The sequence below is a fragment of the Trifolium pratense genome, linkage group LG6, assembly GCF_020283565.1.
Source record: "Trifolium pratense cultivar HEN17-A07 linkage group LG6, ARS_RC_1.1, whole genome shotgun sequence".
In the NCBI taxonomy this organism is placed as follows: domain Eukaryota; kingdom Viridiplantae; phylum Streptophyta; class Magnoliopsida; order Fabales; family Fabaceae; genus Trifolium; species Trifolium pratense.
The window spans coordinates 30,679,144-30,751,232 of NC_060064.1; the positions used below are offsets into that span (position 1 = coordinate 30,679,144).

Consider the following 72,089-nt stretch of genomic DNA (forward strand, 5'->3'; position numbering starts at 1 on the left):
ATATATTTTTAGATAATTAATTTAATTCTTGGTTGTGCTTTTAATTTATCTTTAACATATAAAATTACTAATAAAACATACATTGAAACTATATTTTTAATTTCTATATATTTAAAAGCTAATATGACATCGATTGTACTTTCAAAAAATAAAATAAGTGATGTTCTTGACTGGGCCTAAGGCTCAATCATTAAGGAAGTCCACCTCTTGAAGATGCGACTCTAGTGATCAACGCGCAATTTGCCTAGCGTACGTAATCGTAACGCACGACATCGGAATGATGAACTTTTATTGTTGATCATGACTTCTCAGCCGTTTTTCGATAACTATTGATGGTATTAAACATGCTCATCAACTGTCTTAGTCCAACATCAAAGGCTATGTATACTCCTCTCAAGGAGAGGAGTCAACTACATTTTGTCTCCTCTTAAAACATTTGTTTTATACTCTTGCGGACTTTAACGTCGAAGCACATTTAAATACAAAACCCCCGATTCACTAAAGCGGAAAAGGTCATGTCTGATCCGGTTATAATCAATTGGTTTGTCTAATTTTCACTCTAGACTTTTTATTTTTATATTTAAAGTCAACTTGTCCGGGTTAAACCGTCCCCATATAATATGTGGTTGACCCACGATTAACGTAGACCATAACCAATAATTCTACTTTAATATTACTATCTAGTATCTATCAATATCAACATATATAATATATACACATATGACATCATGAGGATATTTCAATATTGCCATCAATATAGTCATCAATATATATAATCCTTATGAGAGTTCCATATAGTCATCAATATGTATAATCCTTGTGAGAGTCCCGTAACTTAGTTTAGTTGATAGAGACATTACATTTTATATATAAGGGTTGTAGTTCGAATTCCGGACACCCTAGCACTTAAAAGCTAGAATTCTTAGCTATTAGATTATCTGGAGAAAAAAAACATGCGAGTAAAAATTGCTCGGTAATAATATTACATATAATATGTTGTACCAAAATATAATATTGCAAATAATATGCAACACACCCACTTATTTAGATGAAATTTTAACCACTAAATAAGTTGACCAAAAATATACCTTCATAATCTATTATATATAAGAATCACCATAATTAATCAACAACAGTACACAACCGAATTCAATTTCAAACTTAGTCTAAAATTAAGAGAAGATATGGGATCAGAAACCTCACAAAAGCTTCCAGTTATTGACTTCACTAACATAAACTTGGCCAATAGGGAATTAGTGAAGTCTCAAATCTATGATGCACTAGTAGAATATGGTTGTTTTGAAGCAACTTTTGATAAAATTCCCTTAGATCTTCGCAGAGCAATATTTGGTTCATTAGAAGAGCTCTTTGATATTCCTCTAGAGAAAAAACAAGTTAATGTGTGTAAGATGAAACACCAAGATTATGTTGGGCAATCTCCTTATGTACCACTTTTTGAAAGCTTGAGCATTGACTATCCAAATGACTTTGAGAGAGTAAATACTATAACCAACATCCGTTGTCCTCAAGGAAACCTTAATTTTAGGTAAGTATACAAATTATAATTTCATATAATTCTCAATAGGCTTTGTCTGTCCTTGTATATATAGCTCACTTGGCAGGAACATTGCATGTAATATATAGTGGTTGTAGTTTGAATCCCGGTACTCCCATTTATTCACATTAAACTATGAAATTTTAGACTTTATATGCTTTCGGTCTTTATATATTTTTTTCTACATATTTCACTTTTTACTTTTAATTGAGTCTTGATTTTTTGTCTTTTCTTTCGGTAGTCTAGTGGTTAGATTAACACACTATAAGTGTGGAGAAATAGAGAATTTGGGATTTAAACATCAGTCCTTCTAATAATATTTCTAGTAGCTATCAACTGAGCTAACTTAAAGGAACAATTTAGTCGTCGCAATAAGATTTGTTCATATTAAAATGGTTCTTGTAAGATTCATTTTAGTCCTTATGTAGCATATAATTATAGCTAGAGAGCTACCTCTAGGACAATTTGTTCGGAAAATTCGAATTAGATTCTTAGAATGAACAATTTTTGCAAAATTTTACTTATCTTGCGATCGAACTTTGAAGATCATATTCATGACCCCTTTCCCTGAATATCGAAGAATTAACACCAAAAATCAAATATTTTACATCATATAAATATCAATTCTTATATGAACAAATTTTGTTATTTTGTTTTATTTTTGCAGCAAAACTATACATTCTTTCACTGAGAATGTAACAGAGTTGGATGAGATGATAAGGAAGATGATTTTAGAGAGTTTGGGGGTTGAAAAGTACATGGAGGAGCACATGAACTCAACTGATTACCTTCTCCGTGTTATGAAATACAAAGGCCCACAAACCAGTGACCCAAAAATAGGCCTCTTGACACATACAGATCAGAGTATTTTCACCATATTGTACCAAAATGAAGTGGGGGGTTTAGAGGTGTTGACAAAAGATGAGAAATGGATAAGCTACAACCCTTCTCCAAACAGTTTTGTAGTTATGAGTGGTGATTCTCTTCATGTAAGTTCCTTTCTCGCCATTCATTGTTAAAAATTAGGCCAAATACATTTAGAGATTTTAAGTTTTGTATTTGTAACGGATACACAGTCTTTTAAGTCATTCAACGTTTACACCCTTATTCTTTTCCGTTTAACTATGTTACAAACGTGAATTTTAAAGGATCCCTAGATACATTTGGCCTTAAAAATATTACCAAACTTAAATGCAGCTGATGCAGCCTCAAATATTGTAGCATTGTTGTTGTGAAAACCTTGATGTCGGTAGCCCAAATTGTGGTCACATCACAATCATTTAACCTTTTGTTAAATTGTTGTCGGATCATATTTAAATTGTGTTGATATTGATGAGGTTAATACGGCGCTTACGATATGTTTATCAATGTAATGCACAAAGTGTATATTGAAAAAAATTGTGAATTTTGCAGGCATGGTCAAATGGGAGGCTGCATTCGCCACTTCACTGAGTGATGATGAGTGGGAATGAGACAAGATATTGCGTAGCATTGTTCACCATCCCAAAAGATGGATGCATTATAAAAGCTCCAGAGGAGCTGGTGGACAAGGAACACCCTTTACTCTATAAGCCTTTTGATTTTGCAGAGCTCCTCAACTATCGTTACTCTGAAAAAGGTCTTAGGGATAAAAACGTTCTACGCGCTTACTGTGGTGTTTGAGCTTATTACTTGTATCATTGTTGATGGTCACGTTGTTTTTATTCAACCCTAAATGAGTAGACATCAACAGTTTACCTTGAAGGGTATGTTATGTGTTTGGAGTCGGTCATTGGCTTTGTACCATGACTTTGTGGTGTGTTCAATGTTTATTTCCTCGATAGTTTGCCTTGGAGAAATAAAACTACTTTGTGTGTGATGGACGTTTGACAAGTGTACTAAAATCGTCAAGTAATAATAGTGATAAAAAATATTGTCTCCACAAGAATTGTTCTTATTTCAACGAAATAATAATTTAACTTAGCATGATTTAAAAGCATGCAAAGTGGGGCTTTTGGTTTGGTTGTTTGAACAAAAGTTTATAATATATCTACAAGCAATTGGAAATTGTTCGAATCCTCTTTCTCCCTATTTGGCAATTAAAGTTTTGACTATAACAACTGAACTCCTATATTCACGACAATTTAGCAAATTATACACAAGTACAATTTTTTAGCTCATGGTCCATCCATTTTATCAAATATAATACTCTAATCTCTTAGAGGTATGCTAATATTATCAAAAGCTTACTCATGGTTCATCTATGAGGGATTTTAGTATTCTTAAGAAGTTCAGAGTCGCAATTCATCCTCCTAAGGCCTCTTTCTTAGTAGAAATTATATGACAACCCCCATCAATTAATTGGCTAAAGTGCAATACAAATGGTGCTTCAAACAATGTCTTATCAGCTTGTGGTGGAGTTTTTAGGAATCACTATGCAGAGTTTGTAGTTTGTTTTGCTGAAAATGTTGGTCATAATTCTTCTCTAATAGCTGAACTGTCAGGAGATATGAGAGCTATTGAAATAGCTGCTCATCACAATTGGTCTAACTTGTGGATTGATGCAAATTCTACTCTTGTAGTAATGGCCTTCAAATCTTCTACAATCATTCCTTGGACTCTAAGAAACTGCCAAAGGATGCCGAAGGATGATTACAAGTATGAACTTCATAGTGACGCACATGTTTAGAGAAGGTAGTGATAGTGCATATATCCTAGCAAATATGTACTGTGTGAGAGAGATGATGATGGGTGGCAATGAGACAAGATATTCCTTAGGGTTGTTCGCGGTCCCGAAAGGTTGATGCAATTTTAAAGCTCCAAATGAGCTGGTGGGCGACGAACACCCTTTGCTCTTTAAGTCTTTTGATTTTGTTGACTACCGTTGCTCTGAAAAAGGTCGTATGGATAAATTTTCTCTATACACTGTGGTGTTTGAGCTTATTACTTGTATCATAGTTGATGGTGTACCGTAATTTTTCTGTTTTTATTCAACCCTAAACAGTATACCTTGGACTGGATGCTATATGTTTGCAGTCATTGGCTTTGTACCATGACTTTGTGGTGTGTTCAATTAATATTTCCTAGGCAGTTTGCCTTGGAGAAATAAACTGTTTTTGTGTGTTACATTTTTTACATTGGCTTTCTCTACTTAATTTACAAGGCCACTACTTCAATTTTAACTTTTTAAATTGGCAAAAAGTAATTTTAAAAATATTGTTAATGTGTTATAGTTATAGATTTAGAGAAAGTGAGACTTTTAAAATGAATATTGAACATATATACAAAAAGTAACCACTGATCTATCCTTTCCTTTATCTCTCCTCTAGCATACTACCCAAATTTCTCACCACTAGACCTCCCAAACCTAATGTCCCCTGTAGTTCTCAAGTTTTGCCTATACATAAAAATGTACAAAATATACCAGTTGTTTGATTTATAGTTACCAAAAACACTTTTGATCTATGATGTCCTTAATCAGTTCCTAACACTGTTAGTATTAGACTATACCAATCTAATACACTTTTTTAACCTGTACTTTTATAGGTCTTGTCTTAGACAAAATTCTACAAACTTCTCCACAATAAAAAAAAAAAACACCCTTCCTGACCTATCTAATATTTCATCCTATCATATTCATTGGTGCAACCACTCGTCCATAGTCTCTATATCTACAAGATTACTTTCTTAATGGTTTTTACATAAAAAAACCAAAACATAAAAGGTTGAAAAAATAGAATACACACTATCGGTGTAAACTAGTTTTTACACACAACCGGTGATAATTAAGTATTTGACAGTCGTTTTAAAAAAAAAAGGTTTAAAAATGAATCTGTGGCATGATGAATTGCCACCGGATGTGTTTTACACCGACAGTGCACCTTCATTAAATTCTAATAGTTTTCCAAATCATATATTCGATGGACCAAGTCCAAAACCCCGAAACCAATTGGTCATCAATTAGCACAATCTCAAATTAATATAATCAACACACCTTGAAGAAGATTTAGTAACTAAAAACTAAAACTGAAATATCTCAACAAATTGTCATGTATTATATAAATAAATAAAAAATGGTCCAAACTAACTTAACCCTGGTCTGTACACAACTGTCCACCAGGCACCTGTAGGGGAAAATGCAAATCTTTTAAAGATATGCAAGCTAGCCAGTAGCACTGATGAAAAATTACATCAGTAACAGATTCAGCCGCAAGTGAAGACATGCCTACAACACTATAAAACAACATATCTAAAATGCCCCAAGGCAAAAATCTACTAAGTTTTACAGTCATGAAAAGATAAAAATAACCCTATTCGGTAAAACCATTATCCTCAAAGGTAACACAGAATTAAGTTATTTTAACTTCAGAAAATTGACACCCCTCGTCAACTACAGGTATAAAACATTTACTATGTGCACATCTGATTATATGGTGAGAATCAGATTCCAATAGCAATGTTATAAGTAGAGGCACAAAGGTTGTTGTTCTAAGTTATCTTTCCTTACCTCAAAGAGATGCTCTAGGACTGCGAATTGGGAATCTTACTGGCGAGAGATGGGGACCACAGGCACTGAGGACTGGTTATAGTAATTTCCATCAGAACCCTGAAAACCCTGATAAGCATTCATAGGTGGTGTAAAAGGAGAAGCATTGTTCATGGCAACCCCAACTGCAGGATAGGTTGCCATTGATGGCTGTTGTTGCATCACACCATAGTTGTATGCCATATTGTTAACCGATCCAACAGTCGGCATATACTGCGGCACCGGGTATTGTTGAGGTGCTGGTGGCAGTGGGGGTAATGGGGGTGGTGATGATGAGGGTGGAGGTGGTGGCTGATCATTTGGAGTATACTGCTCGTTGGATGTAGATGCATTGTGTTGGGTAGTTTCAGAAAGTGAATAGGGAGGAAGAGGTTGTTGAGGATTCTGAGATGGCACGTAAGATGACTGACCATTTTCAAGCTTAGTTCTCTTTTCAGAGTGATATTCAGCAGAAGACTCTGTCATCGGATTGCCTATGACACCTTCTGATGCTGCGAAAGAGGATAGCACACAAGACAGCATCTGGATGGATGATGTGGATGCAGTAAGCTTTGCTGCCACTGCGGCGGCTGCAGACTTGCGCGGATCTTCTTCGCCATGTCCAGAATTTTGATAATACAGCCCTTGTTGTGCATACATTAACGGGGTTGATTGCTCCCCACCAGAGATAAAATTTGCAGGTATCATGGAGGTTTGAATTTCCTTTGAGCTCTGTTCAACTAATGACTGAATATTGTTGCAAGTATTGTTCGCATGTTCCCACTGAACACGAGCAGCCTGAAATATTTAAAACACAAGTAGTCAAGTACTCAAATATATGAAAGATGCTCGTGCTGCATTAGAACAATGTACTTACCTAATACACAAAATATTTCAGAAATTATAAATGACCAATATAACATTAAGATGTTTATCATATTAGAAAAGAAAAAAAAAAAGTTAGGATTGCTTTTAAGGCATGAAGAAAATGAATATGATAGAATGGAAAAGCAGAAAGCAGTTCCAGATGCTCCTCAATGTCAACTTGAAGAGCAAACTTTTCCGAAATTAAACCAATGCATCTCTAAACAACACAACTATTTCTGCTCTCATCTACTTTTTTCCCTCAATTTTCTGTTATCACGTAGAGATTTGAAATAACTACAAGAGTTTCCATCCCTAACACCTAAAGGCTTCAATGCATGCATAATACACCAAAAGACTAGTGTTGGTTATAAATGCATTACAATCATGTTCTACTACCTTATTGATTTTAAATGTTTTACAATCAAGTTCTACTGCCTTATTAAGGCCACCACATTAATTTGTTTCATACTGACGAAGTTCTAAATTATCCATCTGGTGGTTAGGAGCCAGTTTCCAATAGATTAATTAAAAAAGAAGAGTAAATATTAATTCTAAGGTACCCTATACACAAGAGGAATTTTTTTTAAAGTTCTTTTATGATGCACTCTATCTACTTTGTGAGAAAAGAAGTACAAATGTTTTTAGTGCTAGTCTATTTATAAAAATATACAGAATGAGAACAGCTATAACAAATAAACGAATTAGTGTAGGTTCCATACCTGAATCTGGCTACGGACTTGATCCAGCTTGAATTCCTGTGAACAAAAACATGTTAGAATAACATGCTGTTTTAGGTAGTTCAGCAGTTCAGTAAATTTAGAGTGTCTAAAATGAACCTGATCCTGAAGTGCCTCTCTCAGGTGAGACACAAGGCCAGCTCTTGATGATTCTATTGCTGTTAACTGCTCAATGCAGTCCTTTAGTATGGCATTATGCCCCTGGAGCTCATTCACTACTGCAGATCCATGGAGGTTCCCTACAAATAGATGATTGAGTCACATTAACAGGAACTGAATATAATAATGTTATTTACTTGACAACGTAAGCACGTAGAACAAGAGATGAATTGTTGATTTAAAAGAAGATTAAAATCAGACATTAACTTGAGCTAATGCTGTCAATCACTAAATTAAAATGATTTACTGGTTATCTTCTGCTAAATTAAATTAAAATTAGACTCCTATTAGGATACTATATGGGTAAGAAATATCTTATAAGACTGCAATTTAATAGTTATCTTCTGCTGTGTTTCGCCCACCCTCTCTCCAAAAGTCCACTGACTGCTATATATTTCAGCACAGGGCTTTCATTATGCTCTCCATAACAAATCCAATAATTCAAAAAATATTTTGACCCTTCTCACTGTACTATTTTACAAAAAGAATATTTTCCTCACTGCTTATCCATTTCCTGAAAAATTAAGAGAGCGTGTGGTAGTGCTGATTTAGGAACCAGGGAGAGATTATACAGTATGAGTCATCTCATGACAGAATGACAGCTACATAGACAAGTTTAAAAAATTATTCATGTGCGAAAGTTATTTTATTTACTATGCATGTTGCGTCTGACATGAATCGACTATTTCAGTCAACACCAATTAACCTTTTGGCATTCGGGTAGAACAAATACAGTAGTAAAAGAAAGCAAACAATGAAACAAAATGGGCAATGAGCTATGCTAGCTCAATGCAGAGCACTCGTGGATGAATCATAATTACTGCAATTAGGGAAACAATTACCATACTTAAATTTAACATACCTGAATTACTATCATTATCTGCTTTCTCAAGAGAGCTAATGGCATTCCTGCATTTGCTTAATACAGCATCTTCATCTGTCTGTCCTCCATAAATATGATGATAGCCAGAAACTATCTTATCCAATGCATTCCCAGCAGATGGCCTCTGCAAAAGGTTAAGTAAGTATAAGAGATACAATCACAGTATGCAGAGCATATATATGGATACAAATAAATACATACAGAAACATTACCAGTTTCACATTCATAGGTTTCACATTTGTAGGTTTCACATTCATAGGTTTCACATCACGGTTATTGTTTTCCGCATGCCTCCCAACAATTTCTTCCTTGAGGATTTGACCACGAGAACCAAAAACTTTTCTTTCTTCCCATATACCAACCTGCATAAAGAAAAGAGATGATACGTTCAATGAAATTTCATTGATGCCAATATTTACTATTTCACATGATTTATTTTACTACAAACATTTTGTCAGAGCCCAGAGTGTTTCTCTAGGTGATGTGGGACTAAACATCACACTACAGGTAAAAATGAGGTTGCAGGTTCAAAACCTAGTGTACAACCTATAAGTCCCTTTGTGGTTTGAAGCAAGCACCAAAGGTTTGGTATAGTTGAATAGAATCTAACTAGGTCCAAGTTGGATTCAAGAAAAGTTAAATAAAATCTAACTCTGTCCACCTTTTGTGCCTTCAAAATCAGAAAACAGCCGACATTTTGACCAAGAGCTTAGCAAGAACAAGTTTTGAGTATTTGATTAACAAGTTGGGCATGACTGATATCTATCTATGCACCAACTTGAGGGGGGATGTTGAAATATTTAATCATTACTAGACTAGATACTATTTGATTTTATATTTATTGTGTTTTATTTTAATTCCTTAAATCACATTCTTTATAAACTTTTTTTTGACCTTAATCTAGTCAGTTTTGGACTTTAATTTTTCCAATACACCTTGTCAAACCTAACACTATTAGACTTGGAGTGTGCAAAATATGGTGAGTGTTGGATGGATCTAGGATAAGCTCTAATACCATCTTAGGGATCAAGAAATCTATGATTGATAAGATCGTGAAGCTATAGAGAGAATAAATGTACAACTGTTGTAATAGAAATAAATTGGTTGGTGACAATCTATAACATAACACATACTTATAGTAAGCTGAGCAGTTTAATTACAGCCCACCTAACACAGTTAGTTAGTTAGTTATTAGGTAATAACAGAATGCTTAACTACGGTTAATCTATAACAAAAAATATAGGATGTCAATTAATTAACAGACATTGCATTCCACGGTAGAGTCAACATACACAAAGTTGTTAATCATATTTTGTAGATTGGAAGGTCTAAAAGAAACTAGTAGAGCTTTAATTAATATATGGGGGAAGAAAAAAAAAGCAGACAAGATTAAGTCAAAAAACATGCATCATTCACAAATTAAGAAACATGAATAATCGAATTACCAGTCGCATCGCTTGATTCCTTGCATAGTCGTCTCCATTTTGAATGACATCTCGAAGAGCATCTGGAAGAACCTTCCAAAATTCACCTACAAATTCAGAACCCTTTCGCCTGCTGTTTTGTAAAATATCATTTGCAAGAAACAGAAATGGCAATTTCTTCTCACGAGGAGAGCAATGGAACTGTTTTGCCCATGTTTCCACAACTAGTTTGGCTTTGTTCATATGAAATATGCACCAATGTGACAAAGCTTGACCAAATTAAGGAAAATATCCAAGAAACAGAAAATATTTATAAGCAATAAATATGGAGAATGAGATAGAGAGAGAGAGAGAGAGAGAGAGAGAGAGTGAGAGAGAGAGAGAGCTAAGCACATATGCCGATTAATATGATACAAGATTAGTGTTAACCCTCATTTGGTAAAGAAGGAAATAACAGTTATATTGCATTGTTCACTAGCAAATGTGTAGAACTTCATAACCAGTTCTGCAGTTGAGAAGAGGGGTATTCATTGTTGCAATAAACCAAGGGGAGAGGCGAGTGTTTAGCAAACTAGGTGAAGGAAGATTAAACCCCTGACAACATTACAAAGCTAATGCTCTAACTTAAAAATAATGTAATACAAAATCATGGATGATATTAAACAGTAAAACCATGGATGAACAAACTAATAAATAGTAAACAGATAAAAAAAAAAAAAACAGCTACTTGAACAATGCAGTATTGAATACAAACAAGGAAAATATACATTATAGCCCACAAAACGATCTACAAGGATACTCTCTATGCTTGTCTGCGAGCTATTCAGCTTGGCTAATTTTTCCACTAAAATCTGTGGATTGAATGTGCTACCCATCCTTCCAGTTAAAGTTGGCACAGCTAATCAACTAGAGTTCCAACTTTAATCAAAACCTTTTAAAAAGAAAACAAGGGAAACACAAACATTAGAACGGAATGAAGCAAAGCATCGTGAACAAACCAAATAAAAATAGATGAAAGATAAGATATATTTTGATTGATACACAAGGATACACATAGCTGTTACACAAAAAAAATGTAGGTTGCGGAACCCTTCGATAGAAGATTTCCTGCTAATCATTGTTTTGAAATGTACTCACCGCTCCCTAAAGAAGTATGTCAATAAGACAAATTTGACCAACTAGGAAATTATTTATAATTATTAATGTACATAAAAGAGAAAATAATTTATTTGTGGCCCTACAGTTCACAGCTAAATGCACTACATAATCAAGAATACAAACAAGTATCAAACAATCGCACGCACAATTGACATGGGTTTGGGCAAACCAAACAATGAATATAAGGGTTTACAACAGAAGTCCTTTTGCACTAGGTGGGTTAGATTCATGGATCAAACAAAATCATAATCTCCTCTCATTAATAATGTTTAAAAACAAACCATTTAAGTATAAATCCTTCTTTTTCCCTGTAGTTTTTTAAAATTTCTCTCTACCTCTAACTATAGGACTGTCATCCATATACGGCTTCTACAAGTTTTCTTCAGACATGCTTGAAACAATGAACTGATAAATTAATGCTTTAAATGATGGATAGACATAAACACAGTTAGGGCATCAACAAGATACAAATCAGTATTACAAATCTAAAAATGGATTGAATTGAAGAAGATTTTTGGTTTGCAATAAACAACAAAAGCACAAGAGAAGAAAAAGATGGCTAACAGATATTCTTACTATGAAATATAAAAGAAAAGTAAGACTAGGCAATCAAAGCTATGAGAATAAGCAAACAATCCTTAAAAAGATTGAGAAATTCAATATCTAATTAATTCACAGATTTTAGTTTCAATCATAAATTTGCAATGTGAAATGAAACTTCTGTGCATAAATGAAATGTTTATTTATGCCCTAATCCAATAAAAGACGATTTTTCCATTTATATGCAATCGGATACCTGAAAAAGTACAAAGAGAAATGCACGCAGAGGACAGGTGACCAAAACACATGTATGAATATGTGACAAACAAGCACAAGCTTTCTAATATTAATGACATCAAACCACTAACATGAATGAATATGTGATAGACATGCACACGTATGGCAATAGTTATGAGTTATGACATCAAACAGCAAGCATAATTTAGCACGTGACAGACACACTTGCTTGACAATACTAATGACATCAAACAACAAGCCACGACCAAAACACAAAAAGCAGAAATACAGATGTAAACCATATAAGCAAAAGAAGCACAAGTAAATGCCGCCAGTTCTCAGATGCATCAGATAAACAGCTTCAGAAGAAAACAAAATCCTTCACATTAGCACATAATGTTTCAATTTAGCTTCTAAAAATTCACATCATGATGACAATTATGCAATATGATTATCTCTGGTGAAAAAGATTATAGACCATGAATTCACATTTACAAGGTTCATAATCAAACCACAAACATAAGTAATTAAACCACCAACAATTATGCAGTATAATTATCTCTGGTGAAAAAAACTAATGACATCAAACCACTAACATGAATGAATATGTCACAGACATGTACACGTATGGCAATACTTATGAATTATGACATCAAACAACAAGCATGGATACATATGTGACAGAGACACACTCACTTGCCAATATTAATGACATCAAACCAAAACACGTAAAAGTGAAACATGGATGTAAAACATATAAGTAAACAAAACACAGGTAAATGCCACCAGTTCTCAAATGCATCAGATCAACCATCTACAGATGAAAACCAAATACTCCACATCATGATAACAATTATACAATATAATCATCTCAGACGAAAAAAATTATAGACCACCAACTCACATTGAAAGGCATCAAATACAAAGATCATAATCAATCATGAAAAAACAATACTGATACCATCATGAATGTCACACACTCATACAGACACACATACAGATAGCATAAAGTACAAGATTCATGGTCAATAATGAGATAGACTCTGCCATAAATTCAGCAGAACTGTATCATAATTCTCCAACCAAATCACTGAGAAAACCCTAAAGCCTAAAAACAGCCACCTCTCAATAAACTTCATAAAAATCAAATTTTTCCATATGTAAATCAAATCTTCCAGTTTATCTAAGTAAATTTCTCGATAAACTTCATAAAATTCACATCAAAATTACAATTATCACATATAATTATCTCAGTCACAAAAAAAAATTACATTAATCAGTCAAAAAAAATTCTCACAATAAATTTCTTGATAAACTTCATAAACTCAAAAATTCACAATCAATCACTAAAACACCAAAAGAGATTTAACATGAATATTTATTAGGGATTAATTGGATAAATTGCATTAATTCAACTTAACTGTCTCAAAATTCATCATCCAGACAGTCTCATTATCCTTTAACTCATCAACAAATAAACAAATTGAACAAACAAATAAATAATAAACAACAATCTCATTCAGTTCATTCAACAATTAATTAAACAAAAACAAAAAATTAAACTAAAATAAAATTCATATTAAAGTAACCAAAAAACCTCAGACTTCAGAGCTAAGTAAAACAAAAACTATGAAAAAATTAAAAACGAATAATCATAATCATAATCATAATGAATAATTGAAGAAAAACCAAGAATTGAAGAAGTATATATACCTACGTAAATAAAAGTGGAGCAATGAAGAATGTTGATGAAGAAAAGCAAGGAACGAAAACAATGGCGAATCGTTGTGAATTTTGGGTTTAGAGAAGAACTGAGAAGAAGAAGAAGAAGAAGCAGTTGAGTTGAGTTTTGTTGGGTTTTAGTTTCAGCTTTTGCGTTTGCGTTTGAGAATGGCTTTTATATTCAATGAAGACAACAACAACAACAACAATAAAACACAATTAAATTGAAACTGTTTTCCGATTTTCCGTATTCCGAAATTACCCTTGTACGGTTTGTGAGAAGTGAGTATTAGTTTTTGCTAACGACGTCGTTTAATGAAAGGGTTTTAGGGTAATTTTTGTTTGATGTTATGTCAGCATTGTTCTTTGCTAAGCCTTTCACTTCTTGAACTTTTTTTTTTCTCCAGATTCTTGAGTGTTTTTTTTTATTTATTGTTTGTTTGACAAAGGACAAAAGTTTCTTTGAATTCTTTGACTTTTACTTTTTTTGTATAGAAGACTATGAATTAAATTAGACAAATATTTATTTTTCTTTTGCTAAAAAGAAATTAACAAAAATAATAGTCATAATTTATTTTTGTCAAGTAGTGGCTAACTCTTGCATATTATTACACCTCTGTCCTTAATTATAAGATCATGTTTGACCACTGCACGTACGCTAATGCACAACTTTGATCACTAATATCTTTAATTGTCTATTAGTAAAAATTATAAAAAATTAACATTTTCAAAATACTCATCAAAACAAATTGAACAAGATATTATTTGCTAATATTTACCTTTATATATTATTAAAACAATACAGTCAAAACAAGGTAAATTAATAGTATATTTTTTTCAAACAGGGTCTTATAATTAAGGACAGAGGTAGTATAATATTTCTACCAATTGAATTGTACTCGTTTTAATCCCCGCAATTGCAATTGAGAGAGGACTAGAACCACTTGATGTTAGAACTGATCCCCGAATAAGATTAGGAGATACAGTGGGCTGTATACTTGTGGTGAAAACCCAAAAAATAAAAATAAAAATTGGAGGGGGTATTTTTTAGATTCGTTGAAATATTAATGTAACTAGTGACTACATACATTTTTTTCTAAGTTCATTGAATCATTAAAGTATCTGGTAATTTTTTCTTAAAGTATAATTAGAATATAAATAAAGAATTTATTATATTTCATTTTATGATAATGTAAATAAAGAATTTAATTAATACCTACATTTTTTTTAGTTACATAATTAAATACTTATTCTAATTATACTCCCTCCGTCCCAAAATATAAGCATAAACTAGTCAGCAAAAATTGATGTATTTGGTGTAAAATTTAGTCCAGATACATTAACTTTTGTTGACTCACTTTTGGTTATATTTCGGGACTGAGACTTTAGTATAAGAATTAAATTAATAACTATTATATTTGGTGTAGTAATTTTTATTCTAATTATTCTTTAAGAAAAAGTTACTAAATACTTTAATGTTTCAATGAACTTAGAAAAAAAAATGTATGTAGTCAATATATTGACTAGTTACATTAATATTTTAACGAATCTAAAAAATACCCCCTCCAATTTTTATTTTATTTTTTGGGTTTTCACCACCAGTATTCAGCCCACTGTATCTCCTAATCTTATTCGGGGATCAGTTCTAACATCAGGTGGTTCTAGTCATCTCTCAATTGCAATTGCGGGGGATTGAAACGAGTACAATTCAGTTGATAGAAATATTATACTACCTCTGTTCCTAATTATAAGACCCTGTTTGACAAAAATATACTATTAATTTATCTTGTTTTGACCATATATTTTTTTATAAAAATTATAATATAATAACAAATTTTACTAACTATTTTTTTTTATTAAAAAATATTTTTATTAAGTACACTTATTTTATCGATTAACATTTTTATTACTAACGATAAATATATTGTGATAAAAAACTAACCTCCGATAGTATTATGTGCACTGAAAAAATCCCTAAAAAATAACAATAGAAACAACAAACACTAAGAAAGAGAACCAAAAATTAACTGCAATAAATAATACATGTCAAATATACGTTTCCTAGGATATTTTCCTAGGTAAACAACCTAGAGAAACGTGTTTCTGCCACAAACAGAAAAAATCTGGTTTGAGGCTGACATTGAGATGGTTAGCGACGAAAATTTCGTAGAAAATACCAAAAATTCTTGTAGTGTAATGACTGAAGTCCTTCTAAAATTAGTGGACAAAGGTCACATATTTTGGCTTGCGGTGGTTTGGTGCATTTGGTTGGAGCGAATTGCATCGCCTCGATGCAATTGTATTGTTTGATTTCGTCGTCTCAAAACATACTTTTTTTTTACACACTAGAACATAATAAACAAAACTAATATCGTAAGAGAGAAAAAAAGTTACATTGCATTGATGAAAAGGAGTAAAAATTACACAAGCTTAAATGCAAAAAAAAAAAAAAAAAAAAAACCATGATTCAAAGTTTAAATATCCTGTTTACAAACAAAAGAAATACTTGCTCAAAATAACAGTGAGAAATTTTCATGAGACCAATTTCTTCTAACAGTAACAGAACCATAAAGCTTCATCTCCACATGCACATGTACATACATGTGTACACATTCATATTGCATGGTCATTCTTCCCCTGTTTTTTCTTTTTCTTTTGTTTCACTGTAAAATATATATATAAAAAAAACAAACAAAAAACTGTGATTATATGATATGTACTAATGTATGGATCATATACAACCATATTGGTGAGAAGTGAAACTTTTGAAGGAACTAAAAGTTATGTTTTCCTTTTCTTTTGTTTTCCTTTTCATGAGGTTGTTTTCCTTCAAATAACTCATCAATATAAGTCTCTATATCCTCAGGTTGATACTTTATATATTTCTCTGTCTGTCTTCCAGCATCTAAATTCTGTGAAAACCTCCCAACAAATGCCCTATACGCCGGAATCACCACGGCCGATATGGAAACCCGAAGCTCTGATTGAAGTTGTTCATCCTTCACAACCCATGAGCTTTGTGTCTTATGAATGTCATCAAACATTGAATTGAAGCTTTTGAACCTCTCTTTCAGTACTGGTTTTTGCACCTTTCCATTTACACTCAACCCTTCATGACTCAGACATGTTAGAACTCTATTCCATGTTTCTCTTTGGTAGGTTTTGTGGTAGTTTCTTAATTCAGAAGATTTCTTTCTACACCATGTTGCACCCAACAATTCGCTCATTTCATTTGACGCTTTAATTTTTTGTAAAATGTATCTACCATTGTTCATCATGAAGAAGTTGCTTAATGCCACGTCTTTGTACAATTTTGCTTTCCCATCTAGGCTCGTTTCGAGTAATTCCATGATTCTTATTACTTGTGCCGCAAATGGTGACAACGCTTCATTGGGATCATGATCAGATCTACTAGTTGAATCTGCGCGTTCGATCTTTGAATTGTCCTTGAAAACTTGATCAAGTGTTTCTGTGTAATCACCAGCTATGTTGAGGTAGTTCATTATGTAGCGTGTGAGAGGATGAACCGCGCCACCAGGGACCGGATTCTTTGCAGGTTCTGATTTGATTTGATTTTCCAAGTCACAAAAGATAGAGATAACTGACTCGCCAAGGCGTGTCTTGGCGACGTTTATCTCTGTCTTTAACTCTTCGGAGGACTCTTCTGGAAAGAGTCCATCCAACTTTGGTATAACATCTCTAAGAGTTTCGTACATGTCAAGCAATTTGAAAAGCTTCTCTCCAGCGCGCTTTGTCATGGCAGCACCTTCTGCGAAGTTGAGAAGAGGAATCACAACTCCGCAGGAGATGCTGTTAAACAAGCCCTCCGCAACAGACGGATGACTTGAAAACACCGCCTTGGCTAATTTCTTTTCCCCGGGAAAATACACCCCGGCGCACTGACGAAACGTGTTTGTCCACGCCGGAATCATGTCTCTTGCTAGAATCTCCCATTGAACCTTCTGAACCATATCATCAATGCTGACTCTTTCCAACCCTAGCTGTCGTTGAATCTCCTCGAAAGCCGTCCTTCGCGCCATAATGTACACCTGACAAATCTCCGATTCATATCCGCCGTTCAACATCGTGCCAGCAATCTTACTCATACAAGCAATCACCTCGTCCGTATAACCCGGAAAATTCGGATCGGATTCTTCCTGTTGAATCTGATCTTTAGATTCCCCTTCCTTCTGTGCAGCAGGTTTCAAATTGGTTGGAATTCTAGAATCTTCTATCAACAACCGAAAATCTTCTTCCAAAAACGACATCGCTTTCTGTTGAATTACACCGATACGATTCGATATCGAATTGCTTCTTTCGTTTTCATCATGATGAGTCGTCGTCAGAATTTTCTTAAGTTTCGAAATCCGATTCACAGATTCAAGCAACCATGGATCTTTCACCAGAATCTCTTCCCATTTCGCTTTACCTTCTGTTTCACATTTCGCTAAATTCTCCGCCACACGATCCAAAAACTTTTCTACACAATCAGGAATCTCGATCGAAACTCCTTCATTATTCTCATTGGCAACAAGAAATTGATCAATGTCATGTGAAATATTGTCAAGGCTATGAGGAGGAGATTCAGCGGTTTCTTTTTTGTTGTCTTCCTCCGTTTCATTTTCCGGCGGTGGTTGTTGTTCTCCATCGGTGAGATTTTTATGCATGATGATGGTTGTTACGACGGTTATGTTTTCGGTTATGGAGAAAAGGAAAAAGAAAATGAAAAAAAGAAAAGAAGCGTTTCAAAAATGAGAAATGCGAATTATGTGGAGAATCATTGGTTTGTTGTGATTATAAATTGAAATTTTAATAATTAAATAATTATTATTATATCTCTCCAGTCTCCACCATTAGAGAGAGTTGACCATTGATGATATTTTAAAATTCGACGTCGTTTTGTTTGTGCTTCCCACTAACATTCCATTAACTAATTTAAATATATTTGGGTTTTTGAATGTCAAATTTTATATTTGAACACCTCAAATCAAGGATCACATATACATGGAGTATATGAAATGCTCATCTCTGCACGAAGATGAAGAAGAACATGAAAATGGATGCACATAAATTGCAAAGTGTGTGTATCACATTAAGTTTTAGGTTCAATTTGACTCGACATATTTTCAGGAATTTTTTGTATATTTTAAAGTCTAAATTGAAGAGAGTTAGACGAAAATAGTAACATTTCATAATCATAAATGGTAATCTTATACGAAAGTAAATATATGAATTGAGCAATGTACAACGCTCTGATATTTGTTCGGTACACCTAAAAATTCTACATCATTTGAGAATCGAGTTTAGGAGTAGTTTATATAAAACACTCATACTTTTTAACTCACCGAGTCGTCTTTTAGAAAGAACAAAACTATGCGGGCTCACACGCAGTCCAAAGCAAACAATACATCGGAACATAGTGTGGCGTACTTGAGAGTGAAATGGAACATTGGCGCTAGAAGGATCGGGGACAAACTCCACGTGCGCTTTAGCCCCTTAGCCTCGATGGGACAACTGTTTTGGTACACTTGAAACTCCCACTTCGCTTGAGAATCGAGACTAAGAGTAGTTTATATACAACACTCACACTCCTCAATTGACCGATGTGTCTTTTACAAAAGATAAAACGTCAAGGGCTCAAACACAACTCAAAACAGACAATATGATGATTAGTAAAATATGTGTTTGAAAGTTGGTAAATTCAGTTATCTCATGAATAGCTCTCTCAGTGAGTCAGAAATAGAACGACCTTGAAAAGTTATGTTCAAGGATATATTCTTGCTTAGCGAAATGAAGATTTAACAATCTGGTCAACTATAAATGCAACAACATAACTTGTCAAACGAAGATTGTTGAAAAAAAAAATTTATTTGTTTCATTTTTAATTAATAAAATAGTCTCTCTTTCTTTCCCAATAAATTTTTTAAAAAAAAAATAATTGTGAATATTTAATTATCTGAAGAAAAGAAAAGTGTCTAGGTAGTTTTTTTTTAGAGTAAGTGTTTAAGTAGCTAAGTGTTATCACAAAGAAAGAAAATCATATTCAATAGAAATTAAGAGGAAAAGAAACAGTAAACTAGGTAAAAATATTGTATCATCAAATCAAACAAACAAAATATTTGAATATCTTCAATAAAACTAGAACAATAATAAACCCATCATACCAATATATATATAATGCAATTTTTAACATTCAAGCATTCATACATCAATGTCACGAAATTCCATAAAATAGTCGAAAAGTTTAAATAGCATGCATTGTTCAAAAATAAAAATAAAATACAATAATGTTTTACCAAACTTCCTCACACATATATTTAAGGACACTGATTATTAAAGGTCGGAGTCGGAATCATCTTCATCATTCCAATGTTGTTGGATAAATTATTTGCATTGGTTTCATGCTCGCCTGACACAGTAGCTTTCCGCATTTGACTTTCATTTAACTCTATAATTATGAAAATAAATCAAGTAAAGAGATATACATGATGTGTATAAAAATTGTGCTAATATTTAATACTCAAATAAAGAATAATCAAGTTGGTATAGATGAAAACAAACAATTTTTTTTAAGAAACTAAATTAGGTCACTCAAATTAACACTAGATAGAATATAACCTGATATCTTAAGGAGGAACACACTCCCAGATCTCAAGTCAATACCACCGGACGAACTCAAATGAGTTGAAAGCAAAATATATATAATGAAATGACAAGGGTTACTAAATATGTTAGATATCCGTATATCATTAATCATTAGTATATAAATTTGATATATAATAAATCAATTTAAATTTGAATTTTATATTAATCTCACTAAAAAATATAAATATATTTGGGCAATAGTCCTCTTTGATATAAAAAAATGTATATAAATATATTAACCTTTTAGGATAATATATATATATAAATATATTAACCTGTTAGGATACAAAGTGAGAAATGTGAATTAAAGATAAAAAAAAAATTAATTGTATTACTATTTTGTATTTACAAGTCTAACAAATTTTGAATATATTTGTTGACATATTACCCTTGATTTTTTGATGAGTTCTTCGGATTTGTTAGATTCATACATTTAGTATGCATGTGACACTTTATTGTGTCATTTAAAGAATAATCTTACTACATTGCATTTGCAAAAGGGATTTTTAACTGCAAATTTAAGATGGTTCCTTTTAAAAACATAAAGTAATTGATTAGTGCAAATACATAAAATTGTCTTTCTTTATAGTAGTTGACTCGTGGATTAACATGTTTGTCAATTTTGTGAAGATGAATTATTCTTCCAACGTAATTTGGTGAGCAAAAATTCTTCTTATCATTCCTTAAAATTCCAACTAATTAAGTTTGGAAGTTGGTGGCTAAAATTTAGAGACAATTTCTTTGTGAGGTCTAAGGTTAAGAAGAAAATTCAATGGGTACATCTATCTTGTACATGGAGTGTTTATGTAACTTAGCAATGGTTATTTTTATGCTTAGATATATTTCTTATATTCCACTTGTTTGTTTCCCTTGGTGCATGCACAACCAAGAGGGAAAAAGGGTTTGTTTATGATTTTAGAAAATTTTGGGAAAAGTTGATATAACAGTCAACAATAAGAATTTATCTTTCTATAAAAATCATTTCTTGATTATTAAAAAATAATTTTGCTCATGAAAGAAAAAAGACAAAAAAGACGTACATGAGGAAAAGATAACAAGTAATTGAATTAACTTTCATTTCTTAAAAAGTTAAAACAATAGAGAATAAATATAATATAATATAATATAATATAATATAATATAGTCTTGAATTTCATGTGTCATAGTACGACCCACTAAAAATAAGAAAAGAAATCAATATTGATTATCTTATTTACTTTAACCACATGAGTGATAAGTGCATATCCATAGTGTTTACATATATCTCATTAACGTTCAAACAAAAAAGTTACTGCTACCTTCTACATCACGTCTCTATTTTTGTTGTCTTAAGAATAATATTTAATTGAAGAGAAATGCATGTTAACAAAAATACTTCACAACATCCAACATACATATACATGATTTAAGAGAAAATTTTACAACTATATATATATATCGGTTAATTTTTGGTTTGTTAATGTTTATCAATGAACGAGTAATATTATTTAATATCTCTTTTGCACTTAATTCAACCATAATTTTACTTCACAGAAGAATTTTTTGTAATGGAAGTAACCATTAATTATTACTTAGTGAGTCCAATAATTATAAAAAACCTATAAAAAAAAATTTCTACAAGAATAGTAACGCATTCTCACCTTGATCATAAATTGAATAATCATGAAGGAATGGATTGCAGGTGATTGAATCCATATTATCATCATTCCAGTTAACCATGTGTTCTTGTTGCTCTTGTTGAGTGGTATAGAGTTCATTCCATGCATTCAATTCAGCTGAGAGTTCTCTAGATAAAGCTGATAAAAGATACCCAAATTAATAAAGTATATATGTGTATGCTCTAAAGTTATATTTCATGCACACAACACAATGTCGTGTGTGTGTATATATATATATATTTTAGTGTATCTTTTATACACATTAAAACAATAATGTGATGTCACATCATTTAATCGATATGATAAAATTACTACTATTTTTAAATTATTAACTTGTGTGGCAATGAGAGCACACCAAGTTAGTAATAAATAACGAAAGCAATGCACAATACTATTTTTTTTTTTGTTTCTAAAATATATATGAACATTATAGTACTGACATAAAAATCAAATGCGATACAATTGATAATAAAATAAGTCAAGAATGACTTTACTTACCAGATTTTTGAAGTAGTTCATTTTCAAGAATTTCAATTCGACGAATCAACATCTCATTTTCCAAAAATAAAGAGCACTTTTGATCTAGTTGTGATTCAATTTGAGGTTGAAGACCGTAAGCTATTTGAACCTATATATACATGCATGTACATATATATAAGTAAATAATTCCTAATATATATTATCGATATTAGTAGTCACATAAGCACAAACATTGATCACCTGAGTTTCTTTTACTTTTGATTCTAAATTGGCCACATATATCTTTTTCTTCAGTCTGTATCTCCTAGACTCAAGACGTTTAAGCATGACTCTGCAAAGAATATAAAATTATGAATCTAATATAAGTCTTATATTCAACATATTTTAAAAAGACCCACAACATAATTTTTAATTTTTTTTCTTTGATTGAAATTATAATCACATCTTCAACATTTGATAATGATAACAATCTTTCACAATATGTACCCAACAAAAAAAACTTTCACAATATTAATAATTGCAATATAATTAAACAATTTTTTTCGTGACCCCAAATAATTGTGAATTTTGCATCAACAACATTTGAAATAATTATATAAAAATTATCAATAATTAAGAATTTTTCTACGGTTGGAATTGAGATTTCGTCAACAACCTTTACAATTACAATTACAATTACAATTACAATTACGTATATTATCATTGATTGTGATGAAATTGTAACTAGAATTTCAATTTAAAACTTGTAACATCATGAAAATATATCCAACCAAATTACGTACCGTCTTGCCTTCTTAGGATCCATGTTTTGGTCGCTATTAAGACCAAAATTGGCTCTTGCTGCATCCCAAACTTCTACTTGTTTATCTACAGAAGTTGAGCCTATAACACCAAATGTCACACCACTAGTTGGATTCATAGATGAAAACGCACAAGGGATGTTGTTGTCTTGATCCATTTCTCCTGCATAAAAAGAAAAAAGAAGAGGAATAGATTCATACATTAATATGCATGCACAATAAAATTTATTCAAAAAACAAATGAAGTAAAAAAGAGACAAAGAGAGAAAAGTTTCTCACTAATACTAATAGCTTCGCTGTTGTCATTACACTCTCATGTCATATTTAAAGAGAGTAAGGTGTTGTCTTTTTTTTTTTGCTAAATAAACATTTGATTTGATGATTACTAATCTGTCCCTCTACTATTAATTACTTTTTGAATTAAAAAAAGATCAATTAATATTGTAACTGATGTTGTCAATTAATAATATAACTGACATTATCAATTTTTCGTATACATAAGAAAAATATATGAATATTTTGGATCTTATCATCCATTTTGTTTAGTTTCATGATAAGTTTTAAAATCAAACATGTTACAACTAAAATTATATTGATGAGTCCTTTATTTTTCAGTAAATCAAATGCACCCTATATTATATACAAAACATATATAAAGTGTCAAAATAATTTTATTTTAATATCTCCAATATTTATTAGTTATTTGATTGGGTAATTTGGTAAATTAAAAATTTATGCAATTTTTTTAATATTTGTGTTGTGTGTTATACAATACGTTTTGTTTATCAACAGTAGTTTTGTTTTGTCAGCATATACATAGTAAACACGAATTATGATGGGAACGGAAATTAAGAAATGTAAAGCTAATAAGGCCAAGAGAGTTGTTTGTGTCAAGTGTAAAATTCACATAAAAAGAATACTCCACTCTGTAATTTGTAACCGGATTGATTCAAGTCTACGTAGTGACAAAATCTTTAATCATACAACTAGCTTTAAAAAAAATCACAATTTTTTTCTTCGCTACTTTTTTGTAGTATTAAATTGTTGAGTCAGATTATAGTGGTTTAATCACCGAGCTAACTTGGAGGCATGAGTTATCTTAAACTAAAGAAGATCATCACATAGACATGTATAGATAGCAGTACAATTGAGATTGGACGAACCAAATGGATTTTTTTTTTTTGTTAATAGTTTTATTAAGTTTAAGTTTCAAACTGAATTTTTTTTGTTTATACAAATTGAATATCTATTTTACTCAAACATTGTAAAATCATTGTTGTACTAATTAAACTTAGTTAGCATGTTATAATTTTATATTATATAGTACTAAGTGATACAATTCTGAATTGTATTATAAATTGTAGAGAAATGTTATGGTCACAGTCACACTCATTAACACACTCTTTTTAACACACTATCATCTATTGGTCCACATCATCATTTTTTTAAAACTACTAACCTATTAACCAGTTCAACCGGTTCTATACTTCTATGTTAAACCTATTTTTATTTTTATTTTACATATTATTATTCATTCATCTCTGTAAAAATTTCTTCAACACCGCACTAAATCATCTTCTTCCACCGCAAAAAAAAAAAAATTCACCACCATAAAAAAAAACAAAGCATCATCTTCTTCCAACATCAAAGGCTCCACCATCATCAAGAATATTTTTCATTTCTTCAATATCAAACTCAAGCATCATCCTTCTTTCATAGCTATTGCTCGTCTATTTCCCCTTCTTTTCGACATTTTAATTCTGCAACTCAATCCATCTACCATAGTTTGTGAGAATGATCTTTTTTGTCGCTAAAAGTGGTCACTTCTCTCTAACCTTCTGATCGTTACAACAAGTACCGGCTTAACAATTAGAGACCAGATTCGAGTCATTTGTGAGCTTTTTGATTTTGATTGTTTTATTATGTTATGTTTAGTTCGACGACGACGAAGCCTGTCCGTCACCTTCATCGCCACGATGTTTTCTGACCACCGTCTCATTCTGTCTAAAACCACAATTTTATTTTTTAGGTGTTTTCCAAATCTTTATTACTGTGAGAGAAAAATAGAAACATTCTTTGTGTCTTCCATTGTCAATTTCTATTGCTTTTTTCTGAAGCGGAGAACTTGAAAAAAGTGAATGGAGTGAGGAGAAGAGAAGAACTTGCTAGAACATATGAATGAATAGTCATGAGTCACTACAAGAAGACAACGATTATTTTGTAGCGACATTCAAATTGTTGGCAAAAACATATATATAGCAGCAACTAATTTAAATCGTTGTAATAGGTTAATTTTTTTCTCAACAATTTTATTATTGTTGGGAAAAGTGACTTGTCGTTGTTATAATTTTTTTTTCTGCAATTTTAATTTACATAATATTTTTTTATACGTAAAAAAACTACCAAATTTTTATTGTTTTATTCCTATTTTTAAGCATAGATTCATATATAATCTTTTTTATGTTTGTTTTTTTTCCATATTTTTTACTAAACTTCCTATAATCTTTATTGATTTTTTTCTTCCTAATTTTATGCATATATTGTTAATGAGTAGTAATCAGTTTTATTATATTAGAATAAATTAATTAAATTATATTTATTTTATTAAAGGTAAAATTACACTACATGTCCTTTATCTTATTTTTTTGTAACACTTTGGTCCTTATCTTATTTATTTATAAAAAATAAAGGACCTAAATGTTACAAATAAAAATAATAAAGGACTATAGTGTTACAAATAAAAGATAAAGGACCAAAATGTTACAAAAAAAGTAAAGGACCAAAGTGTTACAAAAAAATAAGATAAATGACTTGCAGTGTAATTTTACCTTTATTAAAAAAATAGTAGGAGTAGTTTGTTTTCTTTTCTTCAAAACTCAACGGTGCCACTTTATACCCTTAAAAAAAACAAAACAGTATCACTCCTTACATATCTATATTGAGTAGAGAGAATCCAATGACGCGTTGCCATATCATTTAATGAATGTGACACATCATGTGTTTTTAATGACCATCCATGATGTGTCGGTATATTATTGGACGCATGTGCAAAATAACTTTACACCGACGGTGCATATAAATTAAATTCTTAATAAAATCTATTTAATACTAATTGTTATAAATTCACTAACTTTGATCATATATTGTAAACTTTCTCTACAGTGAATTATTATTCATCCAACGCTCCTCTTTCCCTTTTGCTCACTCGATCTCTTCTTGTTGTTGGCCTAGTATCTAGTTTACTTTTTTTATATTATACGGATGACCGCTTGTTTTTCTTTTTTTAGGTACTTGGTTTTGTTGCGGTCTAAAAGACTTACGATTTGTATTTTGATTCTTTGTATTTGTATTTTAATTTTTTATAAATAAAATTCGCTGATTAAAATAAAATTGAACGAGAAACATAACTTATAAAAAAGATAAAAAAAAAAAAAAGATTTTACAAAAATTAAGTGATTGATGCTAATATTTTTATAAAAAATAACAAAAATATCTAATTTTGTTGTCAAGGTATAAAAGATATAACAACAATTTATATTGTTCTCTATAAAAAAATTATATTGTTGAAAACAATAACTTATTGCAGCGACTTTAGTTGTTGACAAAAATACATTTTTGCAGCGACTTTAGTCGTTGACAAAAATAAATTTTGCAACGACAATAGTCATCATATGGCAGAGATCTTTGTTGTTGTGAAAACACTAATTATGGCAGCGACATTGATTGTCCTTGCAAAACTTTTCGCAACGACATCTATGCCAGCGACATGCAGCGATAATTTTTTTGCTGCGAAAAATATATTTAGCAGCAATTTTGTATTTTTCTCAACAACATTTGTCTCTGTCGAAAATCTTTTTTCTTGTAGTGTTGGTGAGAAGTTGAAGCCGAAGATGAAAAGTTAACCACAAATAAAATATTAAAAAAATAAATTGGTATATTCCAAAACCGGTAGCATGTGATAAGAATAAAAGAATGGATAACATGTCTAATTATTATTGGTGTGTATTTAAAGAGTGTGTTAGAGGGTATAACCTTGACACTCCTCTAAATATTGTATTATAAATAATTTACTAGTCCCACACCCGTGCGATGCACGGGTGTTATGCGGTATTTTTTATATTATAATATTGAAAAGTCATTCGTATAAATTGAAACAATAAGTATTATGAAAATTATAATAATAACATCAATAACAACAAAATAATAATAATAATAATAATAATAATAATAATAATAATAATAAAATGATGTAAATATAAGATAGATATTAAAGATGTGTTTATACATTTCGAAAAGATTACGATGGATCTCATTGCATCTACCAAAATAAGTTGGTAATCCATAAATTGTCATGTCACTATGAAAACGATTTGCGGTCATACTTATACACTGTGCATTTGATTCTTAATTGGACACTATAATTCAATACATAGTATAAAAGATTAATTAGTGCGTATAATTTAGTAAAAACTATTATTATTAGTTGAGTGAGTGTATAATGAAAAGTCATAGGTATATAAATGTAGGCATATGAAAAAGTGTATAAAGATGACAATGATGTAAGTAGAAGTGATGTTGCATTATTGAGTGGTTTAATTGGATATAAGTGGCTGACGTGGATTAGGGTTAGATTAGTGGTTGCACAACTATATAGGAATTATATATATAGATATAGATGTTTATACATTTAAAAAACTTATTTATACATCACATTTAAAAAACTTATTGGAGCAAAGATAAACCAACTTAACTCATACTCAAATATCGAATATGATAAAAATCAAATAAGGCATAACAACCATTAGTAAATTTTATTTTATCTATTTTTTTTACTAACATTAGAAGGTAGTTCTGACAATCGAACAACTCCTTATATTTACAAAGATTGGACAAAAGATTATTAGCAAAAACATTAACTTTTTTGAAATAAAATAAAATAAAATACACAAAATAATAAAATGAACAAAAAAATTTAAAATGAATAATAACCCAAAACAACAACAATGATAATAATAATAATAATAATAATAATAATAATAATAATAATAATAATAATAATAATAATAATAATAATAATAATAATAATAATACCCCACATTAAATGGATGTAAGTGGATGATGTGGTTAAATGAAATGTTTTTATTGGTTTATGGATTAGGGTTTAGATAGTGAATTCCACAACTATCTAGGATTTATATATATAGATTTGGGGAGTTATAGAAGTCTCCTTTTTTTTGTTTTGACAAAAAGTTATACAAGTCTCTTAGAAGTTGATGTTTTTGGCTTTTTCTTAGACTCCTTCTTCTTTAAATTAAAGCCTTAGAGCATAGCCTTGCATTATGGTCGAAGCCAGGATGGACCTATGTTGGGTGGTGTGTGGGCTTAGACCCCCACTATATTTTGAACAATTTTCATATATATTGATGCATGTATTACTTATTTGTTATATTTATTTATTTATTTATTGAATGAATGTTTGATTAACTTTTCTGGCCTACTCAGTAAAAATATAAGAGATGAGTTGTCCAGTGGTCTTAATTGGTTCCGTTTTCCTCATAAGATATATTGCATTATTGTATACTATGGTAATACTAAAATGATTTTGGCGTTAACTCTCCAGTTTTTATGAGAATGACCCTATTAATTTAGAGATCAACTGCAAAATAAGTAAAATTTAAAGAAAAAAAATTGTTCTCCCCAAAATCAAACTCAAATTTTTCTAAACAGTTTATTCTAAGAAATGTTCATTAACTCCTTGAATTCAATTACTTTGTTAAAATTAAAATATTTTAAAATTAGAATGAATATATATATTGCCCCCACTACTTAAAGTTTCTGGATCCGTCCCTGGTCGAAGCTCATCCATTGTAGGATCCATCCATGACATCTTGCATGTGATACACTTGACTTGTTGCATGTAACACACTTGTATCGTTGCATGTAGTTTCATTTTAACACTTGTCTTATTTCATGTTTTTCTTGTGACACTTGTCTTCATGCATGTAAGTCATTGTAGTTATTTTTTTTGACGAAAGTCATTGTAGTTATTATTCTCCTATAAATAGGAGTTCACAATGTGTACTTTGATAATTCAAGCATTAGCAATCAAAGAAAGGATGTATTTTCTATAGAGTATTTCTCTTCTCTTTTGGTTCTAATCCATGATTTTTCTTTGTGGTCTTATTCTTTTAGACGCGACGACTATTTGCTCACCACCGATCATTCGTCGTGCTTGTTTCACCACCACCTACAAATAGTAATGAGTTAAATATATTTTTATTCCCTATAAAATTACCCAAATTTGTTTTTAGTCCCTATAAAAAAGTGGCATATGTTTTGGTCCCCATAAAATTTATATGCATGCAATTTTAGTCCCTATTATTTTTAAATTTTTTTAAAATTGTTTAATTATCCTTTAAATATTAAATTATTGAATAATGTTTTTCCAGACATATTTAGAATACTATAAAAAAATTATTTACAAAAATTTAGAATTTTTTATAATAAAAAGAATTAAATATGAATTTTTTAAATTTCAAAAGATAAAGATAAAAGTAATAAAAATCTCGACTTAGAAATCAAATTTTGAGTTCCTTTTTATTCGAGAAACTTTTTATTATGTTCTTAACATGTTTTCAAAATAATCATTTAAAAATACAAATTTATTTAACGATAAGGAGTAAAGTATGTGCATAAACTTTAAATGTCTAACACAATACAATAGTTGGTTACTTACATCTTCTACCATCATCATTGCCTCCATTAAAAATGGAGGTTGATGAAGAAATTATTGTTTGTGATCTTTCTTTAATGTAATTTTAATAAATTTATAGACGTTTTAATTATTTTGAATTAAAAAATGATTAACCAATAAAAATTCAGAGACGAATTTATTTAATACAACCATAAACGGGTTTGGATCATGGTAATCGGGTCAAAACCCGAGTAATCTGAATTGTACACGTGCGCGGTGTAGTAAAAAAACAAAGTACGAGAAACTAAAACAACATAACACACGTGTGTGTTTGCTGAGAGAGAGATTAGAGAACACTTTCGAGATCTAGCTGAAAACAAAGAAACTGAACTTACCAAAAAAAATTCTGAAGAGAGAGAGAGAGAGAGAGAGAGAGAGAGAGAGAGAGAGAGAGAGAGAGAGAGAGAGAGAGAGAGAGAATGAGATATGGCGGTGGAAGAAGGAGGAGAATGTTATTACAACCATTTCTTGTTTTGTGTGCAACGGTAACAGGTTTAGGATTATTGATGCTAGCTTTAAGACCGTTGGATCCACCACCGATCAAGGTTGTTTACGCCAAAGATTTTCAGTTAGTAGATTCCAATAGTTCTGATTTCGATGTCGGCGATGGGACTCTTATGGAGAAACCACCGCCGGCGACATCGAAAACATGTGCGACGGTAGAAGAAATGGGGAATGATTTCGTAAATGGTTTGGCTGTGAAAGAAACATTGAGAGTTAGGAGAATTATTGAGCAACATTTTGTGTTGAATGGTAGTTACTTGTTACTTCTCTGGTTTTTGTTTGATGTTTGTTTGGTTTTTAATTTTTTGAGGATCTAAATGAACAGAACATGAGCTTGTTAATGTTGTTGTCACGTCACGTGTGTCCAAGTAATTTGTTTTTGTTTTGTGTTTTTCAAGATGCAATTTTTTTTTTTGTTATGGCATGAATACTTATAAGATTGTTTATGAGAGCTTATCAAAACAAGTTATGTAATTTTCAAAAGTTGGTTTCAGCTTACTTTCATAAACTATCTTGCATTCTTGCTTATTTCCATAAGCTCTCTAACATAGCTTATGATGTAAATTTTCTCACCCGGTCTCAAATATAAGCAAAGGTTTTTTTTTTAGGTTACTTGAATAACAGATGTATCTGGTCTATAATATAAACCAAATACATCAGTTATTCATTAAACCTGAAAAAAGAATATTTGCTTATATTTGAGACCGGAGGGAGTAATATAGAAGAGACTAGAATTTACACGTTGCTCATGCTTTTAGTTCTTGTAATTATAAAACAACATTTTCTTAGTTTCTCTTAGGAACTAAAAGCATGCAGTTTTATAATTTGTAGGACTAAAAAAAACGAGTACAAGTTGTGTTGTCAAATAGCGGCGCTATAACGCTGTAGCATAGCAGATTGTCAAATAGTAGTGCTATATCGTTGTAGCGTAGCGGAATTTGAACAAACTGTTAGTTTTAACAATTCGCGATTTACAACATTGAGTACAAGGACTACAAACAAAATTTGAGATGATTACATGGTCTAAAAAGATATTTAACTCTTAAATTTTTCTGAAAAATCCAAGTCATTAGTGGGCACTTCTTGGTGAGATTCACAACAAGAACGTGAGTAGGAATTGAGTGCTTATGCAAAAAAAGAAATATATTGAATCAAAACATGATGCCATTGATTTTTTGTTTTTTTTCAGGTGCTTCAAGAGTCAGGGATTTACCCTCTGATCAGTTCTGTAGCCATGGATTTGTTCTAGGCAAGACTGCCGAGGCGGGTTTTGGGAATGAAATGTACAAGCTCTTAAGCGCTGCGGCACTGAGTATAATGTTAAACCGGTCGCTGATCATTGGCCAAACCAGGCATATTGGTTCTTTCCCAAGCCTTTCTTTTTCATTTTTAAGAACTTACTTTTGCACCTTTTTTTTACTATGCCTGAAATTGTTACCTATAGCTCTTTATAGATTTAGTTTAATGGTATCCCTTCATAAGTGGAGAATGCAAAATTCAGAAACTAGTTTTGGCTTTTTATGTGGCTCTCATGTCAATTTGTGTTAACTTATTATGTGTTCCATTGCATTGTGTTCCAAAAACATTTTGTAACATTCAATTGAAGGCATGACTGGACACTGATGCATGTGATTACATTCAATATTTCCCATTTTCTTAAATTGTTACCGGTGTCTGTGTCAATATTAGTGTCCTGTCCAATGTCTATGTCAGTGGAAACCTATAGCAATACGCCGTTGATGGATGACCAAACTTCTTTGAACTTGGTATCTTACAATTATCTGTAAATTATACTATTAGGACAGTGATTTATTTATCTTTCCATTGTCTCATTATCGACTTAATTCTACATTTCAGAGGCAAATATCCCTTCGAGGATTACATTTCGTATGCCAACTTTACCTTTACCATGAAAGAAATAAAGCATCTATGGAGACTAAATGGTTGTGAAAGCAAATATAGGAGGAAACTGGTTATGAGGACCGATGATTTTGAAAAGCCGTCCCAAACAAATGTTCTATGTAGCAATTGGAAGGAGTGGGAACAACCTATCATTTGGTAAAGTGACATGGTTTTACCACAATAGTTAATTGCACATTCAGTTGTTGTTTTCTTGGTATTTACGCATACCAAGAAAACCAATAAACTTTGTTGTTTCTGACTATGAATCTTATGGTTTAGGTTTCAAGGAACCAATGATGCTGTGGCGTCTCAATTTTTCTTAAAGAACGTACATCCTCAGATGAGGATTGCGGCTTATAATTTATTTGGTGACCCGCAAGTTCTTGGTTCTCAGCCGAATGTATTTGGGGAGCTCATGAGAGTTCTCATATCGCCTTCAAAAGATGTTGAGGCAGCAGTCAATTGGGTTATTGGTGGTGTGGAGAATCCTGATATCTCGTTGCATATGCGGATGCAAACGAACAGGTAATATAAGCACTCAATATTTAATACTTTCATTGAAAGCGAATTCGCATGCTTGATTTATGAATGATGCCGGGAATCCTACAAACCATGTATGAACATGTTTCATATTTATAGTTTCAATAATAGGTGGTAGTTTACAAATTACAAACAAGAATTATGACCCTATTTACTTTCTGAAAACAATTTCCATTGTTATTTTCTTAAATTTATGTTCATTTTAAATTGCTAACAAGGAGATGGAAGACTCATGTAGAATTTTTATGCAAACTGGTGGAAGAAATCCGTATTGGGTCCTCAGGGATTTGTTAAGAATGATGTGCCGAGGAAGAGAATTGCAAGGTCATTAAAATATAGACCTAATACTGAGATTCCTAAATTTGTTAGCCATTTTAATGACCTTTCAATTTTCTTCCTCGGCACATCATTCTTAACGAAGCCCTGAGGACCCAATACCGATTTCTTCCACCAATTTGCCTAAAAAGTGGTAACACTAGCATAAATTGCTAACAAGGAAATGGAAGACTCGTGTAGTGAACAATTGTGATAGATAAAATATGGAAGGCAAGCTAGGAAGAATGCATTTTCAAAAACAATATTTTAGTTTCGAAATTTCTGAAAAAGCTAAGTCTGTTTTAAAAAATTTTAAATGAAAATGTTGTAGAAAATGTCAGATTGGACCATGAAAATGAAAACATAAGTAAACCAACTCTAAATGTCAGACTCCATGATTTCATTCGTCCATGAAACAAACACATACATTTAAGTATCCATTTGACATATTAGAAGCTAACATCAACATTATGCATCTCGACACAAATCATATCACTATTTAGGTGTAGCGACAAGCATGCATTGATTTTGTACGAGTGTCTTGAATTGATTCCTATTTCTGCCCCTATACCTCCAATCTATACGGGAATTGTAACTCACCCTGTCCTATTGTGGTTTTGTTCCCTTGTCTTTTCTCAAAGTTTAATTTCTTGTTCCTCTTTTGAAGCTGAGTATCGTGTCTTTGCTAACACCACTTGTGAGATTCAGTGGCTCATTCTACCTACTAAAAAGACTTTCATCATCCTATGACACAAATGGTTCCAGTACACTGTAATAACCAATCTACTATTCAGATTACTGAAAATCCCAATTTCCATTAACGCACAAAGCATATCGAATTATATTGCCATCTTGTGTGTGATATAAACTTCAAGCTGGGATCATTCATGTGATGAAATATCTCATTGCTTCTTTTATTTTAGTTTTTCCTCTTCTTTTTCTTAGATTAGTTCCTTGTAACTAATTCTGTTAGGATTAGTCGGTTATTATTGTCTTCTTTGCCATAGGGTTAGTTATCTTCTTCATCTTCATATGTAAACAATGGTTTTAGATGATTTCAAGTTGTTTGCTATGGAGGACCAACACGAACACCAGACACAACACTGGAAATAATTGAATGTAGCCATATGTGTCAATGTGGTGTAATCATGTTGGTGTCTGACATTGACATGTGTTGGGACTTATGTATCTTCTCATATGATGCTGCTTTTGTATTTTTTTTTTTAGGTCCATAAGAGCTTTGCAGGCCGTTATGAGTTGCATCAGAAAAGCCATAGAGAGTCAACATCTAATGTCAAGACCAAAGATTGTTGTGGTGTCGGATACACCGTCCCTTTTCAAAAGTATTGTACCCAACATAAGTGAATTTGCCGAGGTAACTTTTCAATCCATCTTAGGTGATAAATCACATGCAAATATTGGTGTATGAATCTTTCTTGAGTACTATATATGCCACTCTTAATGCAAAATAAAATACTTACTAGCAACAATTTGAATTACTAATAATGCAGTAACAATCACTTGCCTTTTATTCTTATGCGTTTGTGCTTTGAGCAGGTTATGCGTTTTGATTATGAAAAGTTCAAAGGAAAAATGTTAGAAAGTTTGCCCAAGTTAGATTTCAGAGCGAAAGATTGGGGTCCAGCACCCAGATGGGTTGCTTTTGTAGACTTTTTTCTTGCATCTCGCGCTAGATATGCAGTTGTTTCTGGAGCTCAACGGCGTGTTGGAACTACCTATGCTCAGCTAATTGCTGCACTGGCTGCAGCACACAATCTAGGTACTTGCACTACCTATGCCACTCCTGTCATTTTCGTTTGTTATTCATCATAGTTTCATGCAGATTGCTGTTTAGCTTGAAATAAAACGTCACAGATCAACTTAGTATGCTTTAAAGGACAAATTAGTATTCATCATAGATCAACTTCTTTTTGCTTATCTTAAATACAGTTTTGGTCCTCCTAATTTCAGATTAGTATGCTTTCACGAACAAATTAGTATGTTTTAAAGGACGAAAAGAAAAACTGCATTTAGATCTACTTGTTTTTGAACTCTCTCTCTCTCTCTCTCTCACACACACACACACACAAACACACACACCTTGATTGGTTAATTTTCCCGTTATAACATTTTCGTGAGAATGCTTTCACGAACAAGGATTGATTGACTCAGTCGCAATCACACAACTACAACATTTGTAGTCGTTGGATCAAGATCAGACGGTTCATATTTCAATACTAATATTTTTTATTTTTAGAAAATCAAAATCTATATTAAAATTTGTACCGATATCAATCCAACTACTACACGGATATTGTGGCTGCATGAATGCGGCAAATTACCAACTGCATTGCCATTTCCCTATAGTTGCATAATGTCTACTCAAACATACTTCTAAAACATTCATTTTTGCTTCAGGAGACGACAACAAGAAAACATCAGGTCGAAGTTTTTCATTTTTCAGCAGTTTCCAAAGCAACTTATTAACAGATGGATTAAAGAACCAAATTGGTTGGGGACATGTTTGGAACAGATATGCAGGACCATTAAGTTGTCATAACCAAAGCAATCAATGTGCCTTCACTCCACTTCTCCCACCAGCTTGGTGGGATGGTCTTTGGCAATCACCAATTCCAAGGGATACTAAACGTCTTGCTTTCTATGGTGTTCAATTATCTGGTTTTGGTAATGTAGATACTGATTTCCTTCAAAATTATTGTAATTCTAGGAAAACTGTTGTTAGAACTGTTACATATAATTTGTAGCGTTTGGAAGTTATAATTTTTATTGTATTTTATTTCTTAGAAAACAATAATTATTTTATTATAGTTGTTATGTAATATATAAAATGAGAGTATTTGTATTATTCTTCTCAATTGTCATCTTTACATTTTGGTGCACTTTTGATACATTATCCTTGTAATGAGAATTGATCTTTTTATTGAAAAGATCTCTCGTAATCTAAGAGGATAGATCAAAGAGGATAATTCATATTTGGCTGCAACGTATATAAACTAAAGAACGTCTCTTTGCATAGCAACGTTCTCTCATCTATATCGTCTGCTTTGTTAACTTTTTTTAAATTAAAAATGTGCACAAAGATGAATATTGCGTGAAACATTGTCGGGTTAGTGAGACCCATTTTTTAGAGTATTTGATGAATTGAATGAATATTTAGAAAATTGATTAAGCTGTTTAAATAATTTGTAAGTGTAAAATAATATAAAATATTAAGTGAGACCTATTTAAAGAACTCAGGATGGTATAATAAACGTAAACGCTCTGATTTCCTCAAAAACATTTCTCACACCTGAGTGGTGTTCACTTTAACTCATCTCTTAATTGCATGCATTGAAAAGTGAGTTTTTGAATCTCTAAATTGACCACTGTACACTCGAGAAATTAATAACAACTTTAATTGTATGAAGAGTTCCAAGGCTTCTTCTTTTTATTAGGAGTATAAATGTTACTATTCTTCACTCATTTCAAAGCTTTGATTTCCAAGACTTTATTTTTTTATATTAATTTTCAAGACTTCTGAAACACTACTTTTTTAAACCAATTAAACACATTAATTATCGGTCAGTTGAAGTTGAACTTCTCAACCAAACTTAGAAAATCGTGATATCATAGCATTAATTAAGTATATTTTCTTGGTCAAAAAAAGAAATAAGTATCTTTTCAACTCGCTGTACAACTATTGATTTAGGCATATGGACCCCACTTTTAACTCTTCATTAACTTCTTTGATTATTTGCATTGGAAAAGAGCAACTTGAAACTCTCAAATCCCTATGATATCTTTTTTCCCATAAATAAATTTGGAATTTTTTCGAAAAAAAAAAAGTTCTAGACCTTTTTCCAAAAGAAAATTGCATAAATTTGTTTCTCGAAAAAACTTGAGAATTTTTTTTCCAAAAAATTTCAAAAATTTTGAGAACATGATTTTTAACATTAACCAAGTATTCTATGTGCGCAACTGCAGGGACTAATCTTTCAAGTTTTATGAGCCTCAAATGGGCAGCCAACTCCCCTTAAGAGTTTTAACACTATTACATGCTCAAACCAAAGATCGAACTAAGAACCTTGGTTAAGCTATAAGAGACACACGGCATCTCGTCTAAGCGCTCTTCGGTAGAGAACTTATTTGTCTAAAAAAACAAATTGGGAAAATTTAACAAAGTTGGGCGCTTAGGGTTCAACTTTTGATTTATGGGGCTCATTTTTAGACTTAGTATATTTTGGGCCTCCTTTATATGTATGGAGATGGAGATTGGACTCAGATGTGTTTGGCCCAAAAATTTTGGGCCTCCATTTACATGTAAAAATACTCACTTGTGTTTATTAGAGTAACATAGTTTTCTAAAGATATCTAAAAATAAGTAGAATGAATTAATTGTACTAAAACGAGACATAGGATAACAATATTGGATTGATCCAAGTAAGTGGGTTATTTGGTGCTTTCTTTCCTTAGATAACAGCTTGGAATTCCAATATGTTAAAAGGAGTAGTAGTATTATATTGAATTTTGAATCTGATTCCTAAATGCCCCACCCTACCACATAAGAAATTGGGCATCACAATCTTCTAATACAATGGCGTGACCCATTCACACGGGATTCCCTTTTGTTCGTTTCTTTCCGAATTTCCGCAGACATTCAAGCTTAGTCTCACAATATGATGATAATGACATTCCAACACATTTCTATCTTTCCTTTCTCCCTTTTTAACTACACCACCAATCATTCAACGCGTTATCTCCAAGGTTCCTCAACAAATCAAATTTTAATTTTAAACTAGTAGTACTATATTTTTTTTGGGTGGTGAATTTATTTTTTTTGGTAAGTTTTTTTCTTTGGTGGTGAATTTGAAACTTGTACTATAGTTTACCTTTTTAAAATATAAAAAAAAAATAATATAAAATTTTATTTTTAATTTATTTAACCGGTGCCTTAGAAATACCGGTTAACATGCTTTTTTTTAGTACTTGTATTAATATAAATATATAATGAAAGATATTTATATAGTCATAAGCATCTGGTCACTCCATTTGATCATATTCATATAAAAATATATATTATTTAAATATTTTAAAAATATACATTATTTTATTTTAATTATTTTATTTTTCTACCTTTTATAAACATGTGTGCATGTGTGACTAAATAGATGAACTAAATCCATTGTGACCACCCAAGTATTCTTCTAATATAACATTTTTTTTTTTTGAAGGATTCTAATATAACATTTAATTTTAGTAAAGTTGGAAACTTTTTATTGTCTCAAAAGAAAAATTCAATTATTAACTATCAAGAGACATTTTTAAAGAAGTTAGGGTTTGAACTTTAAAATTTTCACTTCTCTACACATATTGTGTTGATCTAGTCATTAGGTTACTAAATAAAAGGAAAATGTTGAAAACTTATTTTTACATCAGTTTCTTTGATAATTTTGTTCCTAACTAAATTTCCGTCACAAAATAAGTACCATATAATATATAAATAAATTTATTTTTGTGAGGCATGGATGTGACACACCTTGCAATGTTTATCCCGTTTCATTTTATGAGAAGTGTTGTTAACACCTTGATTGCAAGAATTAAAAAAGAGTAATCAAAGAGTAACCTTTTTCCTAGTAAGAGGGTCATGCAAAGAGGAGCCATCACAGGTAAAGAAAATCTTTTCATACTCCCATTCCCATATATCAACTTTCCATTAAATATTCGGTTGTTGTTAGGTAGATAAAATATTCATTCCTCTAAATCTTGTTAGAAATCGTGACAAGAAAAAGGAAAAGTCTTAATTTCATTTTCTTGTTATGTTATCTACTACAGTGTTATGATTTTGACCCGAAAATATAAACGAACAATTTTATTCATATAAATTTTTCTATTATTTGACTTAGGTAAGATAAAATTTTCAATAGTGATCAGTGGTTCAATATAACAATATATTCTTGTGTTGATAATGAAGGTTTAAAATTTATACTTGTATTTTATTCAAGATATTTGAATTATGTTGAGAAATCTTTGAAGTTTGATAAAAATTACTTATAAGAACCTATTTAATATTTTTTATTTTTTGTAGTAACCTATTAAATTTTTTTTGAAATGTTAAATGTTTTAGAGATCAAATATTTATTAAATACTAACACAAGATTTTTTTTAATATGGATCGGACCACCTTTATAAATGGTTAATCGTGGATTAATTTTTACAAAATATTTAAAATCTTAATGACGATATATGTTGTTGATTGAAAGTATAATAAGATAATGATCATTTTTATTTTTATGATTGAAATAACTTAATTGATACTATTTGATTAAAACAACAGAAAATAAAATATAGCTTTTTATTGAACTGACACCAACAATTTTGTGTTTAGCCTAAAGACGAGAATGGTCGTGAATCGTGATTTTTTTGCTTTATATATTTTAAAGAATTTTCTTGAACGTCATTTAAATTTATAATAATTTGGAACATTGATCCACAATACTATTTTTTTGCCAAACATAATTTAAAAGATAGATTTCTCAATTGAAAAATGTATAATTATGAAGTACCAACAAAAGACATAGTATCTCTCATTCTCTAAGACGTCACCAAATAATGAAGTACTACCAAACAAAGACATTATGACAGCATCTTCTCGCATCATCAATATCTATTTTAAACTAAATCCACTTCAGATCACATGCATAACTATTAGTACTAATTTTTTGATGCAGGAGCATAATGTTTTTTACTTTGATTTCGAATATATAACTCATTCCAACGGGCATCCACATGCTCACAAAATCTATGGGACTTATTTGACGTAAAGAGACCGTTTTCATCTCAATTATTTTTTTATGGAGACCGTTTAATTAACAACCCCAATGTTTTAAAATACAGTAAAAATAACCTTTACTATCAAACTGGATTGAGTTCTATCCGGTCTAATTTACATTTAAGAGAATAAAGTATGATTTATTACTATTGATCAAGAAAGAGAAACATATAAAAATTTAGAAAAAATGAATTTAGATGAGTTAGATTATACTTTATTCTCTCAAGTGTAAATCATACCTGAGAAAATCCATTTCGACAGTGTTCAAAACGACAAAATGTTGGTACTATTTAACTTTACCAAAACAAAAATAAGAGTTTTTTTTTCATGTGTAAAAAAGAGAGAATTTTTAATTAATTAATTACTAGGGCCGGTCCAAAGATAAAGGTAATAAAAATAAGAGAATCCTTTGAGGGAAGTGTAATTTCTATGTATTGTCTGTGTAAAATTATTTTACACATATATCTAATGATGTATTGTCATATCATTTAATGAATATGACACATTATATATTTTTAAATACGATACACAATGTGTTAATATATTATTGGACGCCTGTGTAAAATAACTTTACACTAATAATATACTGTATATAAATTTAATTCTAATTAAACTATAAAAGATAGATACAAAAAATATTACGGTATCCATCAAATTTGTTTCAAATAAAAAACCAATAAATAATATCATCTTAAATTTTTTGTCACAATAATAAACTAAAAAGAAATCCACATGTTTCCAACTCAGACAACTTATCAAACTAGCTGTAAGAAAAATAACATTATTTTAACTTCTAAAAGAACCAAAATTAAATTTAAAGGTGTATAATTGATTTTGATAAGTTTTATTTTTTTAAAGTATAATTAATTTTGTCTCTAAAATTGATTATACCAAAAACTAAAAATTGTAATTTCTAATTCTAAATTTAATTTTCACACTCAAATTTAATATTAAACTAATTTTTACTTGAATTTATCTAAAATAAAATCACATTACTTTCTACTCAATATTAACCCCTAAAAAAATTTCATCGCAAAACAAAATATGTAAAAATGAGTAACGGCGCTTCTTGTTGTCTGTTCATCTTTCATTCATATATAATTGTCCCACAGTTGACCAAATCATTTATATATCATGGTTTTTGTTCATAGACCGATGAGGAGGAAATGTTAAATAATGTTAATTTAACTTTTTCTTATGGGTGTAGCAATCAATTAGAGTGCTTCCAAAGCATCTAAAGTGTTTGTCCTTGAATCACAAGAGCTGAGTAACTCTTGTACTTCTTATAATTCAATATTTGCTTATAAAAAAAAACTAAATACAAGTATGTGATTTTTTTTTATGAAATCTAAATATAGGTATTTACAATCTAGTCCCTCCGATCCTAATTATAAAAAGAGATTCAGTTTTTAAATACATTCAAATTTAAAGTATCTAGACAATAATATATAAATTACATACATCAAACTTTAAATATATTAAAAAATAAAACTAAATCTCTAACAAAAAAATATTTAGTATAATTTTTTATAGTAGGTATAAAAAAAAACTAAATCGACAAACATGTCAATTTTGACCAAAGTCCTAAAAAAAGGTCCACCTGTCCTCAACTCAAAACCCAAAAACGTGTCTTTTCTTTTCTTCCATTCATCTATAAATAAACACAAACGTAATTTAAGACCGTTTATATCTCACTTTCCTTTTTGTTTTTCCCAACACAACACAAACAAACAACAATGGCCACCCTTTCACCTCTCTTCCTCCTCCTTCTCTTCCACCACCTCGCCGTCACCGTCACCTCCATCGGCGTTAACTACGGTACACTCGGTGACAATCTACCACCACCAACAACCGTAGCAAATTTCTTAAAAACAAACACAATTATTAACAGTGTTAAGATCTTTGATGTTAATCCTGATATTATAAAAGCTTTTGCTAACACTGGTATTTCCGTTACCGTAACGGCACCTAACGGTGATATTTCTTTGTTGACAAAAATTGATGCTGCTAGACAATGGGTTGTTACAAAAATTAAACCTTTTGTTCCACAAACGAAGATTGATTATATTCTTGTTGGTAGTGAAGTTCTTCATTGGGGTGATACTGTTATGGTTAGAAACCTTGTTCCTGCTATGAGAACTCTTCATTCTGCTCTTCTTGCTGAGGGTATTACCGACATTAAGGTAAAATTATAATTAATTTCTTTTATTTTTTAGCTACATGATTTATATGTTAACAAGTTTTTTTATTTATTATTTGTTTGGTCGATAAGAAGTTGATTCATATTTTCCGGGAGCGCGTGGTTCATCTCCACTTCTGGGTGGTGATGAACCCTTTGGTCGAGTTGATAAGAAGTTGATTCATACTCGTCTCAAGTTTCGAGACATGTTATGACTTTTTGAGCTAGACCAATTAACCTAAACTTTTTTATTATTGAGCAGAATAAAAAATTAGGTTTTTTTTTTGTTAACATAATTTTTGTTAAAATAAAAATATAAAAAAAAAAGAGATCTTAGCAAGATTTTTTTTTTCCAGGGATCTTAGCTAGATTTTAAATCTGGGTTTGGTATTTGAGAAATTAATCTTTATTTTTAATATTTAAAAAAGTTTTTTTTTTTTACCAAAAATTGCTATAGATAATAGTACAAAAATTGAATGAAGTGTATGTAAGAGAAAGAGATTGATGAAAAAGAAATGTCATGTTTGTTTTGATTATTAAGATTCGAATGTTGCTAGCTTCTGTCTTTAAAGGGAGACAAAGTTCACGTGTTAGGCAAAAATCTGATTTGGATCTGTTGCCGTTTGATTGATATCAAATAATTGAGATTTCAAATTTTAGCGTTGCAATTTAAAAAAAAAAAAATCAAAATGTGCATTGAAATATGAACCGTTCGATATTTCGATCCAACGGGCAAGCTTTTTTTAATCACAATTTGAGCATAAATGATTTTTGCTAGGTGAATTGAGTGTTGTGGTTCGGTAGAGAAATTATCAAGGTGTGTAGATTTACTTCATTGATAGCGAAATTCAAATCTAGATTCATGTGAAATCTTAGTTGAATTCTTACCAACTACACCGTTATTCTCTTTTTTAATTAGAAAAATTGTTTGTAACAATGTGACATCAATGTGAGGACTCGCCGTTGGTGTTAATATATTCCAGTTTTGCTTGTTCAAAAAAATAAAATAATGTGACATTACTAATGTTTGAGCTATATTCCAGTTGTGCTAAATTACTAATGTTTGAGCTGAATTTTGTACAATTTTTTCAGGTTACGACGGCACACTCATTAGCTATAATGCGACAATCAGTCCCACCAAGTGCAGGCCAATTCAGACCAGGTTACGCAAAACACGTATTAGCACCAATGTTGAAGTTCCTACAAGAAACAAAAACACCTTTTATGGTAAACCCATATCCATATTTCGGTTACAATCCAAAGAATGTGAACTTCGCGTTATTCAGACCAAACCGCGGATTAGTTGACAGGAACACCAAACTGACATACACAAACCAATTCGACCTATTATTGGACGCGGTTCATTCGGCAATGAAGGCGGTTGGGTTTGGTGATGTTGACATTGCCGTCGGTGAGACGGGTTGGCCTTCTGTTTGCGATGGTTGGGATGCTTGTAGTGTGGCTAATGCTCAGAGTTATAATGGACAGTTGGTTAGGCATTTGGAGGAAGGAAAAGGGACACCGTTGATGCCAAACCGGAAGTTTGATACTTATCTTTTTGCTTTGTTTAATGAGAATCAGAAACCCGGTCCAATTGCTGAGCGTAATTGGGGTCTCTTTAGGCCTGATTTCTCTCCTGTTTATGACTCTGGTATCTTGCGCAACGCACAGGTTTGTTTCTTTTGTTCTCATCTCACTTTTATACTATCGTTGATCAACCATGGTTCAATACTAAAAAATCGCACGGTTGTCATCTCAATAATATAACAAAGTAAGATCATCATGGTATGATTAGATTCGTGTGTGGAATTATTTAATTTGTCGGTACAAAGATTGGTAGTGCAACAGGTATCCCAGGCATATTTTTTGATCAAAAGTGACACTATAGAGTGAAATATGATGAAAAAAGATCGAAACATTATTCAAATGTTAGTGTATAATTTATTAAATTCTTTTTAAAAAAATACTTAATGCTTTGTCCTTTTACTTTATTTTCATCGTTTCGTTCTTTGCACTGTTTTGGTATACTATAATATATCTGGATTCTTGGTCTCTTTTATCACATGTCACATGGTATATCAACTTTCAATGCACTTTTGTTTTAAGAAAACTTGTTTGATTCATTGTTAATTAATTTTGCTTAATAAAATAAGGTTTTTTAATTGATTATTGATTGTTTCTATCTGCAAAGTAGCTAGCGATGATTGGTTGCGTAACTTTTAGCATTTTAATTTTACTGTGAAAGATCCAAATTTCATAATTTTATAATGTTGTTAAGAGGATTTTAAATGAATATTGCAGAAACCAGTAGCACCAGGACGAGGAGGAGGAGAAACAAAACCATTGCCGACTCCTGCTCCTGCAGTTGGAGAGCAGAAATGGTGTGTGCCGAAGCCAGATGCAAATAACGAAGCATTACAAGCGAATATAAATTATGTTTGCAGCCAAAATGTTGATTGCAAGCCAATCCAACCTGGAGGACTTTGCTATGCTGCCAACGACGTTAGGACTCTTGCCACTTATGCGATGAATGCTTACTATCAAGCTAATGGAAGACATGATTTCAACTGCGACTTCTCTAACTCTGGTGTTGTTACTTCTATTAATCCAAGTGAGTTGCAATACCATACCCTTTTTATGTTCTTTAATTATGCTTTTTCGAAACGTTTAGGATAAAATTTGGACACTGTTTGTTTGTGTTGTTCTTCAATCACTGGATGACATGTAGACTATTTATTCTAAATTATCCATATGTCATGTTGTGATCGAGAAACAACACAAATGGTACCATAGAATTGTATTTAAGTTTTCTCCAAACATATATGCATATATTTGTTTTTAAAAATCAAATTAAACCAATTAACATAAATTTTTTATCTCTTTTTCTATATAAGCTGAATTGCATTAATCTATTATTAGTTGGGTTATATGTTTTTAATGTGTTATGTTATTCTTATTTGCAGGCCATGATAATTGCAAAATCTGAGCATGTTTCTTGAGGGAAAATGGTGACTTTTGAGTTGGTGACTTAGTGACTATGCATGCATTCATGTACTTGATTATTTAGTGTATATTATTGTGGAAAATGGATGTTAACAATTGCATGACATTTCATGCTTAATTAAATATATGCTTCATTTGTTTCAAAAAAAAGAATATTGATGTTTTTTTAAAGGAAAAAGTAGAAGTATTTTATTGAGACTTGTGCATTCCGAGCCAAAAAAAAGTTATAAAAAAAGGTAAAAATAAGAGTTATTCCGAGCCAACAAAGCGAGACCCCAACCCCTCCTGCTATACTGGGTTTCCACTTTAGATATTCCTTTTTAAACACGGATGAAATTTAACACTGGTAAACTCATATCTCAGGGGACGGAGGTATCTTAGATTCCAACGAAGCTAAGCACTTTTTTCTTTATCATTACGATTTTATTGATTATTTTTTAGGTTGCCTTCGTACGATCGAATGAATACCACACAGAAGAGTAAAGACGAGACTCCCAGTCTTTGAAAACTAAATTGTTTGTGCTATTTAATGCAACATTTCAATGTTTAGATACCTTAATATGGTGGGCGATAGATCGAACCTTTGAACTCTTTATCATTCAACCTAAACTATTCAACTTTAACCTTCAAGTTTTTCTTATACACTACATCTTTTAATGTTGATGATTCAAACTCACTCCTTTTCTTTAAAATCAATGTATTTACCAATAAATATGACTAGAATATAAGTAAGTTCGTGTCTTGCTTGACAAATTTTCAACAATGTGCGTTGAATTTTAAGTCCATAATTTATAATTAGAAAGACTTCTGATCTCTTTTGACAAGAGTAATAAATAAAGGATTGAAAAATTGTCTCAGCAAAAGAAAAAGAACCGACAAACTTGTTAGCAAATAACAAGAAAATATTTGGTATTCTTCTTTTATGAGCAATGGACATCATATAGGTGCATTTGGTCGACTATAAAATGTGAAAATGGCTAGGAAGCACCGATACTCCTCAGATTAGGCGTGTCCGTGTAGGACACATGTCGGTGTCCGTGTCCAACACCGACACTTATGATTACACTAAATTATATCATTTTTTCAAAGTTTTATCGGTGTCGACTTGTCAGTGTCCGTGTCGTGTCCGTGTCTGTGTGTCCGTGCTTCGTAGGAAAATGGACATGAAAATTTTACGGGACAGCTATTTAGTAATTGATTGATATTTTACCGCCCCTCTCTAAATCATGAAGAAAAAAAAAATTAAAATCAAGAAACTAAAGAGATGCTTAAAGCAATATATGTAGCCGTTGCATACATCGCTTTCAATTTATCTTTAATTCTTTATATATACTCCATCCTTCATTAGTAAATTTCTGTTGTCTGTTTGGTAAAACACTTTTATTGATTCTGTCGTTTCCTTAACAACAGACAGCCTTTGATAAAGAAGTTTATGTATATTGAATCTACTTCAAACAATTGGAAAAGAGGTCATGTGGTGTGGCCAAAAGAGGACACATACAAAATCAATAACCCTTCATTTTGAAGTCAAACAATTTTAATAGGATAAGTCAGTTTATTTTGCAAATTTTTTTTGTAGATTTATTTCATAAAATTTATGTTAATTTTATTTGCTAATAAAGAGATGTTAGACGTGAACAAATATAAGTTTTCTTTATACATCCTATGATGGTTAAAGCATCTGCACATTGATTTGCTTTACGATACGAGTGATGAACCACTATCTCTCAAATCAAATCAATTAATTGACGAATCTTTTCAACAAGAGAGCACCCATTAATACTTCCTTCCGCGACCATTTGATGTAACGGCCTTCACTACCACCATGGAATCAACATTTAGTTTCATACAATGAAAATTCAATCTTCTAGCATACTTGAACCCTTCAAAAACTCCCCAGAATTAGACTAAGAACACATTATCTTAGCCAATGAATTTCACAAAACCATATAATCATTCTCCCTCACTTGCTCTGATAATTCCACCACAACCAATATAGCTTCTTTATTTTCCTATCTTTATTTTCCTCTGATAATCCCATCCTACTCTTTTTATAATTTGTCAAGAGCCTTTCATGATACATCAGCCACACAAATACATGCACACGTTCATCACATAATAAGACAAAAAAAAGAAAGAAGAAAAAGCAACTTATATTAGATGTTTTCTCTTCCCACTCCCTGTGAATCTTTTATCCCCTGAATTTCCAATTTTGCCCTTGAAAAAATTCCGGTTCGTAGAAACCGAATTTTTTTTTTGCCTTGAAAACAAATTTAAACCGAAATTTACTCTGAATTTGCACTAGTAAAAATTTGGTTTCTGCGAACCGAATTTTTCTGCAAGGGCAAAATTAGAATATTGGGGGTATAAAAGATTCACGGGAGGTGGGAAGAGAAAACATCCTTATATTATGAAAGAGAGCAGCCCAAATCTAAGGCCCGATAAGGGTTCAGCAAGAATTGCGCCTTCTAAGGTAAATCTAGCCAAAAATTGGCGATAATTACTTTTGCCACGCTACAGATTTTGGGGACGCCCTACGAAATTGCCAATATATCTCCGTTTGCTACTTATGTAGAGGATTCTAAGTAGGAGAATGTTTTTTCCTCAAAAATATCATTTTTATAACGTCCCCAGAATCTGTAGCATGACAAAAGTAATTATTACCAATTTTTGGCTAGATTTACCTTAGAAGGCCCAATTCTTGCTGAACCCTTGTCGGGCCTTAGATTTGGGCTGCTCTCTTTCATAATATAAGTTGCTTTTTCTTCTTTCTTATTTTAGGAAAAAATACCATACAATTATAACGTTCTTCAAATTGTCGACGTGATCAAAAGTAAAATGTTTGCTTGTACAAAAAAAAATTTACCAAAAATTTGTCGGAAAAAAAATTATTTGCCAAATAAAATATAACGTTTCGTAACAAAAAAAAGTATAAGGTAAACAATAAAAAAGTACTGAATGTCTATCATATTCAATTATAAAAAATAATAACTATAAAGGATAAAATTGAATTTTTGCTAAAGTAATAAGGGTAAAAATGAAAAAAAAAGAAAGTGATAACCGATAAGCTCAAAAGTTATTTAATATTGCATCTAGAAAATATTATTAAAATAAGCTATAAACTCATAGTAAAAAGATTGTTACCAAACATGTCTTTTAACTTATAAAATATAAGACATGGGCTATAAATTAGTTTATTTATGAGTCTTGCAAAAGAGTCTCATAAATACTCTTCCCCAAAAACTAAAAAGTTAAAAAAAAAATTGTTGATTAAAAAAAAGTAAAAATAAAAAATAATATAATAATAACAGTACACTGTAATATCATGTACTACGTTTAATCCAACTTTTAATCCAATGCATAAAACATATTTTGCATGCTAGAATGAGCCTTAAACAAATGGAGGCTATTATGACTCTTGGAAGCTGCTCAATTTCTTTCTTTATCTTTGAGACCATCATTATGTGGTCCCAACCTTTATTTTGTGAAGTCATTTGTAGACTAATCATGATTAATGAGCACAATCCCAGGCATCACATGCTAGTATGCTTATGACTAGTTCCGTGGTTCCTTAAAACATCTTCAATCCTCATTATGATTAATAAGTTAAAGAAAATGCTAAACAGTGCCTCCGGGGGCAATAGTTAAGGATGCAAAAATAGTAATTTGGTATTGGAGTTTGTGCAGTCAACTCCTCGAAAGTTTAAAAAATGTATTTTTCTTTTCAAAACTTTCTGTTTTTGGTTTCCTTAACCAGTGCCCCGAGGGCACCGGTTAGCATGACCCGTAAGTTAATACCAACATATAGTATAATATAAGGAGTAGATATGTAATAAAAAAAATCGTAGATATTTAAGTCTCTTAACCATTTAATTTTGGATTCAATCTTCAGTCTTAATCTCAGTTATTTTAAGAGGATTAATCTCTGTAATTGCATGTGAAAGAGGATTAATCTCAGTTTTGGTAATATAGATATTTCATCTTTTGTTTTGAACTTATATTTAACAATTACTCTCACATACTTTTTTATCTGTATACTAATTCACGTATATATTATTCAACTGGACAACATTTCCCCCGAACTATCGTGTCTAACTATTTGCTACCTCAACAACGAGAGATTCTTGTGATTTTGGATAACTCAAACATTTCTGTGAATTGCATGATTCATACATCACCAAGGAATATGAATGAGAAGTATATAAGTCAGGGGTGGATTGCATTTATCAAACAAGCTAATATCAACATCGGTTCCAGGCTTAGGATTATTCTTTTAGATCCACCAGAAATTTTGAATATTGGAATCATCGACCAACATGATTAACTCTATTTATCATTTGTTCAATTTAGCTTATGTTTTAAGAACCATGTGATGTTTTATTATGGTTTGAACCATGTGTTGTTTTATTATATTTTGATTAGTATGAGTTTCAAATTCTACTTTAAAAATCATGTGTTGTATTATTGATTGACCTGTGTGATTATTATTGTACTATTTCGTATTATTGGATTATTTTTAGGTCAATGTTTGATATCTTAATATTATGCCTAATTATTTATCATGGTACTAACAATTAAAATATAAAACAAATTATTGCCCGTGCGTTGCACGGGTCGGAAATCTAGTAATATACATTTACTTTTTGTGCGTATGGAGAAACATTTGTTGGGAGAGGTCAACCTATTAAATGGATCTCAGTTACCTCGAGGGAATTGGTCTCTGCAGTTGCGCGCGATGATACTTTTGGTTTTAAAAAAAAAATTATACACTTACTTTTTATATAATGATTAATAATATACAATTGATGAGCTAGTAAACACTTAGTTTGCGTAATATTAAAATACATATAATTCAAATATTCTAACAAAGATAGCGGTAAAATGATCATCCGTATTATTAAGTATATTTTAAAAATATAGACTTATCATCCAATATCATCGACTCCAAAACTCCCTCCCAAACAACTTCTAGAGAGAATAGATGATGCACATATCTAAGATATGAACGATCTTAAAATTCAAAGAAAATACATAAAAGAATTTATATTCACCTCCTTCTTAGAGCATTAGCGAGATAGCAAGTAAGATTTCAACTCTTATGGTTCGTTTAGTAGCGTGGAAAGAAAGAGGAAAAAAAGTAAATTACGAAAATCAATGAATGAACTTGGACTAAAATTAATCTGATCATCAAATTAGAATTAAACCTAGGAATGTCTCATTATTGGAAAAGAGGTTAGTATGAACTAGATATATGATTATTGTTCGTGTTAATTAAATAATCACTACGGGAATAAAGCATTATAAATATGTGTTGGAAAATAATTAGTGTTCTAATCATATCATATTACTAATTTCTTTTCTTTCAATTATAGGGATTGGTTCTTCAAGAACTTTATAGCAATGAGGAGTATGTCATGCAAAAAGAAGGGTGGAAGACAATTTCATTATGGCGTGTTGGTACCTATGTACGTGGCAAAACAAAGCCATCTTGGATGAAGACTTTCGGCGTCCTGAGGACCCAATTCAAGTGATCTTAAAAATGGCAAAATAAATCGATAGATAACACTACAATTTCACTATAGAACAGCGGCAAATGGACACCATTTTCATTGGATGTAAATGTCACCCGAAGGCTGAATCAAACTAAATTGTGATGGAACATATAAGAAATTGATGGATCTTGCTGGGTGTGGTGGTGTGCTACGTGATTCAGATGGTTGGTGGATTTAGGGTTACACTCAGAAGATTGATACTTGTGACGCGTTCCATGCTAAAATGTGGGGCATTTGTATGAGGGAATGAAATTGGCTCGAAGACGAGGAGTTACTCACCTCCTTGTGGAAAGTGACTCCAAATTACTGATCGACATGATTACATATACAACCTTAGTGGGCCACCCTCATTTTGATTCATCGAATACAGGAGCTTATCGGCATGGATTGGCAGACTCGGTTTCAACACGGGAAGGAAACAGAAGCGTAAATTGGCTAACTAATCATAATTTTATGCAAAATTCTTTTGATGTTTTAACTTTGGAAGAAAACGTCTTCAAAAAAAAAAACTTTGGAAGGAGATCTTTAGAACATCCTCTTTGATGACATATCGAGACTTGCATGCTTGAGAATGTTCGTGTATTTTCTTTGTTTTGTTCTCTTTTAGGCTTTGTCTTTTTCATGTACTAAAAAAATAAAAATTTTATTGTAATGACATATACAGTACTATTTGGTTATTGTGTCATATAATTATTTATTTTCTTTATACTAAGAAATATAGGTGGATTGGTTAGACGATATATTAATAGCAACTGGTAGCTTTTTCTTTTCCTTTTTGGGTTGTTACAAGATTATTTCTGCTACAATCATAAACTTTTGTTTGGTGCCCCCCGTGGTCACCGATTACGTGTTAGTACAATTAAAAATTAGTTATAGCTATCGATTAGTTAGTGCCATTAAACACTATAATCACTTGACATTTAGTGTTATAATCACTTGATTTTACCATTGGTTTAAGTTAGTGTTTCTTTATTCTGTTAAATTTGATGTGTGTCTCAAATTCCTTTGCAGAATGAATCTATTGTGTTGGATCAATTTCCTCGTGAGGATTGTTCTGTTTAGAGATTCGAAGATAATGAATTTTTTCGTGCAGAGATGAGGATGGAGGAAAAATCTTTTCCGAAGGAGGTTTGGGGATGAGAATGTATTTTTATCCCCTGTCCACAGACTCCGTCCCAAAACACTATTAAAATAACCTTTGTATGTTTCTATTTAAGTATTTTAAATGTTATATTTTATTATATTTTCACACAATGTGTGATAAATTTATTTTTATGTGAAGTTTATTATTGTCACAACTTGCAAGACTCAATAATGTCCTAATTTTTTTATTTATTTTATGATTAAATTTTTTTTACAACTAATTTAATTGAAAATTATAAAAATTTGATATTTTTTTTAATGTTGATGGATCCATGCGAAGTGACATTAATAATCACTCTACATAAGATTGTCATGTCATCAAGTTTAATAGAACAATTTTTTTTTGTTTATATCCCTCTGATTCCTAGGGAAATGGGCCCTAGTAATCTAGTGTTCGATCGCGAGGTAAGTAAAGTCTGATAAAAAAATTGTTCCACCCAAGAATCGAAGTTTAATGGAACAATTTAATAGAACGGATAATTTGCCGGACATCACAAAAATTAAGGGAGTTATTTATTATTTCTAAATTTCTAAAATTTCAAGGGAAAAAAATAACCTTTTTGCAATTTTAAAAGGACATTTGGCTATTTACTCATTTATTCTTGTAATAAGTGTTCTACCAAGCATTTCCTTTATTTTAAAATAAAAATTGCCAATGGGTGTTTTTGGGTCATTAGTATAAAGAACATAATACTTCCTATAGAAATTTTACTTTTTAAATTCATTAAAAATCCAGTACATCTGATCCATAATATGGTTTAGATACATTAAATTCTTAATAAATCTAAAAAGTAAATTTTCTCATATATATATATATATATATATATATATATATATATATATATATATATATATATATATATATATATATATATATATATATATATATATATATATATATATATATGAGTCAGGATCCGTTGACACCAACTAGTTTGACACCAAATGTTACACCTCTCAATAACGTTTTAACCGATATAAATTTTATAAAATCCACCGTTGGATTGAAAGTTTACATCATATAGATCATTTGTGTAAAATTTCAGACAAATCCAAAATCATTTGATATGCTATTGAGACACATAAAGATTAACGGCATTTAAAAAAATACAAAAACCGTTAATTTTGATGTATCTCAATAACATATCAAATGATTTTGGATTTATTTAAAATTTTACACAAATGATGTATATGATGTAAACTTTCAATCCAACGGTGGATTTTATAAAATTTATATCGGTTAAAACGTTATTGAGAGGTGTAACATTTGGTGTCAAACTAGTTGGTGTCAACGGATCCTGACTCTATATATATATATATATAGGACCGGAGGGAGTATAGTAAAATGATCTTGAAACTTGTATATTCTATTTTTTAATTTAAAATATCCAAAATAATTACACACGGGTGAAAGGAAGACACACAACAAGTTGCGCTGTTAATTCTTTTTAGATGGCAAAATCAATCATTTTGAAAACTTATACATCCATAGATCTAGGAGAGCCAATATTGCTGTTCACGATCCTTTGAACTCTTTTTAAAAGATCAGCAGCATCTGGTGCTAAAAAGCCAAAAGTATCAAACACGAATGGTATAAAAACATGTTGATTGTCAGAACACGTTTTCTCAAATTTGGCCACAATAAAATCCCCTGACCTTAATCCCACAAGTGGGGACACTCCAGGAAATTCCACACAAACATATTTTCCTCATGTCCAACCATACACTAGAACATCCACGAGTCTAAGCGTCGATCTTCTTTCTTGTGGGTCAGTCAAAAAGTTCACAAACGTCTCTTTTTTCATGGATGTACACCTACGCGCTTAAAAATATCACAAAGAACATCCGTGACAAAATGATGCCTATATTTAAAATATAAATTATACTATTTCTTTTAACTTCTTTAATTAGTGCATTGGAAATACTACTAGTTATGGTGACCCTATTAAAATTAGTTAGAAACTTGTTTTCTTGATAAAACAAATGGTTGAAACTTATTTCATGTATCTTTCCATCTTTTTGACCATTACTAAAATCTACTCTGTCATGAAAAAGAAACTCACCAAGAAATTAAAAATCTAAGTACTACTATAGTAGTTAATACCACAAACCATACCATTAAAATTCATACCCTTCTTATGAAATTATTATCAATATCATCAATTATATCAACCAAAAACAAAACCAACTTTTTCTCTCCACCAAAAAACCTCTTCAATTAGCCATGGGAGAAAAGGAGAAAAACAAGAACAAGAACAACAACAAGAAGCAAAAACACCAACACCCCAATTCTCAAACAACAAAACAAACCTCAGATTTCTCCTTCAAACCAACCTCAGAAGTAAAAGGTATAAGATTTGGTGGCCAATTCCTAGTAAAATCATTTCCAATAAGAAAAGCAAAACCACTTGAACTTCTAAAAGTTCTTTCATTTCCACCAACAAAACCAAACAATAATCATAATCACAAACTTCCATTCCCTTCAACAACAGCATTTTTACCAACAAATTTCACAATCTTAGCTCATCAAGCATGGCATACATTAACCTTAGGACTTGGTTCAAAAAAATCAAAAGTTGTTCTTTTTGTGTTTGAAACAGAAGCTATGAAATGTTCTGTTGATAGAATTTGGCCACATGAAATTGCACTTGGTGATGTTAACAAGAAACTCATTAAGGGTCTTGTTGGTTTTGAAATGGCAAGATTCAAATTTAGAAAAGGGTGTTTAACTTTTTATGTTTATGCTGTTAGAGAAATTGGAAGCTTTGGTTTTCTTTGTGCTGAAGATTTAAAGATTATTCTTCAATCTGTTGTTGAGCTTAAAGATTTCTTGGATCATACTACTATGCTTGCTATGCCAAATCAAAGAAGTATTAATTACTCTCAATCACAACAAAATCAGGTTGCTATGGCTCATTAATTAGATTATATGTTATATAATGTTGTTATATGAATTAATTAATCTTGATTAATTCATATATATGTGTTTTTTGTTCTTTATTACATTTACACTATTATCATTTTCATAATTTTTTTTGTTAGGATTTTAATTTGTTAACTTTGTTTGTTAGTTTTTGGAATTTTTTGGAGGTTTATTATTGGTTTATTTGTTGATTATCTTGTTTGATTTGTATTTCTTTTTCTTCATTTAATATTTTGAATTTTGAGAAAAAGAAAGTGCAATTTAGAATGAATAAATTTGGGGATTGAATTGAAGATTGTATAGTGAAATGAGGTTGCATTTCTCCTTTTCAGCATTTATTGATGAATTTGTCATGATTCTTAACTTCAATAAATTTTTATAGATTTTACGCAATTTTGATCGAATTTTGAATTATCAGAGGTCATTTTTATGAGAATCGAAGAGTTAAGAAAACAATGTAAATATGATTAATCATTACTTCACTTAAAATTATGGTAATTGTTGAACGGTTTTTAATATCACACTAGTCCCTGTGGAGACGATAATTCTAAAACTTACTTTTGTACTTTCAACAAAATGGCGCCGTTGCCGGGGACTGGCGTTTAGATATTGGAGCATTTCAACAATTTGTATTCTTTTAAGTATTTGTACATATTTGTTTATATTGTATAGTTTTTGCTTGCACTAATCCTTCTTTGCTAGACAAAGAAAGTTGTTTTTCTTGTTTGTTGAATCCTTTTTTCAGATTCCCCATTAAAAGTTAAATCATGACTGATCGTGGTTATTACAACTTCTATACTCCGGGTGAGTATGAATCATATCAACAGTTTCCTCCTTATAATTATGGGCAAACTTCAGAGGCTAGATTGGAGGAGACCATGATTAAATTCATGGAAATGCAGCAGCAACTAAACCAACAGTGGCAACAATATCTGAAAAACAGTCTTGCACGGGCCAAAAATTTGGAAAATCAGCTTGTTCAGTTGGCTAAACAGTTAGCCAATAACAATAACCAAGGAGGAACATTTCAAACCAACACACAAACCACTCCTGACGAGAAAGATAATATTCTAAATAAGGAAAGAATGTTCGAAGGATGTGGTGTAAAGAAAATAGTGAAAGAAATAGATACACCGCATGAAGTTGAACTTCCTCAAGAATTGCCATGTACGGAGGAAGCTAACACTGTTGATAAGGAACAAGTGATGATGGTTGCGGAGGAAAATAAAGGATTATTTAGCAAGGAAGAATCATGTGAACAAAAGAAGGAGATGAAAAACAAGGCGGAGATTGACTGGGTCATAGACGAAATATGTGCCTTGTTCAATATGAAGCAATTGGGGAGGATATGGACTCCGCAATATCTATATCTCAAGTTCATGGAGTTCCTCCCTAACCGAAGGAAAAATACGGATAATGTGCTTTCCGTCTCATTTTGGCCACCCTAACCAAAAAGGCGTCAAGCTAATGACGTAAAAGAAGCGCTTGTTGGGAGGCAACCCAATTTTCTTTCCTTTACTTTTATTTAAAGCATTTTTAGTTTCTTATATGTTATAATAGTTTTTGAACATGTTGTCCAATCACTTTTGAAAACAAAGTCTTTGAATTGGTGTGAATTTCATTTGAAATTCTGTTTTCTGCTATAGTCGCTGAGCGAGACCCTTGCTCGCTAAGCGAGCTTATCAGAGCTTTTGGAAATTCTGACAAAAGCCTAGGGTTGTATGTTTTACCTTGTTGTAAATGCAGGCATAACTTCATTTTCTTGGCCTGAGGACAGTCCACACTTGTTGAAGAGGGAGAATAGCAGAAGCAGAGGATTAAAGCACGCCATATACAGTGACATTTTATTGTTTCAGTCATTAAATTCATGTTTTATGTTTATTGCAAATGTTGACTGAAATTTTTGTAAACATACATGGTTTAAACTTTTGTGATTGTTACATGTGCATATGAATTGAAAAGTTTAAGTGTGTGATTGATCAAATTCAAATGCATGGTTAAAATGACTTTTCTTTTAAATTGCATTGCTTGAGGTCAAATCTTTGTGATTATCTTTGAATGTTAGGATGAATTTGAACTAAGTAGCTTTATTCAAATTTGATTTCATCCATTCCTCCTTAACATGATTGATTGATTATGAATCACATAGACCTAGCCGGGTGAGATTGTGTGAACCTTCCATTGTATATATATTTGAGAGCCGGCAATTGTGTTTAACTCTATTGATTTTAACTGAATCTTGCTATTACTTGATGTGTTTGAAGTCATGGAAATGATCAAGGCCATGTTTCTTTTTGAGTGGTAACTACTTAAGCCAAAATAACCTACCTTGTGAGTTAGTGTGATCCTTTGCTACCCCCCTTGAGCCAAAAAAATTTGGAATTTTGTTTGATTTTGAACCCTTTAACCACAATAAAGAAAAACAATGACTTAACCCTTGTCTTAGGATGATTGAGCATTGAATTTAAGTATAATTGAAAACAAGTTGGGGAGAAAGAGGTTATTTGTTTGTTTGAAAAAAAAAAATAAAAATAAAAAGTAGTTGAAAATGGTGATTGTGAAAAAGAAAAAGAATTTTGAAAAAGATCTTACAATCAAAAGAAGTCATTCAAATTGAAAAAAAAAAAAAAAAAAAAAAAATAGAAATTGTGTCAAAACAAAAGAATCACCAAAAGTAAAGAATGGGGAAAGTGAAAGAGGATGAATAGCTTATGTAATGTAATGAAGATACTCAAAGTTTATGCTCTCTTATCCTTAAAGGCTTTTTGAATCCAAAGAAAAACAATGAATTTTTGTAGCCTAGCCCCATTACAAGCTTAAGAAAGACCTTAGTGATCTATGATTGATAACATGTCTTGTGATTATGTTGAGATGTATGTTTGAATTGATTTGTTGTGAACACATTGCTTGGATTGAGAGAAACACTACACCCTTGAGTTGAAACACTTGTGAGAATTGTGATTCTAGTTGATTGTCTTGTTGATTTGGAAAGTTTGAAATCTTACTTGAATTTTGAAACTATTTCACATTCATGCTTTGATTCTTTGATGATTATGAAGGTTTGATTTTGAACTTGCAATAAATTGAATCATGCAAACTTGAAATGATTTAAAACCAAAGTTTTTTGATTGCAAAGCTTGAATGAATTATGCACTAATGAGGTTTGAACCATATTTTGAGAGTTTATTTTGGACTTTTGTTTGAGGACAAACAAAGTTCTAAGTTGGGGAGAGTTGATAAGTGCCAAAAAGTAGTTAAATATCTTACTCAATTAAGGCAATTATCGACTTATTTTCAAAGATATTTATAGTTAAAACCCCAAAACGTTGTACATTTTAACTAAAGATGTTTTATGTCCTAATCCTAGCTTTTTAAGCTTTCATGATTAAAAGAGGAGCAAAATTTAATTCTTTTTCCAAGAGGCTGGTGGCTGAGCTACCAGGTGATGGCTGAGCGACCAATTTAAAAGAAATCTTGGGAAACAAGCAAAGAATTCCACACGTGTCAAATAACCTCTTCACCAAGCCAAGTTGGTGGCTGAGCGACCAGGTGGTGGCTGAGCGACCAAATTGAAGGAAATCTTGGGCATCAAGCTTCAACTTTTGTACGTGTCAAGAAAGCCCCTTCACCAAGGCAAGTTGATGGCTGAGCGACCAGGTGGTGGCTGAGCGACCACTTGATGCCTATAAATAGCAATTCACTCTCATTACAAAGGGGACCATGGAGAGAGTTCAAAGACAGAGCAATTAAATTAGAATTAAGCTTAGGTCATAGGCAAGAGAAGGTGGATCCATCCAACTTGAGAGATCAAGGGATTGATGTGCACTCTTTGTTCCTCTTTCCACATTTGTAAGTTTACCACCATGACAATGAGTGGCTAAATCTTTTGTTGTTGGGATTAGGTGTAGCTCATTCATAAATATGTACAACTCTTAATCATATTATATATGTTTTAATTTATCATCAACTTAGTGTTATCTTTGATTTGCATGTTTATCTTTAAGATTTGAATTGTTATAGACATATTTCACTTTGAATCAAATGGAAAAGATAATCACTTATTAAAAATCCTAAAACTCTAGACATAGATTTAGGTTTTTAATATTCACTTTTGTATTGAAACTTAATGTTGTTGTGTTATTCAAATGTTTCGAGACATCGGAGTTTAAATAATACAATTTAGCCGTTATATTAATTATTCAATCGAGACATCGAGGATTAATAAGTATAACGTGATTCTTGTCGTTATCTGGATACAGAAACATCCGTGAGCAATACGTGATATGTTGATGATTAGTTAAAATATATATGAATGTTTTAGAAACGTACATATAAGTGAAAGAGTGAAGTCTAATCCCGACAACCTTTTCTCTCTGAATCTTTAATCACATTTTTATTTACATTTATATGCTTTTGCAAGTTTTTACAACAAAACAAACTTTAAATACTTCACTTAAAATTATGGTAATTGTTGAACGGTTTTTAATATCACACTAGTCCCTGTGGAGACGATAATTCTAAAACTTACTTTTGTACTTTCAACATACACTCAGAAGATTGGTACTTGTGACGCGTTCCATGCTAAAATGTGGGGCATTTGTATGAGAGAATGAAATTGGCTCGAAGACGAGGAGTTACTCACCTCCTTGTGGAAAGTGACTCCAAATTACCGGTCGTCATGATTACATATACAACCGTAGTGGGCCACCTTCATTCTGATTCGTCGAATACAGGAGCTTATCGGCATGGATTGGCAGACTCGGTTTCAACACACGTGACGGGAAGGAAACAGAAGCATAAATTGGCTAGCTAATCTTAATTTTATGCAAAATTCTTTTGATGTTTTAACTTTGGAAAGAGATGTCTTAAAAAAAAAACTTTGGAAGGAGATCTTCAGAATATCCTCTTTGATGACATATCGAGACTTGCATGCTTGAGAATGTTCGTGTATTTTCTTTGTTTTGTTCTCTTTTAGGCTTTGTCTTTTTCATGTACTAAAAAAATAAAAATTTTATTGTAATGACATATACAGTACTATTTGGTTATTGTGTCATATAATTATTTATTTTCTTTATACTAAGAAATATAGGTGGATTGGTTAGACGATATATTAATAGCAACTGGTAGCTTTTTCTTTTCCTTTTTGGGTTGTTACAAGATTATTTCTGCTACAATCATAAACTTTTGTTTGGTGCCCCCCGTGGTCACCGATTACGTGTTAGTACAATTAAAAATTAGTTATAGCAATCGATTAGTTAGTGCCATTAAACACTATAATCACTTGTCATTTAGTGTTATAAATTATAATCACTTGATTTTACCATTGGTTTAAGTTGGTGTTTCTTTATTCTGTTAAATTTGATGTGTGTCTCAAATTCCTTTGCAGAATGAATCTATTGTGTTGGATCAATTTCCTCGTGAGGATTGTTCTGTTTAGAGATTCGAAGATAATGAATTTTTTCGTGCAGAGATGAGGATGGAGGAAAAATCTTTTCCGAAGGAGGTTTGGGGATGAGAATGTATTTTTATCCCCTGTCCACAGACTCCGTCCCAAAACACTATTAAAATAACCTTTGTATGTTTCTATTTAAGTATTTTAAATGTTATATTTTATTATATTTTCACACAATGTGTGATAAATTTATTTTTATGCGAAGTTTATTATTGTCACAACTTGCAAGACTCAATAATGTCTTAATTTTTTATTTATTCTATGATTAAACTTTTTTTACAACTAGTTTAATTGAAAATTATAAAAATTTGATTTTTTTTTTTAATGCTGATGGATCCGTGCGAAGTGACATTAATAATCACTCTACATAAGATTGTCACGTCATCAAGTTTAATGGAACAATTTTTTTTTTCGTTTATATTCCTCTGGTTCCTAGGGAAAGGGATCTTGGTAGTCTAGAGTTTGATCGCGAGGTAAGTAAAGTCTGGTCAAGAAATTATTCTACCTAAAAATCGAAATTTAATGGAACAATTTAATAGAACGGATAATTTGCCGGACATCACAAAAATTAAGGGAGTTATTTATTATTTCTAAATTTCTTAAATTTCAAGGGAAAAAATAAAAAACTTTTTGCAATTTTAAAAGGACATTTGGCTATTTACTCATTTATTCTTGTAATAAGTGTTCTACCAACCATTTCCTTTATTTTAAAATAAAAATTGCCAACGGGTGCTTTTCGGTCATTAGTTAAAGAACATAATATTTCCTTCGGTCTTATGAGAAAATTTACTTTTTAGATTCATTAAAAATTCAGTGCATCGGATCTATAATATGATCTAGATATATTAAATTCTTAATAAATCTAAAAAGTAAATTTTCTCATATATATATATATATATATATATATATATATATATATATATATATATATATATATATATATATAGGACCAGAGGGAGTATAAGAAAATGATCTTGAAACTTGTATATTTTATTTTTTAATTTAAAATATCCAAAATAATTACACACGGGTGAAAGGAAAACGGACAACAAGTTGTGCTGTTAATCATTTTTAGATGGCAAAATCAATCATTTTGAAAACTTATACATCCATAGTTTTAAGAGAGCCAATATTGCTATGCACGATCCTTTGAACTCTTTTTAAAATATCAGCAGCATCTGGTGCTAGAAAGCCAAAAGTATCAAACACGAATGGTATAAAAACATGTTGATTGTTGGAACACGCTTTCTCAAATTTGGCCACAATAAAATCCCCTGACCTCAATCCCACAAGTGGGGACACTCCAGTCAATTCCACACAAACAATAATCAATAATCATAAAGAACATCCGTGACAAAATCATGCCTATATTTAAAATATAAATTATACTATTTCTTTTAACTTTTTTAATTAGTGCATTGGAAATACTACTAGTTATGGTGACCCTATTAAAATTAGTTAGAAACTTGTTTTCTTGATAAAACAAATGGTTGAAACTTATTTCATGTATCTTTCCATCTTTTTGACCATTACTAAAATCTACTCTGTCATGAAAAAGAAACTCACCAAGAAATTAAAAATCTAAGTACTACTATAGTAGTTAATACCACAAACCATACCATTAAAATTCATACCCTTCTTATGAAATTATTATCAATATCATCAATTATATCAACCAAAAACAAAACCAACTTTTTCTCTCCACCAAAAAACCTCTTCAATTAGCCATGGGAGAAAAGGAGAAAAACAAGAACAAGAACAACAACAAGAAGCAAAAACACCAACATCCCAATTCTCAAACAACAAAACAAACCTCAGATTTCTCCTTCAAACCAACCTCAGAAGTAAAAGGTATAAGATTTGGTGGCCAATTCCTAGTAAAATCATTTCCAATAAGAAAAGCAAAACCACTTGAACTACTAAAAGTTCTTTCATTTCCACCAACAAAACCAAACAATAATCATAATCACAAACTTCCATTCCCTTCAACAACAGCATTTTTACCAACAAATTTCACAATCTTAGCTCATCAAGCATGGCATACATTAACCTTAGGACTTGGTTCAAAAAAATCAAAAGTTGTTCTTTTTGTGTTTGAAACAGAAGCTATGAAATGTTCTGTTGATAGAATTTGGCCACATGAAATTGCACTTGGTGATGTTAACAAGAAACTCATCAAGGGTCTTGTTGGTTTTGAAATGGCAAGGTTCAAATTTAGAAAAGGGTGTTTAACTTTTTATGTTTATGCTGTTAGAGAAATTGGAAGCTTTGGTTTTCTTTGTGCTGAAGATTTAAAGATTATTCTTCAATCTGTTGTTGAGCTTAAAGATTTCTTGGATCATACTACTATGCTTGCTATGCCAAATCAAAGAAGTATTAATTACTCTCAATCACAACAAAATCAGGTTGCTATGGCTCATTAATTAGATTATATGTTATATAATGTTGTTATATGAATTAATTAATCTTGATTAATTCATATATATGTGTTTTTTGTTCTTTATTAAATTGACACTATTATCATTTTCATAATTTTTTTTGTTAGGATTTTAATTTGTTAACTTTGTTTGTTAGTTTTTGGAGGTTTTTTATTGGTTTATTTGTTGATTATCTTGTTTGATTTGTATTTCTTTTTCTTCATTTAATATTTTGAATTTTGAGAAAAAGAAAGTGCAATTTAGAATGAATAAATTTGGGGATTGAATTGAAGATTGTATAGTGAAATGAGGTTGCATTTCTCCTTTTCAGCATTTATTGATGAATTTGTCATGATTCTTAACTTCAATAAATTTTTATAGATTTTACGCAATTTTGATCGAATTTTGAATTATCAGAGGTTATTTTTATGAGAATCCGAGAGTTAAGAAAACAATGTAAATATGATTAATCATTAAAGTTCATATGTTTTTTTTTATATATATTTTTCATCATTTTCATATTTTCTGGTAGGAATTTAATTTGTTAACTTGATTTTTTATAGTCTTTAGAAATTTTTGGGAGGCTTTTATTGATTATCTTGTTTGATTTGTATTTTTTGGAAGAATAAAGTATAGTTTAGAATGAATAATTTTTGGGATTGAATTGAGGTTGAACTTGTCCTTTTCATTGACACTTATTGATGCCAAAATTTGTAAATATGGAAGTAGAAGAGTTAGGATAACATCTTTGTTCTTGCTAGCTAGCTTAATTGTTTTTTAGCTATTCAAGGCATTGAAAAATCACTTTCTAGCATTCTCCTGGGTTTATAACATTAGAAGTATTCCTAATTTATCTATATCATCACTTGGATATGAAATTGAAAATATTTTTCTTTCCAATATCCCTTGTTAAATGCTAATTATTATCAAAGAACAATATAGTACATTATAGATCTCTACATATTGTAAACTTTTGAGAATAGTATATAGGTAAAAATAGGTGAAGTGGTTGAAAATTAAGTTCTTTTTTAGAAGGTTGAAAAATTAAGTTGATTATAGTAGCTTATCTAAAAAGTTGGTTACAATAGTAGTTAGAAAATTTTAGGATCTACTCATAAATATATTAAGAGATATGATTAATTAGTATTCAATATACACTATTAAATGAGCACTTGTAATTAATTTTAAAAATCATTAAATTTATATTTATGTTTAAGCAATATATTTTGAGTGTACGGGAGAAGTTGAAACCATTTAATCTCAGAACTGATTTCTGAATTAGTGAGTCGGATACTGGTGATGAAAACAATATTTCTTTTTTAGTGTAGTGGTAAAAAGAGTCTTGGATGTTCTGGATTTTAAATTTGTTAAAACTCTTAAAGAAAAATAAATGTAAATTCATTTCTAAATATTTTTCAAGTACTTATATTTTTTTTCTGTCTTAAATTAGGACATCATCCCGGAACTCCATCCTTTTTGCACCACTTTTTTTTTTATAAAAAAATGTCAGTGTCATTTAATTTTTTTTCTTTTCATATTAAATATATACTAGTATTATATGCTGTGTGTATAGTTGAATTTCAATTCTAATAATGTATTATGAGGCAATAATGTAATGCACCAGTTAACATCAATGAAAGTAATTGCACATAGAATTTTTTTTTTTAAAAAAAAACAGAGTCTGCAATTTCTGTAGTATATAATATTATTCTTGGGTACATATACTAATAAAAAAAAAATTCCCCTGCAAACTATTTCATGGTAATTGTGCCACAGTCTAACCCGTGATCCATGAACCACACTATTTTAAATGTTACGAAATATTTTATAAGTAGCAAAATGCCAAATAATCTCGAAATGTTAAAAGGATCATGCATATACTGTTCTAGCTTTGGAAAAATGTATTTAGATAAAATATTGGTGAACTTGTAACAAGAGTTATAGGGATTATCATACTATATAGTTAATTAAATATGGAAAGTCATTAGGTACAATGGTGAAATATTTTAGTAGTATATATGAGGTTCTGAGTTCATCTTCATTTTTTTTTGTTTATAATGAGCTAGGAATCGAACCTAGAACCTATAACGTACTACCTAGACTCCTAATCACTAGATCAAACCTAGTGGCTTAGTTTATCTTCATTTTCATTGTAAACAAAAAAGAAAATTAACTAAATATGGTAAAATAGTAATTAATTAGTATGTTTTAATTAATAATGTTTTCCCTTTCTCTATTTCATAAATAGAAAATTAATTAAAAAAAATTAATATGGTAAAATAGTACTGTCTGGCAAAATGGAATAGTCAGGAAATGATTCATTGAGGAGCAACAATGACCAACCTTTTTTTCTTTATAAAGTTTTAATGGTTCATAAAAAGTGAAGGAAGCAAGAAAAAGAAAAGAGAGCATATTTCTTTTTCCATTGTGCCCACCTATGGCTTTAATCATGGCATGAGAAGGACCCCATGTTAAGTGGCAACCTGCTTTAATCTTCACAAGAATCATGGACATCTCTGTCTCTTGATTGATGCTTGTAGATGCAATCCTTTTACCTTAGATATTGAATTCAATTTGTGTGTGGTTCAAGTTTTTGCTTAATAAATGTGTTGTCCTAGGTGGTTCCACCAGGAGGCATGAGTACATTTATTATACTATACAATGTCACATGATAAAACTCAAGTGAGATGTTATTTTTTTATTTTTATTTTGTATAAAATAATTCTTATGATAAATTATATAATTAATAGTAATATTTTTAGACTAGGGTTAGACTAACTAAAAAACCCAACTTATATCAATCTTCAGTTGGTTTAGTGGTGATTAACGCTACATTTGATAGGAAATATCATTGTTTGATCCCTTACAATTGTGATCAGGAAAGAGCTGAAATCACTTAATGTCAGAACAGACTCCCAAACTAGATTAGACGGTCCAATAACCGAATATTAGTGGTAAAAAAAAAACTTAATAGATTGGGATATTGGTCCATATATGCATATATAATAAAAAATATATATTAACAAGAGGGTCGAAGCCAAAAAGAGATGTAACCAGATTTTTATTTATGCTTGAGAATTTTTGATTCAACTTTTATAATATTACAACAACACAATATACTTTAATTAGTTAAATATGCACCATGTTTACATGTTATTAGGGATGACAACGGGCGCACATGGGTGCGAGTTTGACACTTACCAAACCCACACTCGAAATCATCACCCAAACCCAAACCCAAAGGCTGTTCGGGTGGCAAAACAACACCCACGCCCACACCCATTGGGTTCGGGTTTTTTCCACCTAAACCCAAACCCGTAACACATTTGAAAATAATTTGCAAATTTAAGAAATTAAATTCCAACATACACTTTGAATTAAATTATAACTAAAATTAAGATCTTTTAAGGAAATTCAAACATAGACTTTCAAGAAATTACATCATAGACTTTCAAGAAATTAAATTACAACTAAAATTTCAGGTCTTCCAAGAAAATTGAGGGAGACTATGGAGGTAATTAGGTAATTATAAAACATTTCGGGTGGGTGTACGGGTTTCGGGTGTGGGTTTAACTGATACCAAACCCACACCCATATTATCGGGTGTCACCCGAACCCAAACTCAAACCTAGTCAAATCGGGTTTCGCCCGTTGACTTGGGTTTGGGTTCGGGTGGGTCTCTCGGGTTTGAGTTTTTTTGCCATCCCTACATGTTATCCGCAGTAGCTCATTGGTTAAATTCACTATGCATTAAATTCTGGGTTCCACTCCCAGCTGTGGAATTCTTTTGTTTTTTATTTTTATACACGATTGCCTCATTTGGCTGATTATTATTATTTTTTTGGATTAAATATATTTTTGATCTCTATAGTTTTTAATAATTTGGTTTTTATTTCGTAAAGATTTTTTTTGCACTTTTTAGTCCCTGAAGTTTTTCCATCCGTATTTTTAGTCCAAACTTTTTCATTCAACTCGTGCATATCATTCAAAATTTTATATTTTTTCTGCACTCATATTTAGTACATTATATGAATGATGAATCTGTTGTTAAAAACATTTCTATCTGACACATAAAAATTCATAAATAATTGATCTTATGTTAAAAAATTCTAAATTTATATCGGGGATGTTCTTATAATATTATAAACATAAATACAAAAAACCATTCAAAAATGTGACAGTATACAAGAGCTTAATTAAAAGTAGGGACTAAAAACACTGGCGGAAAAAATTTCAGGGACTAAAAAGTGCGAATTTTTTTTCATGGACTAAAAACGAAATCATGGGAAAGTATAGAGACTAAAAATATATTTAACCCTTATTTTTTTTGTCAGTTTAGTGTGAGTACTCCATCCGTCCTAAATTATAAAAGAAAAAAAACACACTTATTAAGAAAAAGTAAACCATCCTGTCAAAAAAAGAAAAAGTAAAACATGGTAAAGTTAATTAAGGTGCTTTTGGCCTTATAATTTGGGACGGAGACCCTATTTATTTTTTACTTTTTCTTTTAAGAAGAAGAAGGGAGACCGAACACAATTTTGATAAAGTTTTTTTTTGTAATGAAGAAAACACAATATGAGTTATTATTATGATAATTATTTTTTTAAAGTTATTATTATTATTTTTTATTTTTTTAAAAGTTTGTTATTATTAGGATTAGGAGAATTTCCTGTTATTACTTTTTTTGTCTTTATTATTATTATTATTATTTTTATTATCTTTTTCAATGTTTATCCAAATATTGTTTACATTGCTTTTTAAGTTTGTTATTATTAAGATAATAATTATCTTTTAACACGTCTCTACATAGTATAATTTTTTAAATATTGTTTACATTGACTTTCGAGCCTTTCATGTGTCTTTTCAATTCTACCCCCTCTCAAAGTAGGATGCGAATGTGTAAATAGAAAAAACTGAGAGAAAAAAAAAACAATTTGCTAACTAAGATGCGAACCTTGTATAAATCAAAATTTTTTGTCCTCTTCACCTTTCTCCCACCTCCCAAAAAATAATTTTGAATGAGACACAATTTGCAAGTTATAGTGTGAACCCTCCCATCATCCCCAAGAAAATATTTTGAATGAAACATTGATTAAAAAAAAAAAAATGAAAAAAGAGGTTTCAATTTATAGAATTATGAGTTTGTGTGTATGTGTGTGTTATTGACCAATACTGTCACAACCGATCGAAGGACCAACCAGAATATGGATTGGACGGTGAAATTTTTTTTATAAGGTTCATTAGCTAAAATGCAAATTGAGTTCACACTCTAAGTAGCGAACTTTGTTTGAGTTCACACTCTAAATAACAAACTATGATTTTTTAAAATATATTTTCATTCATGGGGGCGTGAAGGGTGCATATGTTGGGGTTGAGTAAAAAAGTTGCCACTCTCTACGTATGGTGCCATCTGAGTTCAGTTCACTACTTAGATAAAAAAAGGGTTATTTTGGTCATTTCAGGGGCGCGTGAGAAACGGCAATGCTTGTTTGGATTTTTTTCTGTGTTTGGGATAAGCCCAGTCCACTTCCTTTTGAAGGGCCCATCAACTCCCCAGAGCAAAAAAAAAAAAAAAAAACAAAGAACAAAAATGTAGCAGCTTCGGCTTGACCATTTTATCTGAAACAAGTTAGAGTCATCGCACTGATCTCAGCTCACCGGAGTTGAGTTCCTCATCAGCTACCGGAAACAGTAACAAACTCCGCCGCAAGGTTTTTCATTTTCAATTATTTTCAGATTTTCTTCCCTTCACTCGCGAGGATACAATTCCACCGCGATTTATTGCTCCGATTTGCGGTGGCAGCTGAAAAATATATGATTATAACTTGCTTATTCCATGATGACGATGATGATAAATTCAATGTTATTGAGAAAATATATGATTATAACTTGCTTATTCCATGATGACGATGATGATAAATTCAATGTTATGATAAAGAAAAAATATTTTTTATTTTTTTATTTATGAATGTATGTTGAATTGTGTGATTTTTGTTTTTAATTGATCTACTATGATTTTGTGTTGTTTATAATTATTTTACTATGAATAATTTATGTGATTTTTTGTGTGTTTGATAACAGGGGGAAGATATTAGGAAGAGCTATAGAGTCTCATAGAGAAGTGAAAAAGAATGGATTTAATATGTTTAATTGGGACAATTGCTGTGATTTTGGTTTTAGGGTTTGTCTTTGTAATCTTCATTGAAGCTTATAGAAGAAGAAATAACCATCAGTACGTTGTTATTTTTACTGATTAGTCTTATTTATATAAGCTAAAAGATAATGTTATGTGATTTTTAGTATAATGTTTTTATTTTTGTATAGGCACATTGAAGTTCCGGCAATTTTTGAGGATCCTAATTCATTGAAACAGGTAAATTTTTGTTTTTGAACTTATGTTTATACGCAAGATTTTGTGATAAATCCGTATATGTTTATTTAGCTAGGGAGGGGGGAGGTTGGTGTCTAGAAGAGTTATAATTCAGTGAGATAAGTCTAGTATGATTGACTTTTGGAGACCTCTTTTCGATGGTGTTTATTTTCCCTTTCGACAAGTGAGTTTGGTAATGCAAAATTTCGACTTTGTTGCTAGTTCTACAACTTCTAGTGTTTTCTGTTCGTATAAGGTTTTAGTATGGTTGGATTCTCAATTCCTACAGAAAGTAAAAATATAAGATTCATTTATATAAAAACAAACGAGAAAGATACACTTTATGAGAATGGAATGATTCGTTTTTATGTCATAAGTTAATATGCATATCATCTGTGTTCTCACAGAAGCTGAAGTTGCTGCATCATGAGTTAATTCATAAATTTAAGTTTTTCTGTGCTTCGTTATTTCAATTTAGAACTAGGATGCAAGATGAATCTCAACTATCTCTTTTTGCGTTTGAGCTTATCATTTATGATATGCCCCTTGTAACACCATGATTTGCAGTTCTATAGTTGTAGTGATAGTCTACAGTAGTGATTTTTATCTTATTGAAATTATTCCAATTTCCCTTGTCTTTCTCTTTCATCTGCAATCTCCACAATATTGTTGAGCTAGAGTAGTTGGCTTTTATGACCTATCCTTAATTTCTACTTCTATAATCTGGTCTTCATCCCAATTTCAAGAGGAAGGATCTGTCATCGCTATTGTATTTCACATACATCTACGGCACCTTGCACCTAATGATCACTGATTTAATTATTTTTTATTTAGGTTCCTTGCCCGCACGTTGTTGATCCTGCCTCAAAGTATATCTCTTTGATAATCCCTGCATTCAATGAGGAGTATAGGCTTCCTGGTGCACTTGAGGAAACTATGATGTAAGTCGAATCACACCATTTTTACCAAGATGAATACTGTTTCTGTTCATATCAGGATGTTAACATGCTTGGCTTCCCTTTCGTTGAAGAGTAAAGAAGTTGAAACAACCACAGAATCAAAAAAGGGAAAATCCAAGCTTGTAAAGATTTGAGAGCTTTAAATTTCATTCACTTTTATTTATGGCTCATTTATTTCAATGGGCTAGACTTTGTAGTTTGTACATAGAGTAGTATTGTGAGTAGTTACGTAATTGCTGTTCTGGTGAAGTAGCATTGCATTTATTGTTTATGGTCGTTATCATGAGCATAATTTTACTTATGCTTTTGTGTTGTAGTTATCTGCAACAGCGTGCTTCAAAGGATCCTTCATTTTCATACGAGGTACTTGCAGTTCCATTCTCGTAGGATGCTGGTTTAGAATCTAGCTTTTTGTCTTGAAAATATAAACATACTATTTAGAGTTGTAAAGAAAACTATATGTTACACCATGTGAAACATCATGAAACAGTATTAATTATTCTAATTTTTCTGTTAGCCATATATAAAACCGGCTCAATTTCACTCATGATCTTTGTTAATCTAAATTGAAAATTCTTTCGATGTCCATTCAATTTTTTTTGGTCTGGCAGTGTATTTGATTTTAACCTCGTTGCCCGATTACTTTATTCCAAATGTTTTTGTACTTCATATCTTTGCATGTTTACATTTATGTTTTCTTATCAATGGAATGGACACTTGAGCAGGTTGTAATTATTGATGATGGAAGCACCGATGGGACCAAAAGAGTAGCTTTTGAATTTGTAAGGAAATACACAGTAGACAAGGTACGGGTCATCCTTCTTGGAAGAAACCATGGGAAGGGAGAAGCAATCAGAAAAGTGAGTCTAATTTAAACTATAATCTTTTCAAATCTACTCTTATATTGAATGGCTGTAACACATTATGCTTGTGGATCATTAATTAAGGCTTTCTTCTTTCCTTGAAAGCATGGTATTACAGGGAATGTTGCACTCACGTGGTGAACTACTTCTCATGCTTGACGCTGATGGAGCAACCAAGATCACCGACCTAGAAAAACTTGAAAATCAGGTTACTGGAATGTTATGATGTGCAGCTTTCTCAGATTTATAACCAAATTTTACTTTATACTTCTAGTCCCAGATTTTGATAAGCATTGTATACTGTTTTTTTGTCAGATTCGTGCTGTTGCCAAAAAGGATGGAGATTCAAGTGGTAGTGATCCTAGCTTTAGAATATCTGACACCCCTGTTGTTGTATTTGGGTCACGAGCTCATCTAGAGGAGAAAGCTTTGGCTACAGTTAAGCGCGGCCTTCTCTATTCTTTGTTTTATTGTTCCCGTGTATACATCACCATGGTTGAATAACTTAGCTTAACATCTGCAGAGGAAGTGGTACCGCAATTTTTTGATGAAGGGGTTCCATCTTGTAGTTCTATTGGCTGCTGGTCCTGGAGTTCGTGATACACAAGTAATTGCCTACTTTAATTTTTGACCTTGCGTTCTGATTTCGGTACCCTGATATTCAATGCTTCACTGCTTCCTCAATACCATGTAAATTTCATGTAGGTTTATATTTGATCTGATATTGATTTTGTACATTCACAGTGTGGTTTCAAGATGTTTACTAGAGCTGCAGCTAGGAAACTTTTTTCAAATGTCCGCTTGAAAAGGTGATTGTTCTTAGCGCTCTATAGAATGCAATAATTTCTTAAATTTTGAAAGGGAGTTACTTCATAATTGAGAAAGAATAAAAAAGCGATTTTTCTTACTTTCGAAAGTAAATTGTTCAACAACCTTTACCTCTTTGGTGTAATTATTTGTCCATGCTTTTCTTCATTTGTATGCTATGTCTTATTTATTGTATCATTAGCTATGC

At 31.2% G+C, this 72,089-nt stretch overlaps 8 protein-coding genes and 1 pseudogene across 10 annotated transcripts in view; 7 read left to right on the forward strand and 2 right to left on the reverse strand.

Moving 5' to 3' along the window:
* The first annotated feature begins 1,115 nt into the window (after positions 1-1,115).
* LOC123891446 lies at positions 1,116-3,482 on the forward strand (annotated as a pseudogene).
* A 2,057-nt stretch (positions 3,483-5,539) lies between these two features.
* Positions 5,540-13,987, reverse strand: LOC123891447 (histone acetyltransferase KAT6A). 2 transcript variants are annotated; one of them, XM_045941320.1, is made up of 8 exons: positions 13,778-13,987; positions 10,929-11,060; positions 10,151-10,398; positions 8,918-9,067; positions 8,685-8,829; positions 7,763-7,902; positions 7,646-7,681; positions 5,540-6,857 (listed from the first exon to the last, which is right to left on the reverse strand). In XM_045941320.1, exons 2-8 carry the CDS (start codon positions 11,002-11,004, stop codon positions 6,078-6,080), a joined length of 1,575 nt encoding a protein of 524 aa, XP_045797276.1. In that variant the 5' UTR covers positions 11,005-11,060; positions 13,778-13,987; the 3' UTR covers positions 5,540-6,077. The 2 variants fall into 2 exon arrangements, with proteins under 2 accessions (XP_045797276.1, XP_045797277.1); XM_045941321.1 differs by having other exon boundaries at positions 13,782-13,981.
* Positions 13,988-16,147: 2,160 nt separating this feature from the next.
* On the reverse strand, positions 16,148-18,533 carry LOC123891448 (exocyst complex component EXO70B1-like). Its single transcript, XM_045941322.1, has one exon. It carries the CDS (start codon positions 18,451-18,453, stop codon positions 16,561-16,563), a length of 1,893 nt encoding a protein of 630 aa, XP_045797278.1. The 5' UTR covers positions 18,454-18,533; the 3' UTR covers positions 16,148-16,560.
* An 11,876-nt stretch (positions 18,534-30,409) lies between these two features.
* Positions 30,410-36,277, forward strand: LOC123891449. Its single transcript, XM_045941323.1, has 8 exons — positions 30,410-30,473; positions 30,522-30,876; positions 31,817-31,979; positions 32,485-32,685; positions 32,809-33,054; positions 34,612-34,759; positions 34,942-35,164; positions 35,803-36,277. Exons 2-8 carry the CDS (start codon positions 30,543-30,545, stop codon positions 36,147-36,149), a joined length of 1,662 nt encoding a protein of 553 aa, XP_045797279.1. The 5' UTR covers positions 30,410-30,473; positions 30,522-30,542; the 3' UTR covers positions 36,150-36,277.
* A 5,590-nt stretch (positions 36,278-41,867) lies between these two features.
* LOC123891450 (glucan endo-1,3-beta-glucosidase-like) lies at positions 41,868-45,545 on the forward strand. The gene is made up of 4 exons (XM_045941324.1): positions 41,868-42,396; positions 43,485-44,063; positions 44,694-45,003; positions 45,356-45,545. Exons 1-4 carry the CDS (start codon positions 41,950-41,952, stop codon positions 45,376-45,378), a joined length of 1,359 nt encoding a protein of 452 aa, XP_045797280.1. The 5' UTR covers positions 41,868-41,949; the 3' UTR covers positions 45,379-45,545.
* Positions 45,546-54,071: 8,526 nt separating this feature from the next.
* Positions 54,072-55,306, forward strand: LOC123891451. The gene has a single exon (XM_045941325.1). It carries the CDS (start codon positions 54,315-54,317, stop codon positions 55,008-55,010), a length of 696 nt encoding a protein of 231 aa, XP_045797281.1. The 5' UTR covers positions 54,072-54,314; the 3' UTR covers positions 55,011-55,306.
* Positions 55,307-55,690: 384 nt separating this feature from the next.
* LOC123891452 lies at positions 55,691-57,647 on the forward strand. Its single transcript, XM_045941326.1, has one exon. The coding sequence runs from the start codon at positions 55,781-55,783 to the stop codon at positions 56,459-56,461; it is 681 nt and encodes a 226-aa protein (XP_045797282.1). The 5' UTR covers positions 55,691-55,780; the 3' UTR covers positions 56,462-57,647.
* Positions 57,648-61,907: 4,260 nt separating this feature from the next.
* On the forward strand, positions 61,908-63,174 carry LOC123891453. Its single transcript, XM_045941327.1, has one exon. It carries the CDS (start codon positions 62,193-62,195, stop codon positions 62,886-62,888), a length of 696 nt encoding a protein of 231 aa, XP_045797283.1. The 5' UTR covers positions 61,908-62,192; the 3' UTR covers positions 62,889-63,174.
* A 5,262-nt stretch (positions 63,175-68,436) lies between these two features.
* Positions 68,437-72,089, forward strand: part of LOC123891455 (dolichyl-phosphate beta-glucosyltransferase) — a 5,620-nt gene continuing 1,967 nt past the window's right edge. For both annotated transcript variants that reach the window (XR_006803126.1, XM_045941328.1), the window contains exons 1-10: positions 68,437-68,593; positions 68,964-69,114; positions 69,207-69,255; positions 70,087-70,193; positions 70,529-70,574; positions 70,937-71,071; positions 71,193-71,282; positions 71,390-71,512; positions 71,598-71,681; positions 71,819-71,883. Coding sequence is in view for 1 of the 2 variants with exons in the window: in XM_045941328.1 (XP_045797284.1) it covers positions 69,014-69,114; positions 69,207-69,255; positions 70,087-70,193; positions 70,529-70,574; positions 70,937-71,071; positions 71,193-71,282; positions 71,390-71,512; positions 71,598-71,681; positions 71,819-71,883 (800 nt within the window). In the remaining variant the exon portion in view is untranslated. The remainder of the gene's footprint in view (positions 68,594-68,963; positions 69,115-69,206; positions 69,256-70,086; positions 70,194-70,528; positions 70,575-70,936; positions 71,072-71,192; positions 71,283-71,389; positions 71,513-71,597; positions 71,682-71,818; positions 71,884-72,089) is intronic.

Excerpts from the sequence above, each read along its gene's own strand:
- LOC123891448 (XM_045941322.1), bottom strand. The coding sequence starts at position 18,453 with ATGCATAAAAATCTCACCGATGGAGAACAACAACCACCGCCGGAAAAT.
- LOC123891449 (XM_045941323.1), top strand. The coding sequence starts at position 30,543 with ATGAGATATGGCGGTGGAAGAAGGAGGAGAATGTTATTACAACCATTT. Across the intron at positions 31,980-32,484 it reads CTGATCATTGGCCAAACCAG|AGGCAAATATCCCTTCGAGG; the intron begins GCATATTGGTTC and ends TCTACATTTCAG. Across the intron at positions 35,165-35,802 it reads GGCTGCAGCACACAATCTAG|GAGACGACAACAAGAAAACA; the intron begins GTACTTGCACTA and ends TTTTTGCTTCAG.
- LOC123891453 (XM_045941327.1), top strand. The coding sequence starts at position 62,193 with ATGGGAGAAAAGGAGAAAAACAAGAACAAGAACAACAACAAGAAGCAA.
- LOC123891451 (XM_045941325.1), top strand. The coding sequence starts at position 54,315 with ATGGGAGAAAAGGAGAAAAACAAGAACAAGAACAACAACAAGAAGCAA.
- LOC123891447 (XM_045941320.1), bottom strand. The coding sequence starts at position 11,004 with ATGGGTAGCACATTCAATCCACAGATTTTAGTGGAAAAATTAGCCAAG. Across the intron at positions 9,068-10,150 it reads GGAATCAAGCGATGCGACTG|GTTGGTATATGGGAAGAAAG; the intron begins GTAATTCGATTA and ends TTCTTTATGCAG. Across the intron at positions 7,682-7,762 it reads GAGAGGCACTTCAGGATCAG|GAATTCAAGCTGGATCAAGT; the intron begins GTTCATTTTAGA and ends TTTTGTTCACAG.
- LOC123891450 (XM_045941324.1), top strand. The coding sequence starts at position 41,950 with ATGGCCACCCTTTCACCTCTCTTCCTCCTCCTTCTCTTCCACCACCTC. Across the intron at positions 44,064-44,693 it reads GTATCTTGCGCAACGCACAG|AAACCAGTAGCACCAGGACG; the intron begins GTTTGTTTCTTT and ends TGAATATTGCAG. Across the intron at positions 45,004-45,355 it reads TGTTACTTCTATTAATCCAA|GCCATGATAATTGCAAAATC; the intron begins GTGAGTTGCAAT and ends TCTTATTTGCAG.
- LOC123891452 (XM_045941326.1), top strand. The coding sequence starts at position 55,781 with ATGACTGATCGTGGTTATTACAACTTCTATACTCCGGGTGAGTATGAA.